Genomic DNA, 56,679 nt, shown 5'->3' on the forward strand with positions numbered 1-56,679 from the left:
ATCCGCTCAACAAATCACAGATTCCACGCATTGTAAACAATAATGGCGGCGTTTTGAATACACACTGAATCCAGGCTTTCCTCATCTACTTTGTACTTCGTGATCAACAAACAAACAAAAAGAAAATAGTAATTTTGATGACATTGATAAACCTGTGGTGGTTTTCTGTGGCATTGAAGAAACGTAAGCCATCAAAATCGAATAATTTACGTGAGAGGCACTCGGGCGAAGAAAATGCCGGCTGTTGCTTGTTCTCACACGACAGCATCAAGCTTCTGTCATGCTAACACATTGACCCCAGCGGATCTTATGAAAAACTTTCCATTATTTTACTCAAAGTCAATGAAAATCGAGCAGGACCAAAACATTTTACAGCTGATCGCTGTCAATAAAGTTCAGCGATGAGATCCCAAGTAAAACGGCAGCAATGACAGTGTTTTATTCTTTTTATTTTTTTAATCAGTGTATAACACTAGTCAACTAAATGAATATAACATGGCAAAGATGAATTCACATTTTGATTCAATACATTTGTAGCATTTAAACTTTTTTATAATAAATCCTTGAAAATCTAATTATGGATTAGAATTTTTAATGTTATTATAACCTAAAGATGCTATGTGAATGTTTGTAACAGAAAATAGTGGTTTTCATCTTGTCACTTTCTTGGTATAAAAACACGTTTTTACCCAAATTAGTCAAAATTGATTTATTGCGTTTTGGAACCAATCTTGTTATATGTTTTTAAGAGAAAATTATTATTATTTTGAGCTTATTAAGTTATTGATACATTGTGTATCCAATACATTGCAATACATCGGAAAAGTAGTTTGTTGTCTCAACAAACTATGGCATATTATGATAAATATCTTTTTATACATTTAAGTTACATTACATTACTTAAAATGGATTGTTCATGTAACATGAAAATATAAAAATTAACTCAAGAGTAAGCAGTAAATTAATCGAATGGACAAAAATCAGTTGTTTTAACTACTGTAAAAAAAGGTGTAAACATAAACACAAATTTTAAGTGCAATGAACTTAAAAGTTATCACACTGTTAAAAATTCCTTGCTGCCTTAATTTTTTGTTGAATCAACTCACTTACAATCAACTTACTTGACTATAGATGAGTTGTTATAACTACAGATGAGTTGTTATAACTTATAAAATATAGTTGAACAAGTCAACTGCATTTTATAAGTTGTAGCAACTCATCTCTTGTTAAGATAAATAGTAAGTTGACATGACTTGTAAATCTGAGTTGATTCAACAAAAAAATTAAGGCAGCAAAGAATTTTTACAGTGCAGTAGAAATGCTGTGATGAATACCCATAAACCCTTGCACCCTTGTCATAAGTCGCACAAAGATAATTTGTAAATTTCCTATCGGAATTATTTCAAAAATGTATTTATCTTTAGCAATGTGGACTTCATTTGAACAACTTTAAAGGCGATTTTCTGAATATAAAAATTTTTAGCACCCTCAGATTGCAGTTTTTCAAATAGTTTCATCTCAGCCAAATATTTTCCTATATCCTACTAAAACATCAATGGAAAGCTTATTTATTCAGCTTTTAGATGATGCATAAATCTCAAAATTTCAAAAATTGACCAATATTTTTGTGGTCCATGGTGATGTTTTGTTGTAAATTATATTTCTCTGTGACGTCACCATTCAGGTGGACCCTGTTCAACACGTTGTATTATAACTCTGGGGAACCAAGTCCATACAATGGCAGTTAAAACAATTTAACAATTTAAGTAGAGTACAAAAAGTTAAATTACTGGTGTAATATATAGTTTTCTTTAGAAAAGTAAGTTCAGAAATACAAAGGATTTTTTATATTTTGAGTAAAATCTCCTCAAGTTGAATTTACTTGAAAGCATAATGCAAAAATTGTGCATATATATTTTAAGTAAACCCAACACATAACTTTTCAGTGCGAAAGGTTCAATCCCATTCTGTTATTCTGGCACAAAATCTTCTGACACTTGGGAAACAACAAGTTAATTATTTTTCTTCTTGTAAAGTCCTGGTTACAGCTTTTTTTAGGTACCTCCTTTGTTAAGGCAACATACAGTGACCGTACTGGGGCAGATGGCAGAAAAGGTCTCCAAATGAGCGCACTGTCTGTACAGGAAGTAAACGATTCAATACGCTGTGCTATTACTTCCTGTTTAACATCCGTCTATTATAAACGAATAAAGTCAGTCTGGTCGAGATCTAAACACACTGGCTTTTATTTATGTGTATTACCCCGTGTCGTACCGTCGGAGGCTGACGGCTGCCAGAATCCCCACAGATATTTCCCCACGCGCTCCGGAGGATGTTATCAACATAACTGTGATAAAGGATAAATGATGCTTTAAGAGGTCTGGTCTCAGAAAACTGCACATATGTGTGCCAAAGCTTAAAAATACAAGCCTTTGAATACAACCCTCTCACATATTGAGAGCTTCATAAATCACTCGTATAACACACACATGCTGGCCATCGCAACACTTGGCACGTAATCACACAGCCCTCTGGTGACCATTCCTACCTGTCAGTCTAAAGAAGTCAGTAGGCTACCGGTTAATTGATGTATGGCAATCGAATTTCTCTCCTTTAGTAGGAACACACAGTCTCTGTACAGCAGAGCTTGTTTTCCTTGGTCCTTGTTATGCTACGCCGCAGTGCGCGTTCGGATATTTATGGATCCGTACAAAATGCACAAGGATGGAGTAAAACCGGCACTAGCGGCGAGTTGCTGGGACAGCCCATGAGTAAACAGTAATGTTTATTCATTCGTTAAGGGGTTTGATGTGTTTTGGCTAGATGATGGGTGAATTTATCGACTTCACTTTTGTCACACGGCTCGGGTGTTCAAGAACTTATAAACCGTGAACTCTGACAGGCTTTAAAGGAAGTTTGCTGTACAACTGTAAATATTTAACTTGAAATATCTAATGCCTCTTTTTATTATAAAACAGTTTTAGTCCTTGATTCTGATTAGTCAATGTGTTCGATTCTGTGTATCACTTCGCAGTATCTTTAGCGATGTAAAAAAATTTGTTTTCGGTCGGTCAGGTACTATTTTCTCAAGCGGAAGGAAGACTATTTTACTCCATGAAAGTTGTGTTGATACACATTTTTTTGCTGTAATATTTGTATTGTGTGGTAACCGCAATAAGTTAAGCAATAAGGTACTCAAGGCTATAGTGCTGTATCCTGAATAAGTCACAGCTAAAGGGGTTACATTGAGTAAGAAAGCCCTTCAGCCATGATTTATTCCACAATACAGCACTAAGTACCTTAAGTACCTCATTGCTTAATGATTTTCAAAGCCCAATTTTGCTTTATACACATTATTTTTCATTACAAATTAGAGTATCTGTGTAAAAATGTAAGTTTAAAGTTTTATTGATGACAAGTCATAGAAGACCATTTTTGGTTACCCAAAACAAAAGAACCATGCAGTCGAAATCTTTCTTAAAAACAGAAAGGTGCTTTGGATGTTAAAGGTTCTTCAAAGCCAAAAACATTTCTTTAACATACAAAAAAAATGCTGGGTTATTTCCAAACCAGCGTTGGTTCAAAAAGGGATGTACCCAACCTGTTGGGTTGTAATTTAACCTATATGCTGGCTTGTTTTAACCCAAAATGCTTAGTTGTTTAAACACATTGTTGGGTCAAATGTAAAAATTTTCCAGGGGTCATAAAAAATTCATAGTATTGGGTTCGTCCCTTTTCAACCCAAAGCCCAGTAATTTTTGAGTGTTCGAACTGGCATGATAACCAGCCCAGTCTCAAGACATTTCGTTATATAGTCACGTTATTATTATTATTTTTTTTTAATATTATCACAAATTTCCGCGTTTTTTCGTGATCGTATAACGAATTCCTGTTTTCGTGTGATTATAACGTATTGTTACTCAACTGTTTTGTCTTATTTTCTTACCATTGTCCCTTCGGTTTAGGGTTAGATTTACATAAAATGACATCCCCAAACCCAACTCTAACCCTAACGCCAGGCGACATATAAAAAAAGAAATCAGAAGAAATAGTATAAACCAATATATAAAGTGACATTCTGATGCAAGCACCAAATCTAACCTTAAACCGAAGCGAAAATGGTTTAAAAATAGGAAAAGCAGTTGAGTAACCAATACAAGAAAATCACACGAAAACAGGAATTCGTTATACAATCACGAAAAACGCGGAAATTCGTGATAATATCACCAAAAAAGAATCAAAAAATGACGTGACTATATCACGAAACCTTGTGAGACTGGGTAGTGATAACATATATGTTGGCATGACCTTAAGGTTTGTACTATATATATATATATATATATATTTAAGCAATATCGCTCGAGTAGGAGTGTGATATAGCTCTATATCCGTAATCACAGCCGTGATGATATTATAGATCTATATCACACGACTCCGAGAGCGATATTGCTTTTATACAACAGTTCGACGCCACACGCTTGAAAAATGAAAACTAGAAAACAACAATGGAGTTATTTTAAAAGCCTCTTTGTTTGAGAACTACTTTCTTCCGCCACGGATTTGAGGGCGGCCAGAATGACAGGTAACACTTTCGGCTGCTTTGAATCTCATAATAACTCAATGGACGGAGTAGCCGTTTCTTTATATTACCGTTTCTTGGTCACGAAGTGTAGTTTTAAGATGAGTTCAGTCGAGAATATATATGTTTTATATTTAAATCTGCAGTCGATTAGTAAAGATAGCGCCTGTTTGAACGTTTGCTTAGTAAGATTCGGTGCGTATGAGAACCAGAGCATGAGCGGATATCAGTGTTCACTCGCCCCGCTGACCACCGCCCTCTCTGGGCTACATCTCTGACAGGGATTCCCTGGCTCTGATGTTGGCCCTGTCTGTGTTTGATGGTCAAAAATGATTTCAAATCCGCAGTATTTGGTGTCATGATCAAACTATTACTTGTTTTCTTATTCATATTTAGTGTCTTTTGTGTTGTTATTGTTTTGGCGCGAGGGTAAAAGTTAATAAAACTATACTTATATAATGTTACTATTGCTTTCCCATTTACTCTTAACGCGATACGAGCACTCGCTTGTTATTAGACTTTGTTCTTGTCAGTACTAAAACTGTTTTTTATAAGTGTCAGAGAGATGTTTTTTGCATGCTGCTTATAGATATATCAGTGGTGATATCTCATAACGTGTTTTAATAGTCACGCTGTGGTATAGTGCAATACACCTCCTGCCCAGTTAGTGGCGCTATGCACCCATGTTATTCAACAGAATACGTATGTATGAAGGAGATGAAGAGAACCGTGTGTGAGGAAGTTGAGTAAAGAAAATATAGTTAACCTGGACTGTGACTGCTTTGTTTTATGCTACATACACAACATATTGGCGACGAGGAATGGCTTTTCTTGGAATTTCACAACCCCCAGCTTTCCTGGACACTCCTGGTGAGCCGACAATTTTCTATAAGTCTTGGATACAAATGTTTGAGAATTACCTCCTGGCACTCACTGCAAACGACATGCCAGACAAGCGAAAACGTGCGCTGCTGCTTCATTGTTTGGGCACAGAAGGCCAGCGGATTTTTCTTACACTTCCGGATGTCGGTACAACTTACAAGTCTGCGTGTGATGCTTTACAAGCCTTTTTTGTTCCGAAAGTGAACGTGGTTGTGGAGAGGAATAAATTTCGTCAGCGTGCGCAGATGCACGGCGAATCTACTATTCAATACGTTGCTGCATTACGGGATTTGCTTCTGAACTGTGATTTTGGCGCTCTCGCTGATGACATGATTAGGGATCAAATTATAGAAAAAACGTCCTCCGGACGTATTAGAGAACGTCTACTTTTAGAAACAGATCTCACACTGCAGAAAGCAATTACAATTGCGTCCCAAATTGAAAATGCAGTGGCTGAAGCGAAAGCGATGGCTCCCGCAGCTGAGGCTACAGTCAAATTCGTTCAATCAAGAGGTGGTGCTGCCACACATAAACATAGAACGACAACGAAATCAAATGCAACACGCACACACAATGGCCCTACTCACACTGCCCAATGCAAGACTTGTTACCGTTGTGGATCCAGTTCACATTTAGCCAACAACCCAACATGTGCTGCTAAACATGCAAAATGCAAACATTGTGGAAAAATAGGACACTTTGCCAAAGTGTGTCGCAGTTCAGCTTCCACATGCAATGTGCAAGAAGTTACTGTGCCAGATCTTACGGTCTTAAATATTACTCCTACTTCCACTGTGTCACAGACAAAACGCCTTACCTGTACTGTGTCTCTTCATGTAAAAGATGGACAGTTACTTAACACAGATTTGCTTGTAGACACAGGGTCAGCAGTTTCCATTCTTCCAGAGCATGTTTACCGCCAGACGTTCCTGCATATGCCCCTTAAAAAGCCTACAGTACGTCTAGTGACCTACATGAAGAAACCTATTCCTGTCCTTGGATGCCTTAACCTTACTGTTACATACTGCAACCATAGCACACAAACAGACTTCTACATTGTCCGTGATGGGACATCTTTGCTCGGAATGGATCTTTTCACTGCTCTGCGCCTTCAAATTCAAGATGGACATATTGAACCACCTGCCTCACCAGCAGAGGATCACACTGCCGTTAACAACACTGAGGCTTTAGGCATTGCTACTGGCTTTACCCACAAAGTTAAAATGCGTTCTGATGTGCCCCCAGTCCAGCAGAAACTTCGCAGACTGCCATTTGCTGTTCGTAATGCTGTTTCAGAGGAGTTGAAAAGACTCGAAGCAGAAGGCGTCATAGAGAGAGTTGACTCGTCTGCCTGGGTGTCTCCTCTGGTGGTTGTGAAGAAAAAGACTGGTGGCATTCGTCTTTGTGTGGATTTACGTGAGCCAAACAGAGCGGTGGTGATAGACAGTCACCCTTTGCCACACATAGAAGAAGTCTTTACTGAGCTCCGTGGTGCAACAATGTTCTCCACAATCGATTTGCAAAATGCCTACCATCAAGTCCAGTTACACCCAAGCAGCAGAGACCTTACAGCGTTTATAACGCATGACGGACTTTTTCGTTTTACAAGGGTCCCATACGGCTTGGCCTCAGCACCTAGTGCCTTCCAACGGATGATGTCTCAGATTCTGACAGATAAAAAAGGTGTGCAATGCTATCTAGACGACATCATAGTATATGGTGAGACGCCTGAACTTCATGACACGAGACTGAAAGCTGTCCTTCACTGCCTACAAGAGAGTGGGTTGAAGCTGAACACCGCTAAATGCCACTTCAGAAAGTCTGAGTTGTCCTTTCTGGGGCATCTCATTTCTGCCTCTGGCCTACAACCCGACCCTGACCATGTCCAAGCTGTGGTTCAAGCTCCCCCTCCTCATGACGCTCAGTCACTACGTTCTTTTCTTGGCCTGACTGCGTGGTATTCAAAGTTTATTCCCAATTATGCCACACTTGTTGAACCTCTTCGTGCTCTACTTCGTAAGTCTACTGGTTTCCATTGGACTGATGAGGCTCAGGAAAACTTCTCCCGTGTTAAAGACATAATAGCTACAAGCCCTGCTCTTGCCTTGTTCAACCCTTCCTTGCCGACAGTCGTCACTACCGACGCATCAGATTACGGCATTGGTGCTGTGCTGACACAGATCCAGGGCCATACAGAACAGACAGTTGCATTCGCTTCTAGAGCACTGACCGAGTGTGAACGCAAGTACTCTACAATTGAAAAAGAGGCCTTAGCGTGTGTCTGGGCGACTGAAAAGTGGCGCACTTACTTGTGGGGTCGTCACTTTACTTTAAGAACGGACCACAGCCCTCTGACTACCTTACTCTCAACCAAAGGCCTTGGACGTGCAGGCATGAGAATAGCCCGATGGTCTGCTCGCTTGTTGTGTTTTAATTACAACATTGAATACAAACCAGGGCGAGAGAATGTTACAGCCGATTGCTTGTCACGTCTGCCTCTTCCCATTACAGAAGAACATCAAGATCCTGAGCTGGAGATGGTGGCTGTTGTGTCAGCTGACTTTGCCGCTGTCACTGCTGAAGAGCTCTCAAGAGCCTGTGATGCATGCCCTGTGCTTCAGAAGGTGAGACTCTACATTTCTAAAGGATGGCCTAGGAGTGCAAAGAACCTAGACCCTGTCATCACACCTTACTTTCGTATCCAGAATGAACTGGCTGTGCAGGATAGTTACATAATTCGCGGCACTCATCGTGTGATTGTACCACAAGCTCTGCAATCAAAGCTCATTCAGTTAGCTCATGACACACACCAAGGGATTGTTCGCACAAAACAAAGACTGCGAGACTTGTATTGGTGGCCTGGCATAGATTCACAGGTTGAGTCTGCCATTAAGTCATGCTCTACCTGCCTGCAGCATGACAAAACTGCTATCACCCGTGCTGCCCCGCTACAACCTGTGCCTACTCCATCTGCAGCCTGGGAAAAGGTAGCTGTGGATATTGTGGGACCTATTCAAGCTGCACCTCCTGACTGCCGTTTTGCAATAACTCTCATTGACTACTATAGCCGATGGCCTGAGATTGCCTTCAGCTCAGGTATTACCTCCATTACTGTTATGAACTTTCTTGCCACTGTGTTTAGTAGAGAAGGAAATCCACTCGAACTGGTGACTGACAATGGCCCTCAGTTTGTTTCAGCTCAGTTTGAATCCTTCCTTGCTGACAGAGATATCAAGCATTGCCGCAGCTCCGTGTATTACCCACAAGCAAATGGGGAAATAGAACGCTTCAACAGAGTATTTAAGGACTGCTTACAGACAGCCAACATCGAAGGTAAACCTGTGAAAGCTTTTGTCACTGAGTTTTTACACACATACAGAGCCACTCCCCATGCCATGACCTCAGTGTCTCCTGCCGAGCTGCTGCATGGTAGACCACTCAATACAAAGCTGCATATCAGAGGTCTCCACTCTACATTGCCTCTTACAGAGCATACAAACCTGAAACAAAACATCCAGATGAAGCAACAGAAAACAAAACGGTATACAGACAAACGACGTAGTGCAAAACCATCCACTTTCCAAGTTGGATCTTCTGTACGTGTCCGCAAGCCTGGGTTCATTGCGAAAGGATGTTCTAAGTTCACCCAACCTTTTAAAGTGGTAGCCCAGAAAGGTCCTGCTACTTACCTGTTATCAGATGGAAAAGTGTGGAATGCCATCCACCTTGCACCTACACCCCCCACCAATTCGAGTGTTCCTACATCACAGCCCGATGATGCTTGTTTGCTGCCAAGCACCTCTGAACCACCCGAAACTGTGCAATCCCTTCCCCTCTCTCCAAGAGTTCCAAGGATGCGACATGCCCCGGTATGGTCCAGAGACTATGTGATTTAAAAAAAAAAAAAAAAAAAGTGATGTGAACATGTTTATTTTGCCTCTGTTCCCTGAAGATTGTATCTACAGTTCATTTACTAGTATATTTGTCATAAGTTTGAATTTTGACTTACTGAAGATTAGACTTTCCGTTTACATGCTAGGCTAGATCTGACAATACCTGTGGATTCTGTTCTTCCATGTTTATGTCATTAGTTACTAACATTTCTTCAGATTTTGTTACATATATACTTTCCATGTGATTACATGTGAGATTATTATTTTCTACAATTTTTGTTGTTTCAGTTTACATATATTGTTCATGAAGTACTGATATTCTGGTGCTACAGTACAGAGTTTTATTTCTTACAAGAGAGGAATATGTGGTATAGTGCAATACACCTCCTGCCCAGTTAGTGGCGCTATGCACCCATGTTATTCAACAGAATACGTATGTATGAAGGAGATGAAGAGAACCGTGTGTGAGGAAGTTGAGTAAAGAAAATATAGTTAACCTGGACTGTGACTGCTTTGTTTTATGCTACATACACAACACACGCCATGATAAAATAAATGTTCAGTGTCCACATTTAACAGCTGTGGTGCTTACCTGCGGTTCCACGGTGTTTTCGCGTTCTAAGAAGAGAAAGCTCCAGAAAAAAATATTGTTTACATTCCTCTTTCCAAGTGTTAATCGTCCACACGATGTGACAAGACATTACTCCCATTGAGTTTATTGTAACATCCAAGAGCGCTGATCTTTGACGGAATAATCACTTCCGATTGGGATTCACACACTGATTCACGAGCTAGTGAACTAATGAGACCCACGTAGAGTGTTTAAAAACAGCGCGTCTGTGTGTGTGCGTGCAGTTTTTCCAGTCAGAGATGAGCCTGTATCACTAATACTAAAATGACCAACAGGTGGCAGAATGATACAAAATGGTGAAGCGGTTACTGCCGTTATCAGTAGAATATCGCACGCCTCTTAGCCAATCAGATTCGAGAACCAGAAAGAACTGTTGTATAAATATATAAATATATATATATATATATGTATATATATATATATATATATATATATATATATATATATATATATATATATATATATATATATATATATATATATATATATACACTGACCATAGACCACAAAACCATTCATAAGTCAAAAAATCTTGTGCCAAAATCGAATGCCCCAAAAAATCATCTCTGGTTACGTATGTGACCCTTTTTTCCTGAGAAGGGAACGACGTCACACCTTACCATTGGTTGAATTTGATATAGACATTCAGAAGCGTCATTAAGGGGCTGGACACACCAAAACTTTTAAACGCGTCTGAAAACGCCTTGAGGACGCCGAATGCCAGCTGTTTTTCAGCTGAGTGCCAGCTTTCTTCCGCTCTGCACTTTGGTAGCTGTGATACTTCAGCTGCGAGCCGGTTGGTTGCTGTGGTAATGTCCCGCCCCTCCTCCACTGTGATTGGGCGGCCGTGTGAGAACTGACATTGACGAGCGGAGCTTTTCTCCCCAAGTTGAATCTCTTTCAACTCTCGACGCTCAGTGCCGAGCGCGGAAAAACCGCCGAGCGCCGGTTTTCAGCGCGGAAAAAACCCGCTAGCTGCTGGCTTATTTGAAAAACGCCGAGCTTCCATTGGAAACAATTGAAAACATACGCCGGCCGCGGGCGTAAAAGTTTTGGTGTACACAGCCCCTAAGGCGACGCAGTGCTAGTTCCCTCAAAGGGAAACATTAGGATATTAAGTGAAGATCATGTTCCATGAAGATATTTAGTACATTTCCTATACTGTTAATATATAAAATGTATTTATCATTAGTAGCCTAATATGTGTCACTAAGGACTAAAAGGGACAGTTCACCCAAAAATGAAAATTCTGTCATCATTTACTCACTCTCATGTTGTTACAAACCCGCATACATTTCTTTGTTCTAATGAACACGAAGGAAGATATTTAAAAAAATGTTTGTAATCAAACCGTTCATGGACCCCATTCACTTCCATAGTAGGAAAAAAGAATACTATGGAAGTGAATGGGGTCCACAAGTGCTTTGGTTACAAACATTTCTTGAAATATCTTCCTTTGTGTTCATCAGAACAAAGAAATGTATACAGGTTTGTAACAACATGAAAATGAGAAAATTATGACAAAATTTTCATTTTTGGGTGAACTGTCCCTTTAATTTGGAAAACTTTCAATCTGATTTTCTTAATATTTAAATTTTTTGCACCCTTAATTGCAGATTTTTCAAATGGTTTTATTGTAAATATCGTAAATATTTCCTATTCAATTTAAGTTATAATGTAACAATTTCATTTCACTTACATTCTTTTTAACACAAAAAGATCCTACATCTTTGTTTACTGCCAGGTTTAAATTAGATTTCGAATCCCAATTTTCAATACGGTCTCAGACTTTTGGACCCCACTGTATATACCAGCACAAATTGTCCATGCATGCACTGTTATGGTTATTCAACCCACACGCTTCACGTCTCCATCTAAATTTTCAAATTCATTGTTTTATTCATTTATTTTTACTGTATTGTTTTGTTTAGACTCAACGGTCTGGAAATGGTCGCCATGATTCTTAAACTAATTTAAGAGCGTCGCCAAACAGTTGTTTTATGATCCGACATTTACCGGGTCATATTTGTCTTTCTGCGAACAATATCACTTTTCAATCTCCAAATGCATGTTAATTGGGAATGCATTGTACTCTTTATCTTACCATGTGAAGACAAAAGAGACATTTAAGGACTTTATAAGACTACCTGTAAGGATCTGGGTTTAACAGAAGGTGTAGGACGTTGTTCGTCTATTTTCTTTGTTTTGAGCCAGGTGTAGATTAGATCTCTTTCTCTGTTGAAACCAGAAAGCAGAGCGTGTCCCACAATTCAATAGTAAAAACAAACAGCTGTGGTGAGTGTTTGGAAAGACCTAAATGAAATCCAGGTACACCACTGTACACCCAAGTGCCTTTATCCTGTTAAGACCTGTCAATCACAAACAAAAAAAAACTTTGTGGCTAAAAATTTCTCTTTTCAATCCATGCATCTACAGAACTGTAATTGAGTTCATTAAAATGATAAATCAATAATGCTGAATTCAAAATCTTATAAATCCAATTGTGCCACTGTATTAAACTAGAAGCACTTACAAAGTGAACATGCATACAGTACCGATAAAAATGTATAGATTGAAGTCACTTTGGATAAAAGCATTAGCCAAATGCATAAATGTAAATGTAAAAGCATTTGCAGAAATGTTATTGATTGATTTAAAGTTCATCTAAGCATATTAGGGCTTATGTGTTTTTAATATATTGAAATGGCACTTGTGGGGAAATGCGTGGAAGCTGATCAGACCTCTCGGCCGAGCAGCAGGAAATCTAACAAGCTGTGGGATTTCAGTTTCACATTTACGAGGATTTAATTTCATGCGGTGCTAAGACAGAAAGTATTAAACTTCATTCCCATTCAATATCTGCACCAAGCAAACGTATCATCTTCTAGACCCGCCAACAGGGTCCAGCACGCCTCAGTCACAACAGCATCATCTGGGAACGACGACCTCTCGTCAGCTAACACCCATGCCGGCGCCAGGAGAACACGCCAAACCCATGCTGGAAAAAAACTTCACTGCTCTCTGGAGGGTCCTGACTTGACTGTTCACTCTTTTCCTGTCTATCTTGGGCTCGGTCGAAGTCTGTGTTTTTAGGAAAATTCCTCTGGCGCGACCCCGTAGGCCCAGCGTCTCAGAATCATTAGAAGCAAACCCCCGACTTGTGTTTGTCCTGCGCAAACATCTCAACTACCACTTCATCCATCTCATTTAGTGCGCTCTGAAACTTCAACTCCATGATTTTCTTCTGTTTCGCCGACACGATCACACGGGTTTACCTCTATGCGGTCTCGAACGTGTCCGCTTCACCTACTTGAGGTCCCACAGACTGCTATCGCTGGTGTTTCAGATGTACTGGTGAAGCAGAGCCGCGTTTCCGTGTGCCTGCTGGACTTATACTGGATTTGCGCATTAGTCACATAATTCATCTTCAAACACTTTAAAACACTGAAGAGTGAGGACAGGACATTTGAATGAGGACATTTTTTTAAATGAACAAAGACATATGTTTGTGCAATGTCGCCATCTCTTGGTGATTTATGGGGAGGATTTGTGTTGGAGTTCAGGTGCGATAATGGCAAAAGGCCTCTAAAAAATTTATATATAAACAATGTGTATATAGTAATAAAAACTATATAAAAATCTAAACTGATGTGTCAAGTTTTTAGGCTAAACTTCCCTTCCACTTAAGCAGTAGTAGGAACTACAGGATCTCTTAAACCTAAATAAAATTAAATTTTAATTTTAAAGAAATTAGGGTGATTCTCATGCAATCCATACTTAGAAGGTGTCCAGCATAAATTGTTTTTTGCACATATAAGATTAAGGTTTGAACTTACTATAACCATTTTAGAGGATTTATTTCCTATAGAATATATAAATATTTCCCATTTTTTAGATTATCATTATAAAAATTATCATTACCGCAACATGATATTACATTACATATATGCATTTACAAACTCATGTTTCAGTAATGAGAACTAAAAAGTTGTCTAGGTACTATAACAAACAAAATGTAAACTTTTATCTGGAGAGAAAAAATAAGAACTGCTTACCTGGTAGCCATCTTGAGTGTCACAGTCAATTATGTCCCTTCCAACAATTTTTTTTGTAAATGTTTGTTCCTTGAGGGCTAAAACAATGATTGAAAATTTTTGCGGAGGATGAGAAAATTGGTCTTGGACACATTTATATTCCTTATTATTGTCTCTAGATTTACCAATGATCACCAAATACCACATGTTTCTTTACTGTAAATGTTTATAGTATAACATGCACTGAAGCTTTTTATTTTTTATATTTTTTAATTATAAATATTTCCATGTCAAAGAACCCAAATCCAGTCATGGACACGTTGCGGTAATGAAAATTTTCCCCTTAAATGTGGAAAAAACAACAAAATTGGTTTGTATGATGTCATTTGAAATCATGTGCAAAATATTACATGAAAAGATGTTTGTAACTGTATGCTTCTTATTTTGATACTCTTACTTTGCATTTACTTTTTTATCAAAATGTTTCATGACACCTCAAAAGTCTAATTTCGCGAGAATCACCCATTAGTCTTTTTACTTCATTCTGCTCAAAAATGCTCAAGATGTGTTTAGTGCCAGTGGGTCACACTAAACACTGACGATGCCTAAAGAAGAAAAAATATATATTTTTTTACATATTTCCTGTATTTTCTGTTTGTATCTAAATAAAATAAATTGAAAAATAAATATGGATGGACATTAAAACTTTTAAAACAAGAAGTCTGGTGGTGGTGGACTAAGACTTTTGCACAGTACCGTAGCTGACACAACCCTTCATCAAGTCGTGTTATAGTAACGAAAATTTTGATTAATTTATTCGTGTTTGATGACACGAATTTCCGCTGTTTTTCGTGTCTCTGGAGACGAATGTCTTTTTCGTCCTTCCCATTACGAATTTCTATCAATGGCTGTTCGTGTCTGTGGCACGACTTTCTTTATCGTGTCATTTTATATTTTGTTTTCTCATCGTTGTTTTATATTTTTTGACCATTGTCGCTTGGGGTTTGGGTTAGAATCACTTTCTGCGACTTCCTAACCCAAACCCCAGCTCTAACCCCAACTCCAGGCGAGAATAGTTTTAAAAGTGGACGAAAAACATGTAGAAACCAATGCAAAAAATAACATCCTAACGCAAACCCCGGATCTAACCCTAACCCCAAGCGACAATGATTTAAAAATAGGAAACAACGATGAGAAAACAAAATATAAAATGACACGATAAAGAAAGTCGTGCCACAGTAACGAACAGCCATTGATAGAAATTCGTGCTTGGAAGGACGAAAAAGACATTAGTCTCCAGAGACACGAAAAACAGTGGAAATTTGTGTCATCAAACACAAATAAATTAATCAAAATTTTTGTTACTATAACACGACTTCCCGTGAGACTGTGTTGGTTGACAACAGTTTGATTAAAATTGAATAAACGTTTAACATTAAGAAGTCTTTGTCTTTACAGAATAAAACTATAAAATAACAGCCTCATGCAAAGCATTCTGGGAACCATAAATCCTCATCAACCTTTTTCTGTTTTTTCCTTCAGATTTTGGTTCCCAGAATGCTTTGCATCAGGCTGTTATTTTAGCTTTATTCTGTAAACATTAAAACTGTTGCCAGTAAATTACATGTATTGATAATAAAAAAATTAAAAAAATGTAAATCTACAGTAAGTTACTAAATTTTTTACAGTGGACCACAATGGAAATAAGTTATTTCTCTACTGTAACTCTATTGTGTTATCCTTGACAAATGTGTTTATTTCACTTTTTGTCCAATAAGATGTGTATGTGTGATTGGGGGGTTCGAACCCATGACTATTGCATTGCTAATGCAAGCTTGACCTGATTTTGCCAAGTGGGTTTGTCCTCAGGGCAACATTTTCATAAATAATCCTAAACTTTAAACCAAAACCCTAACTATAACTAAACCCTAAAATCAGGGAAATCATAAGTGAAAAACAAACTTTAAACTTATTTCTGAAATATGATTGGTTGATTGAAATATAGTGTTGCCCTGAGGACATCAACCACTTGGCAAAATCAAGAGAGATGCTAATGATACTGATGTGAGCTACAGATACGGTTAAGGAAATACATTCGAAATGTCATGATTCACAGAAGACTGATTTTATTATATTTACAATAAATTCGATACTTTAATATGTCATTTAACACACATTCAGATCAGATGAGATCAAGCAGATCATCTGCGCATGTTTTTTGTCTGCAAACATTCCTCCAAAATCCATTAAACGTGCTAGATTGTACAAGAAGCATATGCAGCATTTGGATCTCATAACTCGTTTACCTTTTGCACCATCGCACCTCTGCTGACGAGGAGGTCTGCGTCACAAGCGCTCGGGCATCTCTCATATCATCTGCCATGCATTTGGTTGCCTTGGATGAAAAAATGAAAAGCAGAGAATTGGGTGCGTTAAATCAGTTCCACTCTCTTGTAAATTACAGCCCTGCATTTTTAATTTCCTTTCCATGTACAATGTTATTCATTGGCGTCCAAGGCAAACACGCAACGGGAGTCTCTGAGAACAACCCGTCCTCTTTTGCGCCGTCCAGAGCTGTCAAAAACATGATGAAATGCATTCCTCGTGTCAAAGTGAAAGGTTTAGAGATCAGCGGTGAAACAAAAGGGATGGTGAAAATGAATGTGATTGACAGGGTCCTGCTAGAACAAAACCTTTTTAGTTTTAGAGAGGTCTATGGTGCGTTTAATGTCAATAAAGCACCAATTACAGGCTGTGATTGTAAGATTAAAGTAATGTTTGGGCCCAATGCGTTCTTAATGTGCCTGAAGATATTGTCTTGGCAGGATAAACCACTAGAACAAATGCTGGGGAAAGCTGTCATAATGAATGCTTCATTTATCGTGAGACTTATCTTAATTTCATCTGAAAACCGTGACCCTCTTAATCTTATAATCATTTAATGTGCTGGTGGAGACCTCCTTGAAGTTATTTGTAAATGTGCACAGTTTTCTTTAACCATGTTAATAGGTTTCTAATTTTAGACTTTGTGGTTATTCAAAGCGAATGCTTTCAAACACATCAACTTATAATGAAATGAAAGTCTATGCCTTTTTTATTATCTACTCACGTGGAAACAATATGCTTCTATTTAAATGCCAATGTGTGGTGTTTTATCTTAAAATAGATGAAGAAGATACTTTTTATTTATATTCAAAGTCTCTGAAATATGTGACCCAAATCTTTTTTTTGTGATTTGTTTTCTATATAATATAAATTTAAAGAACATTTAGTGAAAATATAACCTTTTTATCTTTAATATCGACTTTAAAATCAGTGTGAAAAATGTGCAACTTTGATGCTTATCTCAGACTTAGATTCTGAGACTTTAGCCTGCATTTCACAGACTGGGTCACTTAAATCTTTGTAAAAAAAAAAACAATACTACCTTGTGGATCAGCACACATAACTTGTTAATATACCGTATTTAGTGTTTATACCCATAAATGAGGAGATCAGATGCAAAAGCCTTTGTCAAAAATGAGATAATGATATTGACAAAAACGGTTTGGCAAGATGAGAAATGTTAAAATCTTTAAAAAAAAAAAAACTTTTAAAAAGCATGCATTATGTGCATTGGAATAAACCTGGTGTATTTATCTTGATTTTATGCAATAAAAAATTACATTTGCACCATTTTTATGAAAGTTAAGACTGAATGGACCTGAAGATGTCAAATGGTGTAACCGCCAATTGCGGCAAAAAATGAGAAATATTAAATATTTTATTTGCCTTGATGGCATGTAAGCGTAATCATCAAAAAATAATTAAAATATCATTTTATTAGTTATTTCTAAATGTAAATTTTAATGCGTTTCGGACATTTGACATATTGCGTTTTTGACATATGCTGAAAACAGCTCTTTTTCTACACAATCTTTCACAAATGCTGTAAACTGTATGTAAAAAATCATATTACACTAAACTAGATGATAATATTTTATTCCACATTTTTTATAAATATATTTTTATTTTTATTTAAAAAAAATAGTAGTTACACCAATTGACAAAGACCGGTTACACCACATTGACATTTTTGAAATTATCCCCCAAATATTCTTTCAAAATGAAATAAAAAAATTCGAAATTTTAGACTTGGTCCCCAAAAAAGAGAATGTATGCAAGTAATCTGCAACTTTATTTTGAAATTTTAACCCTTTCACATTTAATTGAACCTTATGGACACAAAATAATCAACGTCACGTCATTGACCCATTAACAAAATGCCCTCGGCGCGTATTATTCGTTCATCAAATACCTTCGCTTAATCCCGATCTCCGGCCATTCAGAAATACCGGTTTTGTTGGCATAATCCACTAAACCCCACGATGATATTTCAGCAAAGTGCACGGAAGATAAATTGGATGAATGACGCTGTGCGAACAACTTTGTTTCACATTTAAACGTGTGTCCTTTGTGAATACTTGGACCTGAATACAATCCATATTATGTGTCAGTCGCACGGATCACAGCGCCTCCTAAAGTGTGGTTCCGTTTCTTCATTTTTAAATTCTGACTTTTATTATTTTGCTATGTTTATAGTTTTATATTTAGTGCTCACATTAAATTTTCATGTGCAGAACTTTATTTAAAGTTTAGTTTTGCGTGAAACTTTTGCTTTCATGTGCGCACGCGATAGTTTCATATGCACGCGTGAAACTAAACACGATAGTTTCACGTGCACACGCGAAACTTAACTTTATTAGATTTTTTGCTCCATGTCCCCTTAGAGGCTCCGTATATTATAAGTTAAGGTTTTTGCACTTAGAGGGTTTTGCAGCGAAAGACAGTAAAATTAGTTAAATACCAATGAAATGACTAAAGTGGCTGATAAAAAAATGCTAATTTATTGCTCTTTTATTATTTAAAATGTTTCTTTTTTGCCTTTGTTATTTGCTGTTTTTATTCTTGGTCTTTATTCTTTTATGCCTATAGGTAACCATTTTTTTACTATCTCAGCAGCGCACTTTATATTTCTTTGTATTGCTTCCAATGAGTCATTATGGTGCAAAAGTTTAAGTCAAATACAATTGTATTAATATATTTTTTAACACCAGCTGCTCTGGATGAAAGCATCTTTCTAATAGTACATTACTATTTTTTTGTCCTTTCAATCACTTGCTAGGAATTAGAAAAAAACACATTGTGTTTTCTGAAATGACCATTGACCCTGCCATTGAAAGTTTAACATTTTTACAAATCAAATTATCAATAAATAATAAAAGTTAGTTTTATTTCTTCTGTCAGTCACAATAAGTTAAGCTTTTTAGGGTCTATATACTGTATTTGTTACGGTGTGTGTACTGTAGGCTATGTGGTAGTAGGCTTTGGTGGTGACTATAACTGAAATTCACTGTTCTGGAAGGAAACCCAGACATTTACCACACATATTTCATGACCGGATTCCTCTGGGGTCCCTCCATTGTCATTTTTACTCGGGACCTGCCCTTCTCTGAAAAAACCTCAATGTTTTGGGTGGTTTACCCGAAGTAGGAGAGATCAAATGTCCCGTACTGTGCGTTTACACATTATTATGTTATGGTCTGATTATGACAAGCCTCGTCTAAACCTGTGAATGAGAGGCGTAATAGTTCTGCTTACTTCATCCAATCTTTAAATAAAACGCTCTCAACATGAGCAATACTGTACAGAGACAGAGCGAGGCCAGATGTCTTCAATTGGGTTCGTGTTTTGTTTTGCTTTCACAATGTAGCGCCACTGGACTGGCACGCTGCTCTGGCAGCAACAGAGCGCTGCGTTTCATTCCAGCAAACTAATCAGATCAATGGATCGACCTCTGCCAAAACTTCACTGTAAGACCAATAAACTGCAACGCAAGAAACAAGCACTCTGCGTATTTCAAACTGGTTCTGTTATTCAATCGTAACATTTAAAATATGAACGTCGATTACAATCACATTAATTTTGCTGTTATGCAACCCGCAGGCACCCACTTTCTAAAGCAAAACAAACCAGAAAGAAAAGGCAGAGTTCATTCGTTTGTCATGATTTATTCATCCTGATGTTGTTCCAAACCAGTATGACTTTATTTATACTTTGGATAACAAATGGTGACTTTTTTTGAAGAATATGTAATTTGGTGAAATGTTCATTTTAGGCTTGCATTGCAATATTTCAAGGTTATCCAACCTGATCGCACAGGAAAACAACTATTTTCCAAATTTAATGATGTACGCTTATCAGAATCAGTTACTCAAAAAAGTAATAAATTACTAGTTACTAATAACATCTTCAATCATGTAATTAGATTACTGTACAAATTACTCTCTCCAAATAAGGATTTAATTACTTTCTAAATCCTATTTGGTAAATGATACAGAGATAGGGTTGATACGGCTCGGATAAATCATATAAAAGTACAGTATTCTGGTTACACTTTTTATGGTCCAATTTTCAGTATTAACTAACTACTTTTGCTCATTACTTATTAAAGTGCACCTATTTCATTGCTCAAAAATTTAATTTGGTATAATATAATGTGTTTGTGTGGTTTATGTTAAAAAAACACATTATTTTCCACATACCATACATTTTTGAAGCTCCAGAAGTCGTGTTATAGTCACGAAAAAATGTGTCCATGGCACGAAATTCAGCTTTTTTTCGCACCTTGAGCACAAATGTCTTTTTCGTGTCACTCGCACACATTTCTATAAATAGTTTTTCATGTCTGTTGAACGATTTTTTTCCGTGTCATTTTATGTATTGATTTCTCATAGTTTTTTCCTATTTTCTTACCATTTTCACTAGGGGTTGAGGTCAGAATCACTTTCATTTTTAGACATTCTAAGTAGGGCTGTCAAAAGATTAATCGCAATTAATCACATACAAAATAAAAGTTTGTGTTTGCATAATATATGTGTGTGTGTGTGTACTGTGTTTATATATTATGTATATAAAAATACACACATACTTGTATGAACTTAAGAAACATTTTATTTAGGTATATTTTTATATATATTTATAATATGAAATATATATAAATATACATGTAAATGTTTCTTAAATACAAACATTAACGTGTGTGTATTTTTATATATAAAATAATTACACACGGTACACACACATAAATAATGCAAACACAAACTTTATAAAAGCGGAATAGTTTTAAAAGCAGAAGAACCAATACATAAAAGTACATCCTTACCCAATCCCAAATCTAACCCTAAGCGACAATGATTTAAAAAAGGGGGGGAAATGAGAAAACAATACATAAAATGACACGAAAAAGACAGGTGACACGAAAAAAGAAATTCGTGCTCAAGGCACGAAAAAGCTGAATTTCGTGCCATGGACACAAATAAATGTATCACATTTTTGGTGACTATAACACGACTTTTTATAAGATCATGTTGACTTAAATGCCTCAATTGCCAGAAGCCCCCACACAGCGTCAGTGGGGCAAAGCAAAACATACAAATAAGATCATACAAATTTTTATAAATTAGCTACCTCATAAAGTTACAAAATGCCATGTGATCATATTTAGGGAAGAGACCAAAGTTGCATTATTCAGTAAAAAAAATCATCCACACTTGCTTTCCCTGCTGTGTTCATGAAAGCTCATGAGAAGCAATGTTTGCTTTGGGTTACACTTTATTTTGATAGTCCACTTTAGACATTCTACTAACTATAAATAACTTACTACATGTCAACTAACTTTCAATATTTTGCAACTATACGTCAACTAACTGTGTATTATAGACTGTAAGGGTTGGGGTTAGGGAAGAGGTTTGGGTTAGTGGAATAAGTTGACATGCACATGCAATGATACTTATAGACAGTTGAATGTCTGTTGAGATATCATCACAATAAAGTGTTAGTAGATATTAAGCGGACATTCTACCAAATCTTTAAAGATTGGTAGTTGATAAGTAGTTGCAAAGTTACTTATAGTTAGTAAAATGTCTAAAGTGGACTATCAAAATAAAGTGCTACCTTGCTTTGTGACCACACAAAATGTTTGAATTATGCCTACATAATTCTAATGCATCCGTGTGGTTAATAAACGATTTAATTGTTTATGATCAAACTGATCCGGTTCTTAACAGTCCACTGAAGAGATTATCTGCTTAAAATGTTGTCTTTTTCTTATACTTCAAATGACAAATGCATTCGTCTGCACCACCAAGCTTTGTATAGCATCGGGGGTCTTTGCAAATTATACATGAAAGTGCATAAAAGGCAAGTGCTTAAAAATTATTTAGTATTTTGAGAAGAGACTGCCAAACAGATTTGAAACAACACGCACTGTCAGAAGAAATGTTAAGCTGTCACTGGGCCAGTAACCTTTAAAAAGGTACTAAAAAATGTACTAATAGGCACTCTTTAGGTGCAAAGGTGTACTTATTGAAATTGGAACAGCTAGGGGCCATTTGTTGTAGAGAAATTAAATAATGACAGAATTTGCATTTTATTTTCCTTTCAAAATATATTCCTGTAGCTCAATTGGTGGAGAATTGAATTAGCAGCACAAAACCTCACGAGTTCAATCCCAGCACACACAAACTGATCAGATATTAACCTTGAATGCAATGTAGATGGCGTCTACAAAAGGGTTAATGTGAATATCACACGTATCACAATTCAGTATGCAATTCCAGGCCTTACGATTCGATCTTGGCTACTTCGCAAGCATCACAGTTTAATCAGGTATGCACCATAGGACTCATAAATAATCCTGACTGCCTCTGAAGAACGACGTGACGCCAGACAGGCGCGTTCTCCGTAGCAGCGAAGAGAAAGAAACCCCTTAATTATCCTTTGGCTTGTGGGTCAAACAAAGTCTTAATGATTTGGAGTGACAACAGAGAAATGAAAGTTTCCTCCAACCACTTCCGTCCCCCATCGATAACCAGCAGACCTCAGCCCATGATGGCTTCTCCAGAAGGATATACAGTGAAGCCCATTCAACTGCGGTTGCCGTTTGAAATAAAGTGACAACTTTTTACGAGCTTTGAAACCTCAGTAACTTTCAGCATTGTGCCAAAACTGATCCCAGCAGATCTCTTTCACAGGGTCTGTTGTAAAATAAGGGACGTCTATGCGAAAATAATTCCCCCTAATTGCTGCCATCATAGGGAACGGATGCTTGCGCTTTTTTCGCCATCATAGCATGGCCTGCGTGAGTCAAGCACACTTGTTAACACACAGTTTTTGCTGATGTTTATGTAATAGTGAATTACATTTTTTCTGATATAAAGATTTGTTTTCTTTAATTTACCATTGTAGAGAATAGTAGTACTTTTTCTGTGAGTTAAAGGATTAGTCAATTTTCGTAAAAAAAATCCAGATAGTTTACTCACCACCATGTCATTCAAAATGTTGATGTCTTTCTTTGTTCAGTTGAGAATAAATTATGTTTTTTGAGGAAAACATTCCAGGATTTTTCTCTTTTTAATGGACTTTAATGGACCCCAACACTTAACAGTTTTAATGCAGTTTAAAATTGCAGTTTCAAAGGACTTTAAAAGATTTTTGACAAGAAAAAAAAAAAATATGCCCTTTTAAACCACAACTTCTCGTCTAACTCCGGTCCTGTGATGCGCCAGCGCGACCTCTCGTAATTGCGTAATGACGTAGAAAGGTCACGTGTTACACATATGAAACGCACATTTGCGGGCCATTTAAAAAAATAAACTGACACAAAGATATTAATTTGTATCATTCCACAAACAACAACATCGTAACGGTCCTCCACACTTGTAAACACATAGTTTGGTGTAGTTTCGCATACGTCATCCGTGACCTCTTGACGTGATGACGTATTGTAAAGTATCACGCAGTTTCATTATATAGTCACATAATTTTTTTATTCTTTTTTCGTAATATTATCACGAATTTCCGCATTTTTTCGAATTCCTGTTTTCGTGTGATTATCACGTATTGGTTACTTAACTGTTTTGTCCTGTTTTCTTACCATTGTTTAGGATTAAATTGACATACTTACCCAAACCCAACTCTAACCCTAACGCCAGGCGACTTATTAAAAAATAAATCAGAAAAAATAGTATACACCAATATATAAAGTGACATTCTAATGCAAGCATCAAATCAAACCCTAAACCGAAGCGACAATGGCTTAAAAATAGAAGAAAGCAGTTGAGTAACCAATACGTGATAATCACACGAAAACAGGAATTTGTTATACGATCACGAAGAAACGTGGAAATTTGTGATAATATCACGAAAAAAGAATCAAAAAATTATGTGACTATGTCACGAAACCTCGTGAGACTGGGTAGCGTATTGCGTGAGGTCGCACTGGCGCGTCACAGGAACGGAGATAGACGAGAAGTTTAAAAGTGCATATTTTTTTTATTTTTCTTGTCAAAAATGACAATCGTTTTGCTAGATAAGATCCTTACGCCTCGTTTGGAATCGTTTAGAGTCCTTTGAAACTGCAATATTAAACTGCATTAAAACTGTTAAGTGTTGGGGTCCATTAAAGTCCATTAAAATGAGAAAAATCCTGGAATGTTTTCCTCAAAAAACATAATTTCTTATTGACTGATAAAAAAAGACATCAACATTTTGGATGACATGGTGGTGAGTAAATTATCTGGATTTTTTAAAGAAAATTGACTAATCCTTTAAATACTGCTGAAGAGACTTCAGAGCTTTGTGTAAGATAGGTTGATAAGATAACCAGACATTGGTCAGCAGGAGCTAATTTAAATAGACGTTTGCCAACAAGAGATGCTATTTGTGTAAATAAACACACTATTTTTTTTATTGTTGGGTGGACATTTTTGGGGGGCAGAAGGAAAATCTGAGGGGAGGGCAATGCCCCCCCAACTCCCCTGCAGACCTGGCATGGTTGATCTCTGTTTTGGTGACCCCTTAAACTAGCAATTCTTAAAAACATGCATAAAATTCGAGTGTCGGCTTACATAATCATTATGTTACATGTCACATTCGATGTTCGACCCCGCTGGATGATGCTTTGAATGGGACGGGTGGAGGAAATCTCTGTTTGGTTTGTAAGCGTGTCAGTATCCAAAGGCAAACAGGAAATGCAATTACCGTTCAACTCGGCCCGATTTCACTGCAATTTCTGCGAGACGTCATTTGGTAAGTAGTCATAATGAGGACTTTAATCTTTCTTGCGCATTGTAAGGAACTCTTTTGTGGTTTCATTCCATTGGAATTCAATACCTGTAATATTCGACAAGCTGTCTATACTTTAGTATGGATAGAAATTGAATGCTATCATTATCAAACAGGATTCAGTTACTATTTTATATTTTACCAAGGCTTATTACAGTAGTTCGAATATGTAATATTTTCATAAGCTGGGTGGCTAATTATGTGTGGCTGCCTATACACATATACTCATTAGCATTTATTATACGTAATGTTTCATTTATTATCTGCTAAATTAGACCTTAAGTCAGCTTTTTCCTCTTGCTTTAAACTTCTTACCAGTCAGGCCCCCTGGCAAAAGCGAATAAAAACATATCCACTGTAATTTAATTGCTGAAGCACCCACAATTAGAGGGGTAAGTTGCATTACATAGTCGTCGGCCGTCCAAGCCCTTGGCACCTATGCCAAGAGACCGATCCCGGCAGCACTTTTGCCGGACCACCCAAACTCCACGGAGGAAAAACCAACAGGGTTTTTCAAGCCACAGACTTAGCATAATCTCAGACTCCTCTTAAAAACTTTGACAAAGGATCTTTCCCCCTTCATTAACTCTCACGGGCACAGGCTGATTGAAGGTTTCGCTTTTCCATGACTGGACAGTTTTGCAACAGACATCAGAAGTAATGAAGGCTGCCCAGAACTTTCACTAGTCACTGTGGAAAGCATAAATGAGTTGCGGCCTTCGGCATACACATCAAACACAGTGTCCTTAAGAAAACTTTTCTTTTTTAAAGAATGATGTTTTCAGCCCAACATTTGCCACAACATCTCTTTATGTATGTTTCAGTAGCAAAAAAGCTTTTATTTTCACCACAGTGAATTGTTTATTCAAAGGTTATGTTAATATTTTTCAATCTGTGCCGTGAAGCAACCTCACAATGGATTCAAATAGAGGTTTTGTTCAATTGTCCTTCACATCAATCATTCATTGTTGTTGTGTATGTATTTAAGGCTTTCTGAGGTTTCCAATAAACTGGTTTATTATCTGTAGCCTTAAAGGGATAGTTCACCCCATCACTTACTCACTCTCATGTTTTTACAAACCAATAATTTGTTCTAAAATAAACACGAAAAAAAATATTTTAAGGAATGTTTGTAACAAAACCGATCCAGAGCCCCATTCACTTCCATAGTAGGAAAAAGAATGGGGCTCACAAACGTTTCTTTACAAACATATTTTGGTGTAAAATATTTTCATTAAAAAAAAATTATGTATCTAATAGAGATTTTTATTAAATATTTTTTATTTATTAAAGTAAATGTAAACTGCTATTTTTATTTAGCAGTTTTTATTTTTTATAAACAATTTTTTTATTTTGTATTTTCACGTATAGAAAAAACTTCAGATTGTCTTCCTTAAAACAAGACCAAGTTTAGGCTTCTAGACCAAAACATTTCATATTATTATGATACACAAATATTTTCATCTCTTTATTGTGCAATACTGCTCCCTAATGGTGAAGTCTTGGTTTAAGGATTTAGTTGTGGATTCAGATGGTATTTCACTTTTCTTTAGACAGACAGACAGATAGACAAAAATGAACTTTGTATAGCACTTCTTTTACTATTGCTTTTCACTTTGTATGTAAGTTGTTTTGCATAAAAGCATCTGCTAAATGTACACTGTAAAAAACATGTAGCACAAAGTTAAAACAACTTGGTTTTGCAAGTCAATTCAACATACTATTTTTACTTTTGGCTTAAAAAGTTGACATAACTTATAAATTCAAGTTGAAATTGATTAACTTAATTTTTTAAGTTAGAGTAACATAAAAATGTGTTGATTTAAAAAATAAAATTTTCAAGTATTTGTATTTTATCAGTGTTTGTGTTTCTCTTTGGAAAACACACACTGTAAAAAAAATATTATCATTAAATATTAAGTTAAACATCTAGTATTTTCTTACTTTTACTTAAATAAAAAGTACTTTTACTTGAGTAAAAGTATGAAAGTATACAATTTTAATTTAATAAATGTAATTTAAATGTAATTAGGTATTAAATACATTTTAATATGCATTATAAAGGAATAAACAATGAAGTAAAATTGTTTCCAAGACAAACACTTTAATAAAGTACAGATGTTTAGAAAATGTAATTAAAAATATTTACTCCACCTCTACTTTTTGTATAATGCAGTGGATAAATTTGGAAGGCAGCAAACACGCACAGAAGGTTCTTCATTGGGCAATATGGTAACATCCACAGAACCTTACTGTTGCACAAAAACATCTTTGTAGTAAAAAAGCAAAAATATGTTTTACTGAATAAAATGATTAATTGAATGTGCAAATGTTTTTAAGGTAAGTGGTTGCACACAATTAAATTATTTAAAATTTAGATGTATGCATTTAGTTGAACTTACTCAATTGTTGTTATAGCACAAATAAATTGAGTTGATCTAAGTAAAAATTAGTTAAATTCAGCAATGCTACTATTATCTAATTAAATCAGAGGTGTATAATACTTAAGTATTTTAGTTACATTTTCCAAGCATCTGTGCTTTATCAGAGTGTTTGTCTTGGGAAAAAATGTACTTTTCTTTACTAATTTTTTAGTAGTTCACTACATTCTAAAGCATAGAATAATACTGTGTATTCATTATATATAACATATCAAAGTTGATTTAATGCCTAATTACATAAAAATTGCGTACTTTTACTTTCTTGAGTAAAAGTATGAAAACATTTTTACTGAAGTAAAAGTACAAAAAATTACTAGATGTTTAATGTACTTAAATATTAAATATAAACAAAAAACTTGAAATTATAAAATGTAGTGGAGTAAAAATTATGATAATATGTTTTGGAATGTATGTTTTCCAAAGAAAAAAAATAATAAAATACGAATAATTGAAAATGTACTTTTATGTAGAAAGTAAAAATACTTAAGTACTATACAACTCTGTCTACTTATGTTAGTTCTACTTAAATTTAGAAATATAAAGTTATTATACACATTACTGTAACTAACATTCAATTGAAACAGAAGATGATTATGCTGCCCTACAAAGGCTAAGTGCAGTAACTACACAAACACTGAAACCGAGAAAATGCCCTTCAAGTTTGTTACACCAGCCAGTCAAACATGTTACTGTAATTTTGGCAAACACGTCTCTCTAAAATGGGACAAAATTGAACCAGGAGACTTTGTCCCAAGACACAACAAATCTCACAAAGCCCATTTCAACCCTTAACTCAGTTTTGACCAAATGCGTAGTTACTGCACTTTGGCTTTGTATGGCAGTATGGCATAAACATTTCCAATGTAAATGCTTTCAAATCAAGACATTTACACTTACAATGTAATGCGTTCTGCTCTACAACAACACTAAAAATCTGATACATGTTAATGATACTGTGCTTATCCTAAGCAAATGCTACTCTTCGTCAGCACAACCATTTAAAACCTCTTTCAAATACTAATATAACAACATATACTAAACATTAATAAGTCCACCTCTCTTTTTTATATTAATTAAAAATGCATAAATAACACTTTATTTTGAAATGTAATCACTATTCGGTGTCATGCAAAGTATGCTCAGAACTTGAAGTCCCCACCCAGTTTTTGCAGAATTGGGCATGCCTGAAGGTAAAAGAGACATATACCCACATAATCTGGACTAAATACATAAAACATTTCTTATTTTACAGAAAACTTTACTCCACAACTACTACAGTATGTTTTTTGCAGATGTTTGATGATGCATTTTTGAGTACAACACAAATTTTCATGTAGTCCCAACTTTATTATTTGTTTACATAGGCTGACTTTAAACATGTGATACACCTGGAAGCCACTTAATATTTTTCATTAAAATCAAAAAATATATTTGAATGGATTAAATGAGCATATTTGAATTAAGGTTCCTAGGGAAACCATAATGGTTCTTCTGTGGCATCACTGCCAAGATCCTTTTCATTTTATTTAGGTGTAATAACAAACAAATGAGTTCAAAAATCAGATAAAAATCTAACCAATACACTGTAAAAAAAATCTGTAGAAATTACAGTATTAGCTGCCAGTAACTTACTGTAGATTTTACATTTATGTTATTAACTGTCAACAGTTTGTTCAAAGTTTAATTAACATGAAACATCTTCTACAGTAAGTTACTGGCAACCAGCTACATAATTACAGCAATTTTTTTACAGTGTATGTACGTGATCTAAGAAAGAAGAACAATTAAATTAATACAATTCTAATACAGCAAATTAAAAAAGACATATCAACATTCTAAACACAAGCAAACAGACAGCATTGGGATAAAAACAGTATTTGAAAATCCTGGGTGATACACAGTACATCAATATACTGCCTGACAAGTGTTGCGAATGGTTTAACCCTGTAAGCTTTCCTGAGGCACTGAGTGAAATAAAACTCGATTGTGATGAAGAGAAGTGCTAGAGTAATAACAGTCTGTCTGTCTTCAGTGTGATTCATGTGACATTCAACCAAATAACAAACACGATGATGAAGAGAGCACTGCCAAAACATCAACAAGCTTGGAATAGATGCAGGATTTCTTATAATGCCAAATAGTGCCTTTACAAATGAAGCTATTCAAGAAATTATGTTTGTTAATTTGGTGTAAATCACCGTCAGGAACATAAAGCTTATTGTTTAAAACAAATTATTTTATTGGGTCAAAAAGGACAAACCCACTCATTAGGTTAAATTAACCCAGATAATGTTTATATTTGACCCATGGATTAAAACAACCCTGAAGAAATTAGATTAATAATTGAATTTTTGCTCTGCTCTGCCTCGTGAATGTGAACGACATATAAAACACACAGACAGAACTGACATTTGGAAAAAAGTATGCACCTCATGTTCTCTTTTATCCGCTTCTAGAAAAAGGGAAAAGCATTTTAGGTTCCACAAGCTATACCCACACAGCTTGAAGTTGCTTTAATATTAAAGGAAAAGTAGATTTGTTTCTTTCATGTGGTGAAGTTAAAATATTCACAGTAGGTCTGCAGAGTAAATGAGAGTCCAAAATGGGTATTTTTTTGGGTCATTTTAAATTAACTCATTCCCCGCCAGCATTTTTTTTGAAAAGTTGACCGCCAGCATTTTTTGTAAATTTCACAAAATGCATTCCAGAAATTTTTTCTTCTAAAAATATATAAACATACCAATATTTCAAATGAAAGAACAGACCGTCTGCTTTCAAACAAACAAAAAACAAACAAACAAAACCGAAAAAAACTTTATCTATAATTTTTTCTCTGCTTATAATCTGCTTATAATATGTTTTTTTCTATATATATATATATATATATATATATTTTTTTTTTTTTTTGAGGAATTTTGTTAGAAATCAGATTCAGAATAATTATCAAATCAAACACAACGTTCAAAATTATTTAAAAAATAAATTGCTTCAGTCAATGGCGAGGAAAGATACATATTTCAGGATAAAATTCATGCAGACTGACTTTAAATCCTAAGAAGCCTTCGGGGTTTTACTCGATGAAGCTAAAATCGATCGATCGATCGATCGATCGACCGACCGACCGACCGACCGACCGACCGACCGACCGACCGACCGACCGACCGACCGACCGACCGACCTATCTATCTATCTATCTATCTATCTATCTATCTATCTATCTATCTATCTATCTATCTATCTATCTATCTATCTATCTATCTATCTATCTATTGTATAATTTGTAAAGTTTTGTATTTTGGTGCTTGTAAGAACTGAAGGTTGTGACCGTTCATCCATTGCTGTAATTATCCCACACTGTAATTACATGAGTGATGTTTCTTCCTGGAATCCCTTTAACATCAGTTAATCTGCTTCGGCATTTCACTAATGCATCTATAAATGAAGCCCAAAGCTTCTGGAAAGACCCCATTGGCCCGGTACCCATTAGTTCTCTATTGATGGCAGAAGATGTAAAATCGTGCATCGGTTCAAAGTCCGATCAGCCATGCAAGGATACTGGACAATGAATATAAATCCCAGAGCGACTGAGATTTGTGCCTCCCCATTACTGGGAATCATGGAATACATGGAAAACCGTATGCGTGAAGCAAATGCATTTGTGTACAATGCATGCATTTCAAATTACAGTACAGAATACAGTCGCAGTTAATTAAAATGTGCTTTCAAACTGTGCATTCAACACTGACCTCAGGTCAAGGCTGATCCACATGAGCTGTAGTCCTAAAATAGGGTTGCCCAACCTTCAATAGACAGCAGAAATGATTATGGGCAAATAAGCCCTATAGGAATAATTGAGAGAATATTTATATGCATGAATAATAGGATGATACTGTACACGTGTCGCTTGAACTGAATTGGTAAAGCTTCAGCAATGCAAAGGTCATGGATTTGATCCCGAGGGAAACACACTTTCTGGAAAAAAAATTAATAGATTGAATGTAAGTCATTTTGAATAAAAGTCGGCCAAGTGCACATAAACTTCAATTGAAAATGTAGCCTACAATGTTCATAAATCAAACTGTTGATGGCATGCAGCTGGAAATATTTATAACATAAACCATATTATGAAATAAAAACAACCAAATGCATACATTTTTTTATTGCTATGTTTATCTGAATTAATATATTATAAAAGACAACTGATGTATGAAACAACTTTAACCAGACGCAGAGTGTTTTCATTTTCAGCACAAACATGCCTTTTTATTTATTTATTCAAAAAAACTTTACTACAACCAGAATCTTATGTTGTATCTGGCTTTGGATCTTTTGTTTAACTGGTGATGAATGAATTAGCATACTGGAGTTATAATGGTCTTTTCTGGCACGCCACCAAAGACCAAAATGTGACTCGAAATCTGTGTATATATTTTATAGACCGTCCATATGTAACAGCTATAGGAGTAGGACAGGTTACACTGTCACATTTCTATACCAGTGACTGTTATGCAAATCATCTCTAATAGGTGCTTGAGTCCTCATGTGTCCGCCCATGCGGAGTGAGAGATTACATTGAATGAAAAGGTGGGGGGAAATTATTATGTGTGCCGTCATAATGATGATGATTACTAGATGTTAGATTGAAGTTTTGTCCGTGGTCAAGTGAAGCAGAAATTGAAAACCCTCAAAGCTATTCACAAACAAATCGACAGCTCTTTGTGAGAAGAAGGAATGGATCGATACACCTCGAAATTATCCCCTAATGTTGATTACAGTGCAGGTGTATTCCTGTTGCTGGTTGGTAAGTGCTGCTTTTATATTTCTATTAAATAAACAATACATAAGTACGTACGCTTTATTAAACAACCTGCCGAAATTATTAGAAAGACATTTTAGAACCGTCAATGTTGTTTGGAAAGCCGCAGTGTTTGTGATTGGTCAACAAATGTGTGGAGCTGAACATTAACATACATCTGCATTTTAAACACTCAACTTATTTACTTATCTTAACATTAACACAAAACATAACTATTAGACTCTGTCTACACGGTAAAAAGTAAAAGTTGGATCAACTTAAAAAATACTTAAATTGGTAACACCTAAAAAATGTAGTTATATGTTTAAGTGAAAATACTTCAGGTTTTTATCCTAGTCCCAGATTAAAGTGCATGTTTGAGCTGACTTCATTTAAAAACATATCTTAACATATATCAGTACAAATATTTTGTCTAAAGATGCACACCAGTAATGTTTATTGTAAATTATGTTTGTAAATGTCCTAATATAACTAAGGCCTAGTGTTAGATTTATTTAAACCCTTGTCCGGGAAACTGCGCCTTTAAGTAAAAACTGTAAATTGAAAAAAGGTGTTACTTATTGAAATAACTTTTCACATATAATTCCCTTTGGTTATGTCAACTTTTGTAAGTTAGAGCAAATTTAATAAGTTAGAGCAACTCATCACTAGTCAATACAGTTGAAATTACTAGTAATTCCAATTGGATTAAACTTAAAGGGGACAGAGAATGAAAAACAATTTTTACCTTGTCTTTGTTGAATAATGGTAGTCTACCCGCATTCACAAACATACAAAAAGTGCTAAACATCTCAGTCTCATAGAAATTCCTCTTTTAGAAATGTCAGCCAGAAAACGGCCCAATCTAAAAAAACTGATGCTTATGACATCACAGGCATCTCACTGCCCCTCCACTTTAAAATAATTGGCTACATAAGCAAAGTCAGCCAATCAGTAATGAGATTGCAAGTTAAGCCAGTAGGGGGAGCCTAATAGGTGCAAAACCACTTGTTAAAAAATCCCCCACCATAATGAGCTATCTGAGAGAGGTTTTTAGGAAGCTTCTAAGGCATTACAGACCCAAACAAAAAAAAATTGTCTACATGTCACATCACAGAACAAGGATAAATACCCCGTTCAATCATTCTATGTCACCTTTAATCATTTAAATGGACTTTTGTTAAAATAGGCAAATTCCCAGCACCCCTAGAGTTTAAACCAAGCGTGCCACACAAGCAGGGGCGCTGTAAAGGGGGGGTAAACAATGACGATTCTCGGGGCCCACGAGTAAAAGGGGGCCCAGAGAAGCCCCCAAAATTGTGGTGCTAAAAAATATTTAATAGTAAAAATTATTAACTTTAAATTATTCTATTTGCTGTTTCCTGGCATACATTTTTTGTTAATTTGTTTAGAAAACACAAACGTCTGTGGGCCCCTTTCCCTCCTCTCAATTATCATAAAATGGTTCAGTCCGCCCAAATTGTATAATCCAGGCAACACAGCTTGACTTCACTTATAGCGCCGGCAGAATATCAACTTGGCAAAACTCAATTTAAACAACGCAAAATGACTGCCTGTGGACGTTATAGATAGAAATGATTATATTTCTGTTTTTATTCACACAAATATTTAAACTAGTTTTAATGAAAATGCATGTAGTTTTAAGAAAAGTCAGGGAGCAGCAAGGCTTTATGATTTATTTAGACAAAGTTATTGACTATGCAAATTTCAAAACGGTCAAAATGACGCCCTGTTTGTTCTAGTGTTAAAGATAATTACCACACTGCAAAAAATGATTTTCAAGAAAAAAATTCTTAGTAATTTTGTCCTGTTTTCAGTAAAAATATCTAACATTTCTTAAATAAAGATGCTTTTTCATGATGAGCAAAACGACCCAAGAAAATTAATCTAGTTTTTAGACCAAAAATATTAAATTTAAGTGATTTTGTTCATAAAACAAGCAAAAAAATCTGGAAATGGGGTAAGCAAAAAATCTTGAAAATTTTTCTAAAACACTAAATTCAAGAAAAATTCAAGAAAAATGTGCTTACCCCATTAGCAGATTTTTTTTTGCTTGTTTTATGCACAAAATCCATTAAAGGGGACAGAGAATGAAAAACCATTTTTACCTTGTCTTTGTTGAATAATGGTAGTCCCGCATTCACAAACATACAAAAAGTGCTAGACATGCTAAACATCTCAGTCTCATAGAAATTCCTCTTTTAGAAATGTCAGCCAGAAAACAGCCCAATCTGAAAAACTGATGCTTATGACATCACAGGCATCTCACTGCCCCTCCACTTTAAAATAATTGGCTACATAAGCAAAGTCAGCCAATCAGTAATGAGATTGCAAGTTAAGCCAGTAGGGGGAGCCAAATAGGTGCAAAACCACTTGTTAAAAAATCCCCCACCATAATGAGCTATCTGAGAGGAAGCTTCTAAGGCATTACAGACCCAAACAAAACATTTTTTGTCTCCATGTCACATCACAGAACAAGGATAAATACCCCGTTCAATCATTCTATGTCACCTTTAAATGTAATATTTTTGGTCTAAAAACTAGACTTATTTTCTTGGGTCGTTTTGCTCAAGAAAAACCATCTTAATTTAAGAACTTTTTGATTTCCCTTTCGAGGAACTCGAGCTGCGTCGCCATAGCAACGCTTTGGGGAACGCCTCGGCGTGACTGATCTGAAGCACGTGTAACACATAATCAATAATCTGATGATTGGATATAGGCTGGATGCCGTGCGGACCAAGGGTATAAGAAGGCATCCCACACAAACACACTCGCTTTTAGTGCCTCAGCAAGTGACTGCGTGTACTTTTGCATAAATCTGAAGTATGTTTTATGAAGTTCAAGTATGTGTATCTCCCTGTCGGCGCGATATCACAGACAAGGATTCACATGTGTCTAGAGCGCGGCACGCACAGTTGGCTTTTGAGAAACCTGGCTGTGTGCACTGTGAGCATTCCCGTGCACGTGTTGCGCTCCAGCTTCGCGCTAGAGAAGGATATCTCAAGGCTCGCGTCCTCACGGATCCGGTCCCGCTTCTGTCGAGGCAAAGCGGTGACTGCACTCGTGCGTGCAGGCGGCGGTATCCCCGCCTACACCCGTGACATCTGTCTCTCGCTCTCTAGGAAGCTTGGGTTCGCGGCTGCGATCCCGCTTCTCAGCGGCGGTTGCACTCGTGGGAGTCGCCATATGATTTCGCGCAGGCGGCGGTATCTCCGCCTGCACGTGAAGTCCCTCTCTCTCACTCGCCGGATCGGGAAGGCGCCCTGCGTGAGAGCCATATATTTTCAGCTGTCTTTCTCCGGAGAGATGGATCATCTTCATAATCTGCCTACTGTTTAAGGCTAAACGTGCAGTCTCCACGTGAAGCCTCCTCTCTTCTTACAGTGTGGAGGTATTATATGTATGTACATACACATAATAATGAAAATAATAATATTTTTACGTTTTCTACACCTGTATGTGTAGGCTATGTATGTATATCTGCTTGTCACAGCCTGTGTGAGCTGTGTCAAACACGCACCGCATGATCAATGTCACGCACCGTTTTTTGCGTGCTGTGGTAACAGGAAGAAAGCATGGCTTCTGTCCCAAGGTCCTGTGTTGGGTGCGCGTTGTCGATGTGTGACGCTGACAACAGAAGCGTCCCTCACAGGTTGTTGCGATTATGGAAAGCCTAAAGGATCAAAATCGCTGAAACTCATCATCGGCTATGGCACTGAAATTGCCTTGGAAATGATGGTGGTATGGGTTGGACTCCCATTTCCTTCTAGACCTGAGGAGCCATCATGTGTTTGTCTAGACAGACATCACATCGGTGGTTTCTTAAATATATCTCTAAAGAGGTCTGCAATCAAAGTCACGCATCGTTGTCTGCGTGCTCTGGTGGTGTGGAGGAAACCTTGGTTTCTATCCTAAGGACTGTTTTGGGTGTGGGCTGCTGGCGTGTTACGCTGAGAACAGACACATCCCTTACAGGTTAGAGTACAGTTATGGAAAGCCGATAGGGACAAAATCACAACATTGTTAATTTTGGGATAATGGCATTTGTGGTCTCTGGACAAACTGTACTCGTTGACGACAGTTTAGACCCAGGCCATTGGCATATGGCAGATGCCCTGTAAGGCAAAGCCCATTCATGGGGAGTTGAGATTCCAGCCAGATGTAGTGAACCGCATCTGGAGAGTATTTGGACATGCAGAGGTGGATCTGTTTGCATCTCAGGACACCACACACTGCCTGATATGGCTTTTTCTTCTTTCCCCCAATCACTCTTCCACAGAAGTTCTGGAGAAAGTTTGCCAGAGATCTGGTAGCTGTCAGCTTGGCCTCTGAGGGGGCCAGGCTCGCAGGCTCAGGTCTCCCAACTGAGGTTGTGGAGACCATACTTTACTTCTGACAGTCCCAGTCAACTGCCCTGTTGTTGTGGTGCTGAAGTTTCTGCAGGAGCAAATCTCTGCTGGCTTAACTCCTTCCACTTTTAAGGTTTAGGTGGCAGCAGTCTCTGCCTACCATGCTCCTTTGGAAGGATGTCAGGCTCCCAACTGAGGTTGTGGAGACCATATGATTACTCCAGAGCTCCCTCAGGGAGCTTTAGCCCTAAGTGGAGAAACTTCACCTCATGGTGTTCAGCTCACGTGACAGACCCAATCACCTGCCCTGTTTATGTGGTGCTGAGGTTTCTGCAGGAGCAATTCTCCGCTGGCTTAATTCCTTCCACTCTTAAGGCTTAGGTGGCAGCGGTTTCTGCCTTCCGTATTCCTTCTGGAAGGACCTCATATTTCGTCTGGACAACCCTCGAGAGAGCTTTATGCCCTTAAGTGGAGAATTTTTCACCTATTGGTGTTTAACTCCCCTTACAAACCCAGTCAACTGCCGTGTTTATGTGGTACTGAGGTTTCTGCAGCAGCAATTCTCTGCTGGCTTAACTCCTTCCACCCTTAAGGTCTAGGTAGCAGCAGTCTCTGCCTACCATGCTCCTTTGTAAGGACCTCATGCTCCCGAATGAGGTTGTGGGAACCAGATGATTACTTCAGAGCTCCCTCAGAGAGGAAGCTTATGCCCTAAAGTAGAGAAATTTCACCTTTCGGTGCTCAGCTCACCTGACAGACCCAGTCAACTGCCCCTTGACGTGGTACTGAGGTTTCTGCAGGAGCAATTCTCTGCTGGGTTAACTCCTTCCACCCTAAGGTTTAGGTGGCAGCAGTCCCTGCCTACCATACTCCTTTGGAAGGATGTCATGCTACCAACTGAGGTTGTGGAGCCCATATGATTACTCCGGAGCTCCATCAGGAGCTTAGGCCCTATGTGGAGAAACTTCACCTCATGGTGTTCAGCTCACCTGACAGACCCAGTCAACTGCCCCTTGACGTGGTACTGAGGTTTCTGCAGGAGCAATTCTCTGCTGGGTTAACTCCTTCCAACCTAAGGTTTAGGTGGCAGCAGTCTCTGCCTACCATACTCCTTTGGAAGAATGTCATGCTACCAACTGAGGTTGTGGAGACCATATCATTACTCCACCTTTAAGGTATAGGTGGCAGCAGTTTCTGCCTACCATACACTTCTGGACTCTCTGAGGGCAGTCTACATACCACGCCACCTGTATGTGGCAGATGCCCCTTCGAGACAACAGACATCTCCGATAGGAGTGGAGACTTCATCTAGATGTGGTGAACCACATCTGGAAAGGGTTTGGACGCGCAGAGGTAGATCTGTTTGCATCCCAGGACACCACACTTTACCCACTGTGGTTTTCCATGGTACAGGCGTGGCTGAGGCTACGTCTGTATGCCTTCCCCCCTGGTTGTGTTTATCCCTCCACGGGGAAACTTTATTCCCTTAAGTGGGAAATGTTCACCTCTTGGTGTTCAGCTCATCTGACAGACCCAGTTTACTGCCCTGTCGACGTAGTTCTGAGGTTTCTGCAGGAGCGTTCTCTGATGAGTTTACTCCTTCCACCATTAAGGTTTAACGGCAGCAGTTTTCTGCCTACCATACTCATGTGGAAGGCTCATCAGTGGGTAGACACCCATAAGTGGCTCGCTTTCTTTGTGGCACTCGCAGGTTGCGACCTGTTAGCCGCACTAGGGTGCCTACGTGGGACCTAGCGGTCGTGCTGGAAGGGCTCTCGTTGGCTCCGTTCGAGCCACTTGAGACTTCACCAGATAGGTTTCTGGCCTTTAAGACTGTGTTCCTTCTGGCTATTACTTCTTTAAAGCGAGTGGGGGACCTTCAGGCCCTGTCGGTATCCCCGACATGTCTTGAGTTTGCACCTGGGATGGCTAAGGCTTTTCTACACCCAAGGCCAGGTTATGTTCCCAAGGTGCTGAACAATGTGCCGAGGCCCATTGTTCTGCAGGCCCTTTGTCCTCCCCCATTCAGGAGTGCGGACCAGGAAAAGCTGAATTTGGTGTGTCCTGTGCGAGCACAGGATACATATGTTTACAGGACTGCTCAGTGGAGGAGTCCAAGCAGTTATTTGTGTGCTTTGGTTTACCCAGAAAAGGTTTACCGGTGACCACGCAGACTTTGAGCAGATGGATAGTAGATGCTATCTCACTGGCTTATGAACATCAGGGCTTACCCTCACCTGTCGCGGTGAGGGCCCACTCTACCCGGGGTATGGCTGCCTCTAAGGCCTTAGGGTCAGGCGCCTCTCTTGACGTGTGTAATGCGGCTGGGTCTTCGCCGCTCACCTCCGTCAGATTTTATGGTCTAGACCTAGACCCCTCTTTAGGGTCCCAGGTTTTTTGCCTTGACTGTGTTCAGTTATACACGCTACAGGCATTTGGTAGTATGGAAGCGTGGGCATCTCGTTCCCCAAAGCGTTGCTATGGCGACGCAGCTCGAGTTCCTCGAAAAGGAACGTCTCGGGTTACGTAGGTAACCCTGGTTCCCTGAGAAGGGAACGAGACGCTGCGTCTCCATGCCATACTCCCTGCATCCCTGTAGGCACTTGCTTCGGCACTGGTAGCGAGTGTGTTTGTGTGGGATGCCTTCTTATACCCTTGGTCCGCACGGCATCCAGCCTATATCCAATCATCAGATTATTGATTATGTGTTACACGTGCTTCAGATCAGTCACGCCGAGGCGTTCCCCAAAGCGTTGCTATGGCGACGCAGCGTCTCGTTCCGTTCTCAGGGAACCAGGGTTACCTACGTAACCCGAGACGATTTTACTGAAAACAAGAAAAAATACGAAGATTTTTTTTTCTTGAAAATAATTTTTTGCAATGCATAAGTTTAAATGTTACGGTTAAAATGACTGCTGGTGGCCAATGTTCCCTCTAAGCTGCGCGCGTGCGCGGCCGCGCAGGCCAGCCAAAGTGGCCGCGCAATAGATTTGTCAGACCGCGCACATTTTTCAGACCGCACATAAACATTGATGCATTTGCTGTTGTAAAAGAATTAAGAGAGAGAGAAGGCGAGTGTTCTAGAACGAGAAGAAACTTTCAACCAATCGCTGATCTTGCTACGGTGACAGACACTTTTATGAGCCAATGGTAGCAGCGCATTCAGTTCACACAGTGACGCTGCCAGCACGCACGAGCACAGAGTGAGAGCGAGCCAGATGAGCAGCTGCACGGGTCGATCTCAAGAAACTAAAATATTTATTAAGAGGAAAAAGTTCAGATTCAAAACAGTGATTTAAAACAAATTATTGGATTCCTGAAGTGATGCGATAACTTGGAAAAGCTGTCGCTAGAGTGAGGAGAGAGCAAAATAGAGAATTAGAACGGAGGCAGATGCAGAATCACAGAGCATCAAAACACTGCGAATGAACTTCTTCTTTTAAATAAGAAGTTAAAATGTATGCTTTGGTGAGTTATATTCTAAATATTAACTTGACATTGTGGCATAAGTGTTGCAAATTTGGCAGCAAACTATGAGTTTTATTAGTTTGTTTACATTGGCCGTTGGTATATAACGAACGAGCTGAAGCTATTTACATTTGAAAGTTAACGGTCAAGTAACGTAAATGTGATTAAAAAATAAAATTTTAAGTGTCAATATGTTCAATAAGTGTTGAAACCCTGAGTTAGGTTGTTATTTGAAATGTTTACATGATGCTTATTGATAAATGTGTTGAACTGAAGATTAATTACTGTTCTGCCTTGTGTTTTTACAAGGCTGGGTTTTTTTGTGAGAATTTCGAACATCTGTAAAGTTCTCCTGCTCCATCTTGGACACGCGAGACAATTAAGTGAAGGTGTATACAAAAAGGCGAGCCAACCAGAGCTGTGCTTTGAATTCATCAGAACTGGTAGGAGGATACTTTTTGTTTCGGACAACTACTAGGACGTGAATTCGCTGAAACTTCATTTTCCGTATTTTCTTGGATTTTCTTTAAAGGACACTGACTTTGAACTGAACTATTTGAACTATATAAAGGAACAAACGGTCCTTTGAACCGAATCAATTGATTCATGAATTCAACCCAACAGAGTCATTTAAGTGAATCATGAATTTGGATTACAAACAAAATGAAAATGTGTTACACTTTTACAAGTATTTTATTTATTTATTTATTTGCACTGTAGTATATGAGAACTGATTTTCAGCTTGAGGTGAACGGTTCAATCTGCTAAACCCAGGTACCTGGTAAATTCAAAGAGAGTGTTAATTACATGTATTGGGATTTATACACAGGCCCACATTGAACATTATACGTGTGTATACACTAAACCCCGTTACACGCTACACTGTCATCTCTTTGAATCTCCTATGGTTAACGCAGGCTCGTGTTCATTTTCGGCAGGTCGTGTGGTTGCGAATTCCTCACAGTACTGAAATGTGTGCTCAGAAAAAAAATTATTTGCTCAGTGCTGAAAAAAATTAGAGGGAACATTGCTGGTGGCCGTTCTAGTGTTAAAAGTGCATGATAAGGGAAATCAATTTTCTCCCCATGTTAGGTCAAGAAAACGCTGGAAAAAATAACAATACACAGTTTTAGTTAAATGTTCAACACTGCAAAAATTGACTTTCTTACTTAGTATTTTTGTCTTGTTTTCAGTAGAAATATCTAAAAATTCTTAAATTAAGATGCTTTTTCTTGATGAGCAAAATGACCTAAGTAAATAAGTCTAGTTTTAAGACAAATTAATATATAATTTAAGTGAAATTGTCCTCAAAACAAGCTAAATGATCTGCCAATGGGGTGAAAAAAAATTGTGAAATAATATTTATTTTTTCTTAAACACTTAATTCAAGTAAAATTTTCTCACCCCATTGGTAGTCAAAATACCATAAAAGCGCATGATTTTATGTAAATTAATATGAAAAAAGTCTCAGCTGTGTTGGGGGCCCTTTCAAGATTCTTTTCATGGGGCCCAAAATCCTTAGCAGCGCCCCTGCACACAAGCCCTAAAAAGTGAAGCCAAAACGTCTCGATCGCCCCTCAGTGACTGGTCCCAGTATAGGTCATAAACTCCGCCTACCCTAATGTTATTCAATGGGACTTGAGACCAACAAAACAATTTAATTACACTTCAATTATCTTTTTTCCTAAGCTGGTTTCTGTCATTTACTGTAGTTTTTATCACGCTGATGTAAATTCAAGTGTTTGTTTTTAAAATAAGTTTGTTTTTAAATAGTTATTTAATGCTATAAAAACAGTGATGTCACGTCATGATTGACAGCTGTGATATGCGCATTTTGCGAGGGCGAGGGCGGGTTCTCCAAAGAACCTTTTTAAGAACAATTGGGAAGCTCATATGTGACATGGTTGCCTGTTAATGAGCATTTCCTACACTGTATATATTTCTATATATTTCGGTATATATTCACCAGGTTGCCCGCAAAGATTCTGTAAGTTACCCGCCAAAGCACATTCTATTGGTAACCACAATTTTAATATTTATTTATTAAATATTTTTATATCAGCTTCTTTTATGTATGTTAACATTTTAAACAATGATAAAACATACCAACAAGTAAAATAAAATAAACAATATCAACAAGTAAGATAAAATAAAATCAGCAAGTAAAATAAAATGTTTTGAGTAGACTATATCAAAAAAGTAGCCCTCCAGATTGTTTTATCCATTCTGGTAGCCCTTGCTTACCAAAACGTTGGAGACCCCTGATCTAAGATTTACTTCTACAACCACAGGGGGGTGTTGTAATCCCTATTTATTTATCATATAACAGAGAAGTCATTTCTAAATAAGTCTCTAAAAGTTGTATGGTATAAAATTACTTGGATATCCCTAGAGAGACATTTAGCTGTGTTGTTATGAAAATCTGTGAAAAAAAACCTATATGTTGGGCTTTAGTCAATATCTTGACAGCCGTTCTTGACATACAGTATACTTTTACACTTTATCGCAAATAAACCACTGTGAACCCTTTTTAAACCATAATTTAAATGACACATTATGTCCCATTTCAGAAAACACTCCATTTCATATAAAATATTTAAAGTCATTGAGTATGAAGTATGTTCCCCCTAAGCCATTTGAGAGGGTTAGACATTTTTTACCCCAAAATAACCGTCTGTCGACCAGGTACTTTTAGACGATTCCAAGCCGTCCATATAATTGCTGCTGATTTAAGAGCAGAAGTGAAGACAGACCAGTGTTTGCTCAGGTGATGTGTTCAAGATTGATGTGTCCTCCGCTGAGCAGTACATAAAAAAAACATTAAGCTCCTGAACGTCTTCATAATGCTCAGTGTTTACTTTTCACGGATCTCGGCAGATCCACGATTTCTCATTGCTGCAGTGTACATTGGGAATTATTGGATAGCCATCCCTATTCTCTCCCTACCTGCCCCGACATGCTGGAAAACACACAAAGTGCTATGAAGTTCGCAAGTGCAAAGTAGATGTAAAGATTATAATGGCTCATTCCACAACTAACAGTAGTTTAATGCTTTTTTGTCAAGGACACAAAGCCACAGCAGGTGTTTTGTGTGATTACAGTCAAATTAATAGAGAATAGATAATTACTTTTGCCTAATTAATATGGAAAATCAGTTATAAAACAATCTAACTTGGTTAAGGAGTTAATTAAAATGTTTTAAATTATTTTCTAGTTAGGGTTAAGTGGTTGTCTACATTTTGGGAGCATTTCAGCCCCAAGACTTTTAAAGTTACATGTCGACATCTCGTTTTCGCATTGCCCATGCACTCATTTCTTAGGATTTTAGTTAAAATGTCAATTGCGTTACCACCAACAATGTGCTAATATAGGACAATTTCCACTCGTGAAAATGCTCTCAAGACGTGAGAAGTGTACACTACAGGTGTTTTGAAATGAAAACACCCTTTTCAATTGAATGTGGCCGCTGGCACAAAAAATTTAAGTCGCCACAAATATTTCACGAAGGCCATCTTTAATTTGGGACAGCTGCAGCCTGAACCCAGCATTAATTTGCAGAAATATTCGAGCTCAGATGCAAAAACCTCTATGTGCGACTTACATGTTTTCTTGTAAATTAGCATTTTTTATCAGACATTTAATGGATTCTGCCAACAAACCAAATATATTTGGTATTTCTGAATGACCTAAAGTATTTGAAGAATGTATAATATGTGCCAAAAGCATTTGGTTAAAGGAGTACTGTTCACCCAAAAAAATAAGGCCCATTGACCTTTTATAGTAGGAATAAAAATGACTATGGTCAAGTTAATTGTGACCATTTTGGGGTGAACTACTTTAATATCATCATTATCTCATTTTTGACTTAGCATTTAGCAGCTTTTGCATCTGAGCTCCTCAAATCTGTTATGGGTTTTTCTTTAACAAAAACTTTATGTGTTAAAATAGCTTGTATGCTATTTATCCTGTAGCTCAGTGGTTCTCAAACTCGGGACTGTCCACCGTTTGAGGGGCGTAAAGTAGTACCAGGGGGACCCTGGTTTTATGACATTTTATAAAATACACAAAATAAAAAATATAAGTAATATAATTTAACATAAATTCTGTGTATTGAAACCTCAGAAAACTAAAGCTACAAGCAACATTTTCATTTAATATGTTTTGTTTAATTCCAATTCTAAGTTGAGATTGGTTTATGTTATGAATTTTCCTGGGGGGGTGATGCATTTTAAACAAGAGGCGAAAAAGTTTGAAAACCATTGCTTTAGCTAAAGGGACATTTGAAAGACCACTAGAATAAAAACAAATGTCACTAAGCAATGATCATCACCAGTAACCTTTTCAGCCTGATCTCACGAGAATTCCTACATATTTTCTGAGTTGGTAAATTCGTATAAATTCATAAGAAGTTAATCGTGCAAAAACGTACAATTCTCGTCAAAAAACTCCAATGAAACCAAGCCCATAATCCCCCCCAACCCCGCACCTTACCCCAATGTCACAGGGGTCTAGGCAAACTTTCCCTGCCATCCACTTACCCATTTTATGAAAAAACTGATGCCAAAAAGTTATTTACTAATTTTAAATTCTCTAACAAAATTCCTTCACAAAAAATCAATTATTTCAGTATTTTTGCTATTTTTTTTTTTTTTTTTTTAAGAAAAATACTCATATTTAAGAGTTTATAAGCAGAGAAAAAATATAGATAATATGTTTGTTTATTTATTGTTTGTTTGAAAGCAGAGGGTCTGTTCTTTCATTTGATATATTTGCATGTTTATATGTTTTTAGAAGAAAATGTTCCTGGAAGTAATTTTGTGAAACTTTTGTAAAAATCACAAAAAATGCTGGCGGGCAACTTTTCAACAAATGCCTGGCGGGGAATGAGTTAATATATTTTTTCTGCACCATCTACAGAGTTAAAATCCACTCTAAAATCGATTCTTCGGTAGCATTTGAGGAACAGGAACGCTTGTCATATCAATCCAGGCCGACAGCAGTTTATGGGTGAAATAACACTGAGCCCTGATTGATTCTTGTGTATGGTCAATAGTGTTAAATGCATTTCTTCAGGCAAACATCTCTTTTGGGAATTTCTTCTGAGTAATTGTGCTGTTGTTGCTTTTTAATTGCTCCCAGTGCCAGTAGGTTTGATGCATATGGCAAATTGCACAGAGATGAGGTGTGCTTTTCAAAGAGGCTTTTCAAAAAGTTCTACCATGTTGTTCCTGTAAATTATTTTGGGAGATTTGTTTGCTTTTGTTTAACTTCTTTTAGCCATTTGCACTGTCAGAAATAATAGTCCAGCTGTCATTGGGGCATTACACCTTTGCACCTAAAGAGTTCATATAAGCAGAAATACCAAATATGTGTATACAAATCTGAACCTAAATGGTACATATTATCAGAGCCGGCCTTAAGCATCTGGTGGCCCGTTTCAATAGGTGTGTTCGACATCGGCTGTGGCTGGATGTAACCGATCGGCGAGATTAGCCGCGTGCAGGCGGGGAGGAGCTGAAAACGGAGACGTGAAGTCGGACGCGCTGTGGTTCCCGTAGTTTGCTGCATTTACGTCAGGCATGGCTGATCACGTGCCGTTTGCTTGCTTAATCGCATTCAACATGATTTGTAAGATGTAAACTACATAAAAAGTGAATTATACTGTTTTGAATGTCCGTGTATGAGCATGAGTGGAACTGAAGAGGCTTACAGCATCTGTTTTTACAAGAATAAAGTTTAACAGAAGCATAAATTATTTAAATACCAATGTAGTGGGGTCTACGTTTTTGTATCCATTTTATTTTGATGAAGATGACACAATATAACATCGCGACTACATGAAAAGAGCTTTAACTGTTATAAAAATACAGATTTGTGAGCATTTGTGGAACTGAGGGCGTGAAAATACACACGAAACACACGTGATTGTTGTCATGTGGTGAATCCGACCAATCTTGAAACAGCTGTGTCGTCATTACAGCCCGTGCAGCTCCTCTTCGGGAACTGCGCTGGCTAACTCAGGCGGCTGATCTCGAACCGCTCTCGCGGTACTTAAAAACCATATGACACAGTCACGTGCCTGCAGCGCCAGCTTAAGTCGGACAGAAATACTAACCGGAATGCACTGCTTCAAGTCAGCCGCTGATCGGTCTGCGCAGCGCCGCATGAAGTCGAACACACCTAGCAACTAATAGGAGGCCCTACCCACATAAAACATAAGCATAATAGAGCAAAAAGCAAGGATTCCTGTTGGTTTGCATCAATGGTATATTATTTTATTACGTGCACTTTTAGCTTAGGCAGCTCAAAAGAAATGATCCAACCTTATTTAATTACAACTATACAATTATAGTTGCCTCGCCCTTTCATGGACGCTAAATTCTCTGCTTAATTGATTTGCGCAGTATATTTTCAGCTGTCTGGGCTGACTTTAAAAAAAAACATCTCAAACATCCCCTCAACTTGAATTATTTAACAAAAGCAAACAAGACAAGTGTCTGACTGACACTGAACCGAACTTATAAATAAGGATGGGCTCCGCGTTTTTTCAGCACCGTAGACAGCTCACCTGGCGGCGAGCGTAGATTTCACCTAAACCTTATTAGAAATCCACCTTTCTGTGTTTGGGTGCTGAGAATTCCCTGATAAGTTTATCTTTGTCCAGCGATTTTGTCACCTCGTGCTCAATAAAAATCTGAACGAGAGCTGACGGCATCTATGTTCAATAGGCTATTATAAAAACAGTTTACATTGTTATGCGGGAGCAAAACAAAAATAGACGATTTCCAAGCCACTGTAAAAAAAAATCACCCCTCATTTATCTAAAGTTCTTGGTCATTATGTTCATTTAATGGAACATTGTGTGGATGTTGCGTTAGAGGAAAATGCCGTCATGCACAAAATATATTAAAGGCAGTCAGTAAATGCACACAGATGTTATACACATATTTTAAATACAATTAAATACTGTATTAAGGTTAGTATAAAATCCAATAATATTATAAAAAAAAAAACCCATTGAAATCAGTCCCTAAAATAATGTATTATTAAAAACCTGGAATCGCACTTGCACAGACAAGCCTGATGAGAGAGAGCATGGTCGAATTCTTTTTGCGCCCTTAAAGGGCACTTCGGGAAGGGAGCCGCTTAAACTTTCACTCCAGATAAAATGAAAATGACGTTGCTTTCATTGCTCTATTCTCCAAGTGTATTTTAGCGGTCACGGTCACGCAATGAGACACAATTGCGCAACTCTCTGCACAGCTCTGATATTTGAAGGGAATAAATAGGGCATATAGCGATGAGTACTTCAAATTGATATTCTCTCCATTTGTGACGGAAAATTTGTCGGAATGAATACGACAGGTAACACATTTAAGAAATGTCGGTTTTCACAAAAATAAGGCTATTAAGCTCTCGTCTAGTGATCCCGATGCTAAAGAATAATTAAACCTCTAGAATTATCCACATGTGCACGTTTTCTTAGAGTTTTTATGAAGCACTGTGATGCTGCTGTAAACGATTCTACATTGAATTATAAAAATGAAAGAAATTACTTTTAAAAATAATTTAAATGACATATAATAAATATTAATGCAGTTCTATATTTTTTTAATAAAATACATTCATTTCATATTAATAATCCGATTTCTACAGGCTAAAGCGCGTATGAACGTCCGAGAGAAAATAAAGAGCAGAAATTAATTGATTTAAAATGAAAGATATGTGATTGCTTAACATCCACAGGCACTGACAATGTGAGCTCCCCCGTGCAGGAATCATAGCCCCACGTTCAAACATTCTTGCGCCGGGCTGGGGCCCTCCTTTAGGGCGGGGCCCGTTTCAATTGAAACGGTTGAAACATAGCTAAGGCCGCCTCTGCATATTATCTCATTCCCCCCACCAGCCTTTTTTGTTTAAAAAGTTGCCGCAAGCATTTTTGTGATTTTCACAAAAGTTTCACAAAATTTCTTCCAGGAAAATTTTCTTCTAAAAATATATAAGCATATATCAAATGAAAGAACAGACCCTCTTCTTTCAAACAAACAATAAACAAACGAACAAAACAAACAAAAACCTATTTATATTTTTCCTCTGCTTATAAACTCTTAAATATGGGTATTCTCTTCAAAAATCCTTTTTTTTTGCAACAAGCTGAAATAATTGCATTTTTTTGATGGAATTTTGTTAGAAATCAGATTCAGAACGATTATCAAAACATACACGGAGTGTAAAATTAATAAATATTTTTTTTATAAATTGGATAAGTGGCCATCTAGTGTATATCGCGGACAGATTAACATAAAAACTTATCTCGAACACATTTTTTCATGCAAATGTTTTCTCTTAATTGACGAGATAACTTGTCAATGGCGGGGAAAGAGTTAAAGTGCCCTATTATGAAAAACTCACTTTTTCTGGGTTTTGGGGTGTTCATTTGTGTCTCTGATGCTCCCACACGCATACAAACTTGGAAAAAAATCCATCCATGCTGTTTTGAGTGAGATACAGGTTTCTGAATGTCCTCTGCCTTGAGTCTCAGATTGCGCCAGTTAAAACTCAGCTCCGTTGTGACGTAACAAACCGTTTCGTCACATTCAGTTTGAATTTTCCCGCCCACCACCCCACTCGCAGGTCTCCACCCACCAGGTAGCTAGAGAGCATAGAGCAGTCACTTGAATGAGACCCTCTGTGCTGTTATAATGTCTCACGGAAATAACAGCGCTATTTGGATATTATGGATTATACTCCCACCTACTTTTAAAAACGAAGTTTTAACGCGTGGTTATTGGAACCCGGAGTAATCTTATATACAGTGTGTTACGACGCAAACAGTCCTCAGATTGTAGGCGATAAGACCTTCATGCGAAATCTGATGTAAACAACAGACTATGTATCTATATTTCACGGATTATAAGCATTTGTGGACAAAAATGGTAATTGGATGTATTTTATTGGACTTTCATGGATCATTCACACATCTGAAACAGACTGGATTCGATTCGCGATCGCGTTGTTTCATCACAAAAGGTAAGAAGTCACGTTATATTTTGCATGTTGTCATCTTCTGTCACAAAATACTACATTTATGATGCTAGAGCTAAAAGCTTTTTGCCAAACTAACCGAGACCGTACGCCCCGGCTTTTCTGACGAGGCGAGCCTAATAACTTTACGGACCGCATAGATATATACACAGTCCGGACCTCCCGCTAGCTTCTAGGGAAAACGCGTGTATTGTTCAGACTGCTACATCGCAATTTACGCTGGAATCTTTGTGTGTCATGATGAGTTTGACACACCGAGACCGGGCCTTACCGCCCCGGCTTTTCTGATGAGGCTAACCCCCGAGCCTCTTATAACTTTACGGTCCGGATCCTCCCGCTAGCTTCTAGCAATTAGCACGCGGTCCACAAGCAGTATACATCCCCCGCAGGGTCTTAATTTCTGTAAGTTGCGAAAATAATGCGCTTGAAAATGTTTTATAATGGGAATATGTTAGCATTGTCCAGGGAAAACGAGTTTATTGTTGTGACTGCTAACGTAACATCACAATTTACTCTGGAATCATTGTGTGTCATAAGTTTCTTCACCTGTAGTGTACTTATTAGTGATACTTTTCTGCATGATTTGTCTGTTGGCAACATAAATCGTTAATAATAATAATATAATAATAATAATAATATATAAAATAATAACACAGTATGGTCTGTACTGCTCACGATACCACTCAGCATGCGCACGATCACATGACGTTAGTAGTGGGGCGTGATCAAAGGAGCAGCAGCTCATAAATATGTAAGACAAGCTCAAAACGGCACAATCTGAACTGCCCTGAAACAGATGCTACTAGAGATGGGTAACAATCTTTTCCTACAAGCTATTTCGAGCAAACAACTTTTGAAACATGCTTTATGGAACTCATACACCTGTATAACTTGCGGAAAAGCAGTCATAAGATGGGCACTTTAAGAACTTTTTAAAGGGTACTAACCCAGCGACAACTTGAGACCATTTTTGAACCATTTTCTGACAAACAACAAAGTGTTAATTTGATTTACTCTTGAATGCCAGTGTTTACTAAGCTTTATATCAACTGGTTTGCTTTCTCCTCCCAGCCATCTTCTCCATCCTGGGCAATGCAGCTGTTCTGGTAACAGCCGCCCGTCGACACAGCGTTCTCAAAGCCCCCGAGCTCCTCACGGTTAATCTGGCTGTAACTGACATTGGCATGGCTCTCAGTATGTATCCACTCTCAATCGCTTCAGCCTTCAACCATGCATGGATTGGGGGTGACCCTTCCTGTCTTTACTATGGCCTGATGGGAATGATCTTTAGCGTGGCCAGCATCATGACTTTGACCGTCATGGGGTTGGTGAGATATCTGGTAACGGGAAACCCGCCGAAGTCAGGTACTGTTCTGGTTTTATTGGGTCATGACTACAATGTTAATCTTATAAATCAACTGTCTGGAGCTATAGCTTCATGAACGTTTATCCAAGGAAACAAATTGAAGGTTATAAACTTCAAATGGTTATTTTCAGTATTGTTCATTTTAAAATAAATGCTGCTTATTAGTTAATATTAGCTGTTTAAGCCTGACAGTCCCTTAAAGAAACATCATATTGAATATTGGTAATCAGTGTTGCCAAATCAGTGGTTTTCCCGCAGAATTAGGCTACTTTTTAAGTGTTGCCTCAGGTTGTTTTTTGGTCCACAGGTTGAAGGGATTTTGTTCATCTGCTCATCTAAAGTGTATAGTTACTTACACTGCAAAAAATTATTTTTATAAAAAATTATCTTAGTATTTTTGTCTTGTTTTCAGTAAAAATATCTTAAAATTCTTAAATTAAGATGCTTTTTCTTGATGAGCAAAATTACCCAAGAAAATAAGTCTAGTTTTTAGACCAAAAATATTAAATTTAAGTGATTTTGTGCATAAAACAAGCAAAAAAATCTGCCAATGGGGTAAGCAAATTTTTCTTGAAATTTTCTTTAATTTACACTGGAAAAAATTATTTTCAAGAAAACATTTTCTTAATTTTTTTGTCTTATTTTCAGTAAAAATATCAAAACATTCATAAAGTAAGATGCTTTTTCTTGATGAGCAAAATGACCCAAGAAAATAAGTCTAGTTTTTAGACCAAAGATATTAAATTTAAGTGATTTTGTGCATAAAACAAGCAAAAAAATCTGCCAATGGGGTAAGTAACAAAATCTTGAAAATTTTTCTTAAACAGTAAATTAAAAAAAAAAACTCATGAAAATTTGGTTAACCCCATTGGCAATTTTTTTTTTTTTTTTTTTTGCTTGTTTTATGCACAAAATCACTTACATTTGATATTTTTGGTCTAAAAACTAGACTTATTTTCTTAATTTCTTAGTATTTTTGTCTTATTTTCAGTAAAAATATCTTAAAATTATTAAATTAAGATGCTTTTTCTTGATGAGCAAAATGACCCAAGAAAATAAGTCTAGTTTTTAGACCAAAAATATTAAATTTAAGTGATTTTGTGCATAAAACAAGCAAAAAAAATCTGCCAATGGGGTAAGCAAAAAATCTTGAACATTGTTCTTAAACAATAAATTCAAGAAAAACTCAAGATTTTTTTGCTTAACCCATTGGCAGATTTTTTTGCTTGTTTTATGCACAAAATCACTTAAATTGTATATTTTTGGTCTAAAAACTAGACTTATTTTCTTGGTTATTTTGCTCATCAAGAAAAATCATCTTAATTTAAGATTTTTTACTGAAAACAAGACAAAAAGTACTAATAATTTTTTTCTTGAAAATCATTTTTTGCCATGTATACAGTGAATTTTGTTTTTTGTTTTTTTGAAGAAATTGAGTGTGATGCATAAAAGTGATTATTTGAGTCTTGGCGTTTGGTCCTGGCTATTTTTTGGCCAGTTTTGATCTACAATTGTTTTGCAGATCTGGCAACCCTATTGGCAATGCGATTTTACTTTAGATTCACATTTGTCAGATGTAACTATGTTCAAAATCAATGTTCCTTTATTCAAGGACTTCATTTGTGTGTTTCAGGCAACAGGTTTCAGAGAAGGACTATAAGTTTAGTGATATCTGTCATCTGGCTGTACTCACTGCTCTGGGCCGTGTTTCCTCTGCTAGGCTGGGGCGGATACGGACCTGAACCCTACGGTTTGGCCTGCTCTGTGGACTGGACCGAATACCAGCGCTCTTTAAACGGCGCTTCTTTCATTATGGCTTTAGCCGTTCTGTGCACCCTGATCCCATGTGGATTCATCGTGTTCTCCTACTTTGCTATTGCCTGGAAGCTCCACAAGGCTTATCAGTCAATCCAGATCAACGAGAGTCTGCCCAGCACAGGGACCGTTGAGAGGAAAGTCACAATAGTAAGATTCTGATTAGACTTTTGCATTAAAGTATCCAAAAATCACTAGCATGCCAATCTGTGGGCTTACGTTATAATCAGTGGCGGCCGGTGACTTCTCTGTTGGTTCATAACTGACATATGCATAGTAAAAAAATATGGCTAGACTTCAGCATGCCACATAAAAACAATAGCTTGTCTTTTTAATATTAATTTAAGTGTTTAACACCATTTGGGATCACAGAAACCCTGGAGAGTTCACACATTTCCTTGACACTTCACAGTTTTAACAGGCTTAAGTGACAGACACATGCTTTTAACGCTGAAACATGCAGACGTTCCCTGGAGCTAAGGGCAAAATGGTAATCGGGTACCTCTGCAGATTTTCAATTCACGGATGCCTTTCCAAGTATTTGAACCAACAACCTCCGTTGTGGATTTGATATTTAACACATGTGTTGTTAAACGAATCCATTAGTGGCTTCACACTACAATCTCACGAGTATGTTCAGCATAAACGGTTTGGCTAGCATTTTCCTGTCAGTTCACGGTTTCTTATTGTGTTTCAGATGGGAATCCTCATCAGTGCCGGGTTTATCGTCTCCTGGGCGCCCTACGTGTCCATCAGTTTATGGACCATGTTTCATTCCGAGGGCAAAGACAGCGTAGCTCCAGTTGTCAGCTTGCTCCCATGCCTATTCGCAAAGTGCTCAACGGTGTACAACCCTTTTGTCTACTACATTTTCCGCAGGTCCTTCCGCAGGGAGCTTCGACAGATCTGGACATGTTATGGTTGCTGTTCCTCGAGTGCTGTGGACAGATTGACCCTCTGCGGAGGACGACGACACTCGGATAAACCCGGTGACCTCCAGCAGCAAGAGAGAGCAGAAAAGTGAAAAGACGAGGTCAGATGGTTCATCTTTAAAAATAGACTCGAGGTGAGGAGCTCCACTGAATAAATGAGATGGAAATGACTGCATGATTGTTTGACATTTTCGAGATCATTAAGTCGGTAGCATGAAGTGGAGCTGAGGATGCCAAGAGGTTATTCAAGATTTGTTTGTGATAAAATGTCTTATTTATGTCTTTTATTCCTTCCTGCGGACGGTGGTATTGTTATGTCTGTGCTTTTGTCATATTTGCCTTTGAGTGGGCCACGACACCTTTAAAAATTACTTTCAGTTCATTTTAAATTTTCTTTTTCCTAACAGGCCACAACATTTAATCTTTCCCTACCAGCGTTTTTATTATTTTTAAGTTGCCAGCCAGCGCCAGCATTTTTTTGTGATTTTCAAAAAAATGTAATGCCTTCCAGAAAATCTTCTATAAACATATAAACATACAATATATTAAATGAAAGAACAGAGCCTCTGCTTTCAAACAATCTCCGATCTTTATTTGTTTGCTTTTTATCACTTATGAAATATGGGTAATACTAAGAAGTTTTTTCAAAATACCAAATTTTCAAAGCTAAAATAATTGCATTTTGTAAGGGACTTTTGTTAGGGATCAGATTCAGGGCCCTATCTTGCACCCGGTGCAATTGACTTTGTCAGTGACGCATGTATCATTCGTATTTTGCACCGGCGCACAGCGGGTTTTTCCCTCCACAGACGCACGTCGGCAAACTAGGGAATGAACTTGCGCTCCCTGGGCGGTTCAGTGCAAGAAAAGAGGCGTGTTGCGGCGCAAACCATCCCTGATGCTATTTTGCAGTTTCAAAAAACAATTGCGCCACTGACCAAAAAAAACTAGTCTAAAGTCAGTGGCGCGTTGCGCGTTGTTCATTATGCTATTTTAAGGGCGCATGCTTGACCATAATGTATAGCGTGCACAACGCGCACACACTTTGCTTATCTAATCTACACAGATGCAACAGTTATTTTTGCAAATCATAAATTGTTACAATAAAAAATATTAACACATGAGATAAGGGGAATCATAGTGGTGAGCATTGTGGTGATAGTTTTTATTTATTTTGTGTGGCTGTGTTAAAAAAACTATCATGCAAATAACAATTAAAATATTTTCATAAGTTTGTTGTGTGGCTGTATTACGTTTATTTTATGTAAATAATAATTAAAATGTTTTCATAAGAAACCTTAATGTATGTGAACTGGATTTGTAAGAGTACTTTGGGGTTGGACTGCTTGCGTTTCTTGGCTTTCAGCGGTGAGGGTGGACCCAGCGATGTCCTGGCGTCAGGTCTTGTGTAGAGGCAGATCCACCTCCCGTTACACGGCGTGGCCGATTTATGCTGGCAAGCTTGGGATTCCCCCGTCTCCTGACATCATTGTAGCGCTTGTGGCGCAACGTCCTGGGGATGCCAGCTGATAAGACAATTGCGGCTATTTCCTCTCACGCCTGTTTAACCGACGCTGATTTGGGCGGGTTTTTCCCATCCCCATACAAAACAACTTCTCTGTCTCTCCTGGCGTACGCCTGGTAAATCCGTCATAATAATAGCAACCCGCCATGGAACTTGTGCACTTGCGTTTAAAGGGAATGTTGGATGACATTCTGATTGGTTTATTTGACGCTACGCCCAAACCACACCTATGAATAATGAACCTATTCAGACCAACCCCTTATTGATTTGCGCCTGGCGCAAGAGTTATTTTTCCCGCTGGGAAAATAGCAACAGCTCCCAAGAAGTTACTTGCGCTTCGCACTTACATTTCAGATCGTTCAAATAGGGCCCTCAGAGTGATGATAAAATATACGTTAAGTTTTACTGTTTTTGAATCAGATGCTTCAGTGCTTTATAAGTTGGGTAAGGGCACCACCTGGTGAATAATAGCAAAAATATGGATCGCAAAAACTTGTAAGGGAAGCGTAATTTGTATTAAAGGACACAGAGTCCAAACATTAGCTCCAAAAGCTCTCTGTATCAGACTCAGACTTTTCTTTTACCATCATGTGCATATGTTTGTCTTTAATCTATTTTTCCGCTCCTTTCTTTTATGGTTGTCTAACCTTTTTCTGCTACTTTAGATTCTTGTAAGATAAAACAATCATTTATAAGGAGCTAATGCTTTTTATGAATATTAAATAGATGATTTATTTAAATGTATTTTATTATTTAGTTCAATGTTGACCTGTCAAAATGATTTTGTGTCATAAAGTTCTTTCTAGTTTTGCGTCAATGTTTGGCTCTATATTCATCACCTCATGCTCTAATCAATAATAAATCTATGAGCACATTCAGCTGTTATTACTGATGAAAGGAGTCTATCAATGAGTGACGTACACAGATTAAAAGAATCTTTCATTGCTGTTTGTGTGACTTATTCAATACAAACAGCCCTTTAAGTTTGATTTAGGAGCGGTGCTTGCCACATGGGAATCCCCGAGATGAAAGGGCATCCAAGTACTGACCAGGCTCAGCCCTGCTTAGCTTCAGTGGGCAGCTGTCTTGGGCTACAGGGTGATATGGCTGTTGGCTATATTAAAGTTTATAACCTTTAATAACTAGCTTCCGGTAACAATGCCATCTCAACAAGCACTCACTATAAAACTCTTGAATAATCACGTGAGTCTAAGATGAAGCCATTATTGGAAGCTAGTATTATAGTTTAAAATATGGATATTTTCTTACACAATTGCATTCATTACCTGCAGAAGACCTTTATTAACCCCTTGGAGCCTTGCAGATTACCTCTGTGAAAGATGAATTTACTTTTTGGGGGTTTTAAATCAGAAGTTGTTCCCTGATTCCTGTTTTCTACTATTGTAAAACTTAGTAGAGCAAGGACATTTACTAAAATAACTCCAAATGTATCCATCTGAAAGATGGACATGTGTATCTCGGATTGCTTGAGGGTGAGTAAATAATGGGGTCATTTTGATATTTGGTTGGAGTATCCTTTTACTTACAAAAAACTCATTGATTTATTACTTTTTATTACACGGCTCTCTGGAATGCTTGATTCTGATTGGTCAGTTGAGACATTTGCAGGTTCGTTCTTTTCAAATAATAACCGCTCCAAAGTAATAACGCATAGCCGGTACTACTTGTACGAGTAAAATCGCTCCACGCCAATAAAGATCAATAAAGATTACTGTT

General features: G+C 37.5%; 1 protein-coding gene and 1 long non-coding RNA gene across 2 annotated transcripts; both read left to right on the forward strand.

Annotated features, from left to right (window-relative positions):
- Nucleotides 1-32,357: 32,357 nt before the first annotated feature.
- Nucleotides 32,358-53,811, forward strand: opn8a (opsin 8, group member a). Its single transcript, XM_065255747.1, has 4 exons — nucleotides 32,358-32,427; nucleotides 50,376-50,669; nucleotides 52,304-52,635; nucleotides 53,183-53,811. Exons 1-4 carry the CDS (start codon nucleotides 32,358-32,360, stop codon nucleotides 53,507-53,509), a joined length of 1,023 nt encoding a protein of 340 aa, XP_065111819.1. The 3' UTR covers nucleotides 53,510-53,811.
- LOC135737874 (uncharacterized) lies at nucleotides 39,887-40,663 on the forward strand. The gene is made up of 2 exons (XR_010528607.1): nucleotides 39,887-40,259; nucleotides 40,569-40,663. It is a non-coding gene; the product is annotated as an uncharacterized lncRNA (long non-coding RNA).
- Nucleotides 53,812-56,679: the final 2,868 nt, after the last annotated feature.

The sequence above is a fragment of the Paramisgurnus dabryanus genome, chromosome 12, assembly GCF_030506205.2.
Source record: "Paramisgurnus dabryanus chromosome 12, PD_genome_1.1, whole genome shotgun sequence".
NCBI lineage: Eukaryota > Metazoa > Chordata > Actinopteri > Cypriniformes > Cobitidae > Paramisgurnus > Paramisgurnus dabryanus.

Coding starts and splice junctions, on each gene's coding strand:
- opn8a (XM_065255747.1), top strand. CDS start 32,358: ATGGATCGATACACCTCGAAATTATCCCCTAATGTTGATTACAGTGCA. Junction 32,428..50,375: donor TGTATTCCTGTTGCTGGTTG/GTAAGTGCTGCT, acceptor TTCTCCTCCCAG/CCATCTTCTCCATCCTGGGC. Junction 50,670..52,303: donor GGGAAACCCGCCGAAGTCAG/GTACTGTTCTGG, acceptor TGTGTGTTTCAG/GCAACAGGTTTCAGAGAAGG.